We start from the raw sequence: 70,028 nt of genomic DNA on the forward strand, positions 1-70,028 counted from the left end.
AAGCTCATGCTGCGTCTGCAAGCGGGCAGGTCGAAACGTCCTGTTTCGCATCTCCTGAGAAAGCGTTTTGCTGGCAACCCCTTCCTGGGAAAAAGTCACATTTTTGACTTTTTGTCCTAATTCAAGAAGCACATCCCCTCCCCCAAGCCACAAAGGTTTTCACAGGAAGGGATTTCCATTTTCTGGCCAGCTCTTGATGAAGCCAGCATACCCAGGCAACTAGGCCGTGTTATTCCTGCCTCATGCGCTCACCCCGACTCACAAAGCTCTGGTCTGCAATCAGAAGTGGCAATCGTGGAGGGGATGGACAAGGCAGAGGAGACGCTTGTTCTCATGTCCGACTGTCCATGAGCAGGGTGTGCCTTGATTACTGAACTCAGCTGAACTGACTCTGAAGACACTCCCAGGGGAGCTGGGGAGAAGGGTCCCAGGCTGGCCAGGAGTCTTGGTCAGAGGAGATTTTCTACCCTGTTACGTGACATTTGGCATCTGTAGGAGCAATGGTCTCAAGTTGCAGTGGGGGAGGTTTAGGTTGGATATTAGGAAACACTATTTCACTAGGAGGGTGGTGAAGCACTGGGATGGGTTCCCTAGGGAGGGGGTGGAATCTCCTTCCTTAGAGGTTTTTAAGGTCAGGCTTGACAAAGCCCTGGCTGGGATGATTTAGTTGGGGATTGGTCCTGCTTTGAGCAGGGTGTGGGACTAGATACCTCCTGAGGTCCCTTCCAACCCTGATGTTCTATGATTCTATGACCTGCTTGTTTTCTGAACGGGTAGGTTTGAATCTCAGAGTTGGCAGGGTTGTAGATGTGTGAGCTTTAGGAGACAGTTTTAAAGCTATGGGGCCCAGCACAATGCCGCCTGCTGGGCCTGAAATTCACAGACGCCCCTCCCCATGCTGGGCCCAGCACTCACTCGGGCCAGTGTGGCCCACAACAACACAACACCTGCTGCATTAGTCGTGTCCTGCACAGCAACCGCACATCTCAACATTCCCAGCATGCCACCCCACCCACCACGTGCATTTCTTCCACCATTGTAAGGCACGACACTTGCACTACCCATGTCCCTGGCCAAACCAACCCCGTCACCACCAGCTACCTGTACCCACCCCTGCTGACACGGGCTGCATGGCCATCTCTCCTCTATATCCCCTTCCAGAGGGGCAAGCGGGAGGGGTGACAGGAACGCCGATGGAGTGTAGGCACGGGGCGGGTGGCGCACAGGGAAAGCCTGACTGCAAGCTGCCTGGACTTCCCTGAGGATATATAGGGTAAGAAGAGGAGCCAGGCCCTAGGGCTATTCTGAGGGGGCAGGTGCCAGGAGGGAGTTGGGGAGGCTGCATCCCCAGCTGTGCAGGCAACCTCAGCATCTGGTCACCAGACTTTTGTGAGCCTGGGCTGAGGGTTTGCAGATCCACATGGGTAGTTTGCACAGCCCTTGTGCTGGGCTCCGAGCTCGGTGTGTGGATGAGGTGCTGGAGAACAGTGCCTGTCACATGCATTCTCATGGAGACGTGGACTCCTACCCAGTAAGAGGTGACCCTGTAAGAGCTGGTTACACTGGGTGCCCCCGGGTAGGTGGGGCCCCCCAGATAGCTTGGCTACACCGTGACCTGCCGCATGGTTTTCTTTCCATCTAAAGGAGTTTTCACTAGTGAATTCAGTGCCAGGACAGAGACCCACCAACTCATCCGAGGATGCTTCAAACAGCCTGGTGGAGGGAAGCAGCTTTTTGTCCCTCCCAACGCAGGGCTGATTCCCACCGATGAGGCTGAGGTGGAGCTGTCTGCGTCCCATTCCCAGTTTCATGAGCCGGGCCATCCACCCGCTTGCGACAGCTCATGGATAGCCGTGACCTGCTGGTGGATGTCTGCCCCACAGCAGCTGTAGACCGGGCCCGGGGCAAGGCAGTCAATAGGGATCCACCATAAAGAGTAATGGAAAAAGCAGAGGTGAGATGGGAGGGACCCAAGCTGGAGCGTATGGGGAATCTATGGGAACTGCAACCATCTAGACTTGGAGCAACAGATGCCTGCAGGCGCATCTTAGAGTTTGAAGAGAATGTCTGGCATTTTCTCTCTCCATTAGCAGTAGCTGTTGCCATTGGATTGCAGCCGTTGCCATGGGATCGCAGCCGTTGCCATGGCACCCCAGCCGTTGCCATGGCATCGCAGCCGTTGCCAGGCTACGCTGAGTGTGTCAGAACAGGATGTTAGGTTAATGTACTTTCTACTGGTTGAGACCTTCCTACATGTTACCTAATTGCTCTGGACGGGTGGTCGCAGGCTGGTGTGCTGCCTGGCAGTTGCTCTGCCTGCTAGGCCGTGGGGCTCCCAGAGCCATGTGCTGTGCTGATGGCACTAAGGAAGGGAGAACTGAGCTGCTGGCAAAAGCATCCCGAGCAAGCGCGCTCAGAGGTGATCCCCGGACGGAGGTGCTGTCCTTGGCTGGCAAGATCAAAGGGTCAATAGAAACTGCCCACAAGGCCAGCTGTCGCCCCAGCTCCCTTGTTTTCACATCCCTTCTTTTCAGCCAGATTTAACCTCACCTCATTTGGCCTTTGATCCGCTTCACGTCCCTCGGGATTTCAGAGCTGCTCTCCGAAGCAGAGAGCACTTCGTTCCTACTGTCGGGGTGGGGGTTGGGCAGTTACAGCCCCTGGCTGAAGCTATGGAGTGGGCTAGCCGCCTTCCATTCAGGCTAGCTGAGGGAACCATTTAATGCCCCTTTGTTTAACTATAGCTGAAACAACGAAAAACCACCCTCCAAGGAGGAGCCCATGTGCAAGCCCAGGTAGGGTGACCAGATGTCCCGAGTTTATAGGGACAGTCCTGATATTTGGGGCTTTGTCTTATATAGGCGCCTATTACCCCCCACCCTCTGTCCTGATTTTTCATACCTGCTGTCTGGTCATCCTAAGCCCAGGCAGTGGCTGGGCCATGCCGTCCAAGGGGTTCCCTGGAGGTCTGAGAACAAATGCAAGGGCAGGGGATGGGTTAGATTGTGTCTGTGCATCTGGGTGTGTGAGTGGGAGAGATGGGCGAGAAGCAGCAGGAAGGCAGGCAGACGAGACGGGCAGAACAAGCTGTGGGAATGAAGCCCTGAGAAGAAGCCCAGGGAGAGTTTTTTTGGGCTGAGTGCTGGCTTAAAAGGGCTTGGAACAGCAAGTGAAGAAACTCTCTCTGGCTGTTTGGTTCCTGCTGTGTCCAGGGAAGGGGACTCCACCCCACTCCTGCAACAATTGTGCCCCCTAATGAAAACAGCCTCAGGACCCCCAAGACTGGCTAACCGCTGGAGTCCAAAGGCGGTAACCATGCCACCGGAGAGCAGCTTGGCCTCCAGATTCCAAATCAGACAGAGCAGCCCTCTCTTCCTCCAGCCGGCTGAGATTTCAGGGGCTAAAATCAGGCCGGGGCTCACGGGGGGAGAAGAACTCCCCCTCCCCCCCCCCCGCAACCAGAACCAGAACCAGAACAGGGCGATTTTAAAGGCGACTCTCTTGCGCCCAGCCAGGGTTAGAATCTCTTTGGTGGCAGCGCTCCCAGCCCGGTGAACGCTCCCTAGCTGTGATTCTGGAGAGAAACATTGAGTGGTTCCTTCGGCAGCTCGCGAGCTGCTGCCCAGATGGACACGGCCTCGGATGAGAGAACGAGAGGGGTCGAAATGAGTCAAACCAGCTCCACAGATATCGCGTCTGTCGATGCAGCAGCCGGCTCCCGAGAAGGACGGACTCTCGGCGACTCGTCTCCAGGCCCAGGGCGGGGAGGGGGCCGAGTTAAATCAAACCTGTCGCTGGCTGTGATGTCCAGCAGCTCATCTCACCCTTGCTGCACTGAGCCCGCAAGGGAAGTCACACAAATGGGGGGTTGGGGGCCAGACGGAGCATGTACGGGAGGGTCTGGCCTTGCCCACCCACAACTGGATTAGACGGAGCACCCACGCATGGCTGGCTGTGATCTCCTCCCGGCGCCATTGTCTGCTCTGTGCACAGGGACGCACTGTCACCAGGAAGGCAGGTGACAGCAAAGTCCGTCTCGTCAGCAGAGTCTGGGAATGGGGAGGGACTGGCAGGAAAGTGGACTCCAGTCGCTCTGGAATGAGGATAATAGATCCCAGAACCACAGGAGCTAATTGGCTCAGCCTGGGGCAGGGCCGAACCCCGGCCTATTGGTGTGATTCCCAATGTTCTGTCCCGCCCAGGCGTGAGCTCCCAGGCAGGGGGGCTCCCAGCAGCTCCTAGGGGACGTGACTCCACAGTCTCATACACCTGTAGATTCGGGGCCTGATTCGCTCTTGCCTGGCACCTGGTGGTGTCATTTCACACCTGTGTGAAGGGAGTGAAGTGCTGCCAAACGAGGCCCCTGGAGACTCCAGCTTCCCTTTATCCGGTCCACCCCCAGGCTCCAGCCTACAGACGTCCTCCCCTGCCTGGCTGTTTACACGCTCCATGGCTGCAGGCTGCTAGCATGTCCCCTTCCCCTTACTCATCGCTTAGCCAGGCTAGACCGATATAGCGCCTTGCATCTGCTTACAGCTCAGTCTCTCCAGCCCCTGCTGCTCATCTCGGAATCTCTTGGTGGAGGTGCCTGGAGCTGAACACAAAGGGCCTGATTCTGTTACACAAACGCCCCTTTACGCCGCTCTGGCAGCATAAAGGGTCTTCAAGGGCAGTGGAAACAGCCCCCTGACCCCACCCCAGGCAGGGGCCTCCTGAGCTGGAGTGGAGCTGGCAGAAGGGGTGTTGCCAGAGCACACTATGCTATTGCTGTTCTCCACTTTGCAGGGCCCACAGGGGGCCATAGTTAGTAGAATCAGCAAAGAGTCCTGTGGCACCTTATAGACTAACAGAAGTTTTGCAGCATGAGCTTTCGTGGGTGAATCCCCACTTCTTCGGATGCAAGGGTTAGTAGAATGTAAGTTAGAGCAGTCTGAAGGCTGCTCTAAGTTATCGGGGGGGAGAGGCCCGAAATTATCGGGAGCATGAAGGTGGCTTAAAGCCACCCCATCCCTGCCTCAAAGCCAGGGTGAGGCTGAACTGACAGTCAGGCTCCAGGTGCAGCTGGATCAGAGTCCTGTCCCCTGCCAGCTCTGGTACGGGAGGCCTCTGTGTGCACAGGCCCAGCATTGCACGTGCTGGTTTCAGCTGTCCGGCAGAGGATACTGCCTGCTCACACCCGCTCCAGGGTTGGGGTCAGCCGCTGACACTGACACACACTGCCCAGCTCTCCTGCTCAGCAACAGTCCTCAGGGGGGCGCTGTACACCGATACGCTCCAGGACAGGAGCACTCTGGGTCAGTGACTGCAGGCGCAGCGGTCTAGGGACAGCGTTCTGCAGCGAGGGGAGAGAAGGGTCCAGGCAGAGCCAGGGCATCTCGCTAAAAGCGGGATTATCTGGGCACCGGGACTGGCAGGCTACGGATACGTCTCTGCTGACAATGCGACAGGCTGTAGCGTTTTGGGGTAGACGCTTGTGACAGCGCTGGAGGGGTTCTCCGGTCGGCATAGTTCATCCCCAAAAGGGTAGCTAGGCCGTCTCTCGGGATTTGTCACACCCCTGAGCGACGTAGCTGTGCCCAGCTGGGACCCACTCTCAGCAGTGCCAGGTGCTGGGCACGCCCCTGGGCACTCCCTGCTGGCCACGGGGGGAAGGAGCGTCTCCGCCGCCTCCACTCCAAGCAATAGTCAATGGAACAAGGGGAAAGCCCTTGGGCCCTGGCCCTGCAGCTGCCTGGCCACCAGCCCTGCCCTCAGCCTCAGGAATGATCTACGTTACGCCCAGTGCCCTCTTCTCTAAGCTCCCCCTCCCATTGGGCTCCTTCCCCTGCAATGCCAGCCTGGCCCGGTCCCAGTCAAGGGGGCCGAGGAGATGGGGGTGGGGGGATGACCAAGTGAGGTCATGGACAGCGGAGATCCTGGAAAGGCCTGCTGGGATCACCCCCCAGCCACACTGTGGGGTGGGGCTTCCCAGTGCAGAGAAGCTGGTGGGTGCTTCCTAGGGCCTGTCCCTGCTGCAGGGTGAGTGGCCACGGGGCCGGGCTGCGGTGTCCCGCTCTGCCCTGGGAGGTGAACACGGCACCATGGTGTCTTGTCTCCTCCTCGCGTCCCCGCTGCCCCGTCCGGGAGCAGAGCGGCACAGCACAGCACTCGGTGTTCCCGTACGTGGCGGGAACGGTGCCGGCGCGGGAGACAAGGAGACGGGCAGGAGTGTGCGCTGGGTACGGAACAGGAGGTGTCTGGCAGTGCAGCTCCATGTCAAGGCTGCGAGGACTGAAAGCGCGTGGGTGGTGGAAGCTGGCGGCACACATACTATAGTGGGGAAGGGAAACAGGACGCCCTGCGTGCCAGCTCCCACGGGGAGTCAAGGCAAGATCGCTCCTGCCGCCCACCAGGCACTGAATGGCCTTGCAGCGGCGAGGAGAACAGGGTGCAAGCTGAGGCCGGGGAAACTGGAATCGTGTCCCAAGGGAAGGGCTGGGAGCCCCATGGCACGGGACACGGAGCAGCGAAGGTGCTCCAGGGAACAATCCTGCACTGGGCATGGGGGAACCTAACTGGGCTTTGCTCCGCGTCAGCTCCAGCCCCAGGCCCCCACCCCCCCGCCCCACATGGTCCCAAGGACAGGGCTGCGGAGCCTTCGGAGCCTCTGCCTGTCTTCCCTTCCCATCCCAGCCCCGTGTTCTCTGCTGCCAGCTGGGAGCCCCGTTCCCCTCAGCTGGGCCCCTCGCCCCAGGGAAGAGTCTGTGAGGGGGCTAGAGGTGCCCGCGCCCCCCACCGCAGGGTCCTGCATGACAGCGCCCCGTGCTGCTGCTCCGGGGAGGCCTATGGCTCGCCCCAGTGCGGTTTGTGCTACTGATGGCCCCTCTGGGACCCGCTGCGCCCACATGCCCGGGCGGGCCTCACCACCAGCTGTGCAAGGGGGAGTGGTGGAGGAACGGCTCCCAGCCCATGCATGCCTGGGGCCAGGGCTTGGGTACGCAGCAGAAGGCTGTGACAGCACAGTCACCAGCTGGGTACTATCCAGTTCTAGGACACACCCCCCCCCCCGGGGTCCTGCCGACCCTTCCTCTTCTCCCCGGGCCTTTCACTGCGGTGGCTGGCTCAGCACCGTGCCCTCGGGGAGGGGACTCCCAGCCCAGTCCAACTCCGCTTGGCCGGGGGGGGGGGGGGTTTACGTGGGAGAGCTGCTGCCTGCAGACCCTGAGGCTGGGGTCTGATCAGTACCATGTGGGACAGGAGCCGGCCCAGGCTGGGGGCTCTGCAGGCTGGGGGAGCCGTGGCATCTGGCTGGCAGGGGGCTCTCTGACGTGGCCACACTGCATCTAACCCTGCGGCTCACGGCTTTCCAGCTCCCCGGGACACAGCTCTCATTGCCACGCGTCCTTAGCACAAGCTGGCCCACTCCCCAGCTCCGCAGCTGGGGCTCCGAGTGGGCAGGCGCCGTAGCTGCTGCCGGGATGAGCACCGGGCATTAGCCGGCTGGGGTGACTCAGAGAGGGGATGCTGGGCCAGCGGATCCTGCCAGCAGGGACACAGGGAGAAACCTCCCGCCTCGCCAGGCTGTTCCAGAATTGCCCACTCAGGGGCTCTTGCGCCATCCCGGGAAGCAGCTGGCGCTGGGCACTGTCAGCGATGGGATCCTGGGCAGGCCGGGCCTTGGGCCGAGCTGCTGGGGCAATGCCCGTGTTCCTGCCTAGCAACGAGCAGCTGTGTGCCAATGCCAACGCAGCCCGAGCCTGCCCCATCCCCCGACGGGGAGCCAGGGTCACAGACACCCGGGGGGGCCCCCCAGGGCTGTCCCCCTCGAGAGAAGGGAGGACATTGTCCATGGCTCCTAAGGGATGCTCATCTCGGGCTCTCTGCTCCCTACAGGACCCATCTCCAACACCCCCCTTCCCTCGGCCTCCTGCTGCCCCGCCCCCTTCCCGGCTGCCCCCGGCCCCACAGGCTCTGCACAGACACCGCACGCAGGGTCCCCTCGAAACGGGACCAAAAGTGCCTTGGATTTGGCTTCCTGCCTCCCACCTGGGCCTGCGGAGAAAGGTGACGCTACCCACGATGCACCTGGCTCGTGGTGCAATTCGTGTGACCCCCCCCCTCGAATTGTCCCTGTTGCCCTTTTCGGGGTCTTTTCAGTCCCAGATCTTCCTGTGGGCACAGGGATCGCATCTGACATCCCCTCCAAGCCCCTCCCCCTCCAACTTCCCAATTCCCCACCCCCCGGCCCCAGGCTCCATCTCGCCCTCTGGTGCCTGACAGACCCTCCCTGTCCTCGCCCTTCCCAGCCCCACCCCGGCCTGTGCTGGCCCCCCAGCAACTGCCCCAACACACATTGCCGCCGCCCTGCCCCAGGCCCCAGCCGGCGCAGCAGAGGGCAGGTCCCTCGCCGCGTGCTGCAGAGACGTTCCCAGCAAGGCTGCCCCTGCGGGGGGTGATGCTGACAGGCCCCGTGGGAGCATCATGCCTCGGGGCGGGCGGAGACTGAAGTGAGGCCTGGGGTGTTCCAGACCCAACTGCACCCGGCTCTAGAGAACAGGCCGCAGGAACCAGCCCTGGCACTTAGCCTGGGACAGCTCCAAGCGCAGCGTGGGGGAAGGGAGGGTAGGAGCCTGGGAGTGGGACGGGGTGAAAGCGGATGGCGGCAGAGCTGGCAGTGGGATGGGGGCAGAAGCCAGCGGCGCAGATATTGGCCTGAGCCCGCAGCCAAGCCAGACAGGAGCCCAGCACAGAGGTGGGCGTCTGGCAGGGGGTGGTGGTGGCTGATGCACCCCATGCATTAGGGCCTAGGGGTTGTTCTTGTGTGAGGGCGGTTGGAGGACTCCTCTGCGATGGGTGTGGCAGCGTCGGGCACCTCCTGGTGGGACGGGTGTCCCTGGCCCCCCCAGAGCTCGCCAGGGGGCACAGCGGAGTGGGGCTGGCACCTGCCCAGGCTGTGTGCATGAGCGGAGCTGTCCTGGTGTGAGAGCAGCCTCCCTGCCTGGGTGAGCGCCACCAGCCCGCCCCACCTCCTTCCCAGCCTCCCTGCCCCCCCAGGGCTCCGCTCCTCAACCTGCCTCCCGCGCTGGCGTCAGTACTGTCCATGCCAGGCTGGCAGGGCTCTGCGCCGAGTGCCCCGTCTCCCGGGCTGCTCGTGCCTCCCACCCCAAAGTCAGAGAGGGAAAAGCCCTATTGGGTCACAGCTGCATCCCAAGAGCCTGGGCCGGGCCGGTCCCTGCGGCACATGCCATGGGGCTGTGTGACCCGCGCTGCGCAGGATGGCATATGCCAGGGCTCATTCAGCACCGGAGCTCACTGGCCGCTAACGCCCCCCCCCCCCTGCCCCCCAACATACACACATGCCGTGGGGGAGGGGAGTTAAGCCCAGCAGCCCTGAGCTCTCCCCGGGGTTCCCTTGGGTGCAAGTGCTGCTAGAGGGCGCCCCCTGCTGGGCAGATGGAGGGCGATTTCCACCCCCATCCCGTTAACGGGAGGGGTTCCAGTGGGCGGCTTTAGGCTGCTGCTGCTGCCCCCTGGGCACGGCCCTGTCCCTGGGAAGTTGAGCTGAAATACCCCTGAGGCCCCCAAAACGCTGCCTGATGGGTCTGAGCCAGTGACCCTCACTCCAGCCTTGCCGCTGTTCAGCCCTGTGGGAACGTTTCAGCCCCAGATACTGGATCTGCCCCAGGGACCAGACCCTGAGCCCACGTGGCACCTGCTGTTTGTGCCCCCACCATGTGACTGTCCCAGCTTGGGGCCCACTGGAGCGTGGGACCAGGAGAAGCTGCTGTGGGGCGGTGGGAGGAGTGGGGGGAGTCGTTACAGACCTGCAGAAGTCATCCAGGGGCTCTGCCATGGCCTGGCGTTCTCGGCTCCTGCCTGTCCACAGTTCTGGGCCTTGCTCCCACCATCCCCTGGTGACCCAGCCGTGCTCTCCATCCCCTGGTGACCCAGCCGTGCCCTCCGTTCTCCGGTGACCCAGGTGTGTCCTCCATCCCCTGGTGACCCAGGCGTGCTCTCCATCCCCTGGTGACCCAGCCGTGCCCTCCATTCTCCAGTGACCCAGGCGTGCTCTCCATCCCCTGGTGACCCAGCTGTGCCCTCCATTCTCCAGTGACCCAGGTGTGTCCTCCATCCCCTGGTGACCCAGCCGTGCCCTCTGTTCTCCGGTGACCGAGGCGTGCTCTCCATCCCCTGGTGACCCAGCTGTGCCCTCCGTTCTCCGGTGACCCAGGTGTGTCCTCCATCCCCTGGTGACCCAGCCGTGCCCTCCGTTCTCCGGTGACCCAGGTGTGTCCTCCATCCCCTGGTGACCCAGCTGTGCCCTCCGTTCTCCAGTGACCCAGGCGTGCTCTCCATCCCCTGGTGACCCAGCCGTGCCCTCCGTTCTCCGGTGACCCAGCCGTGCTCTCCATCCCCTGGTGACCCAGCTGTGCCCTCCGTTCTCCAGTGACCCAGGTGTGTCCTCCATCCACTGGTGACCCAGCCGTGCCCTCCGTTCTCCGGTGACCCAGGCGTGTCCTCTGTTCTCCGGTGACCCAGCCGTGCCCTGCGTTCTCCAGTGACCCAGGCGTGCTCTCCATCCCCTGGCAGGGCCGGCTTTAGGAAGTGCGGGGCCCAATTCGAACAGTTTCGACGGGGCCCCGGCAGGGCTGACTATTAAAAATATATATATGTATGTAAAAAAACACGTGGGGCTTGTACTCACCTGGCGGTGTTCCGAGACTTCGGCGGCACTTCGGCGGCGGGTCCTTCACTCACTCCAGGTCTTCGGCGGCACTGATGGACCCGCCGCCAAAGTGCCGCCGAAGACCCAGAGCAAGCGAAGGACCCACCGCCGAAGTGCCGCTGAAGACCCGGGGCGCCGCCAGGTGAGTAAAAATTAAAAAGGCACCTCTAGCCAGGGAAGAGATTCTCACTGAGCACGGGGATCTCTTAGGTGCAGGGCCCGATTCGGGGGAATTGGTGGAATTGGCCTAAAGCCGTCCCTGTCCCCTGGTGACCCAACCATGCCCTCTGTTCGCTGGTGACCCAGCTGTGCCCTCCATTCTCCAGTGACGCAGGTGTATCCTCCATCCCTTGGTGACCCAGGCGTGCCCTCCATTCTCCGGTGACCCAGGCGTGCTCTCCATCCCCTCGTGACCCAGGCGTGCCCTCTGTTCTCCGGTGATCCAGGCGTGTCTTCCATCCCGATGACCCAGCTGGGCCCTTCATTCTCTGGTGACCCAGCCGTGCTCTCCATCCCCTGGTGACCCAGCCGTGCCCTCTGTTCTCCGGTGACCCAGGCGTGTCCTCCATCCCCTGGTGACCCAGCCGTGCCCTCCGTTCTCCGGTGACCCAGCCATGTCCTCTGTTCTCCAGTGACCCAGGCGTGTCCTCCATCCCCTGGTGACCCAGACGTGCCCTCCGTTCTCCGGTGACCCAGCCGTGCTCTCCATCCCCTGGTGACCGAGGTGTGTCCTCCTGGGGTCCAGGGGAATTCAGAGTCTGCGGATGAGGAACATCCAGCGGGTGTGCGGAGATGGAGCTGGTGAGGTGTGGCTCCCCAGACATGGTGCAGCAGTGACACTCTGTGGCCAGTTAGGGTCCAACATGTAGTTGGTGCCCCAGGCCCAGGGTGCAGAGCAGGGTGATGGTGAACGCAGGGCGAGTGAGGCCAGTGCCGGGAATAACCCCGCTGGGCAGCCTCCCCTCTCCCTCCGCACCAGGCAGTGGGGTCAATAGCTCAGACCAGGCCAGGAGCGGGTGCTGCCCCATCTCTGGTGCTCTGGCTCTGAGCACATCCCCAGCCCTGCTCCTGGCTGTCGGTGAGGCCCCCGCATGCAGTGGGGCCAGGTGGCTGGCTGGTGATGGGGGGCAATGGCTCATCACAGACCTTCTCCTAAACAGCTCTGCGGTTCCGCTGGGCACGGGGCCGTGCGTGGGAGAGTGAGGGTCCCACCGGGGGCCCTGAGTGCTAGCCTGGGGCCTGGGGCCTGGACCATACAGCCTGGCTCTCCGGGCTGCTGCCGCTGCCAGGGAACGGCTGGGGGCAGGAGCTGTCACCCTTGGCACTACCTGCTTTTCTCCCTGGCACTCCCTGCTGTCACCCCGGCACTGCCTGACCTTGGCGCTGCCTATGGGTGTGAAGCTGTCAATGACCCTAAGGAGCAGCTGGGATGCTCTAGGTCAGTGGTTCTCATCCAGGGATCTGGGGCCCTGATCAGGTTTCAGGGGGGCTGCCAAGCAGGGCCGGCATGAGACTTGCTGGGGCCCAGGGCAGAAAACGGAGCCCCACCGCATGGGGCTGACACCCAGGGCCCTGAGCCCTGCCGCCCGGGGCTGAAGCCGAAGCCTGAGCAACTTCGCTTCATGCGGCCCCCGTGTGGTGTGGGGCCCAGGGCAGTTGTCTTGCTTGCTGCCCCCTAACGCGGGTCCCAGCTCTTCTCTGCAGCAGAACAGTTGTGGATCAAGCAGGCCGTGGCGTTTTCATAGCAGGTGGGGGCTGTGGGTGGCCCAGGGGTGTCACTGCCATGCCCTAGCCTGGCCAGGGTGTGTAAATGCTGCAGTGCGGTGTGCTGGGTCTCCCCGGGGCATGGGGCTGCTGGGGCGAGGAGGATCTGCTGGGCCTAGAGAGCAGCGAGGCCTGAGCTCCTGCCCGGAGCGAGAGGCTGATGCTCAGAGCGCAGGGACCATCCCAGCCTCGCCAGCAGAGCGCCAGCCCATGCCAATCGCCGGCACCGGGCCCTGGCCTGCTGCCCTCTGACGGGCCCTGGGGAGAGGATCGCGAGACCCTCGCTAAAGAGCCATGGCCCGGCCGGTGCCCGAGGAGCCACCTGGGGTGGCAGGTGGGACGGTTCACAAGATGCCCAGCAGGTGGCACTCACAGACCACCTCAGCAGCGAGCGGCTGGGGGGCTGCGGGGGGCTGATGCAGATCCCTTCCCTGTGCCCCCCCCAGGCTGCTGCCTCCTCCAGTCCCACCCCACAGCCCCCCCAGACCTTCCCAGCAGAGCAGACCCGTCAATGGGCCCCCCCACAAGCTGTGCCCGCGTGGTCCGCCTGACACTCGGGCCTACACTGGCTGGTGCCCAGGGAGCTGCTGCCGGCTGCGCTGCCCCCAGTTCCAGCGGGGCTCCTGCCCCCTGCCCCCAGCCCCAGCGGGCGCGCCCCCCTCTCCCCACAGCCTGGCCAGCACAACGGGGCACGATCGGTACCTCTCTTCTCCTCCACCGCGGCGCTGAGGCAGAAGCGGGTGAGAAGCAGGACCAGGACAGCAGCTCTCCCGGTCCAGAGATGCCCACTGGCTGCTGCCCCGGCTGGCAGCTCCAGTCCCCCATCCTGGGCAGGGCTCGGTGTGGGTCTCTCCTCGTCCTCTCCCCGGGTCCACACCCTGCGGCTCTGCTGAACGGCTGCCCGGGCACTGGGTGGAGACACTACGGGCACTGCGCTCCCCGGTGCCTGGCAGCAGCCCCCACCCCATGTGTGCCTGGGGTGTGTCTGGGAGCTGGCGGGCTGCACGCACCTAGGAGCCGTGAGGCTCCCCCCCCGGTGATTTAAAAGGGCCTGGGGCCCCTGGGCAATTGCCCCCTTTGCCCCCCCCCCACCCCATTGGCGGATCTGCTCTCGCTCCCTCTGCGGGCCTAGGGCTTCCCTCCGCACTCACATCTGCAATTAGGGGGAGAGCATGGCCCTCGTCTCCCCACGGGCAGCGGCTGGTCTGGAGGGGCCGACGCATCGGCAGAGAGAACACGCACACCCGTCCCCACGAGCCCCTGGAGAGCAGCGCCTCCGCCCCAAACCCAGCAGGGACAATTAGCTCATCTAGTCCAGCACAGGCCACCACACCGGACCTGCTTTCCCCTGCAGCGAGCCCAAGAACTTGGCTGGCTAAAGCGGCTCCTCGCCGAGTCAGAGACACGGAGCCCAGAAGGGACCCTGGTGGGCGTCTCGTCCGACCTCCCGCACAGCACAGGCCGAGACCGCCCGGAAGTGAGAACACCAGCCAGTCTGGATTTAAAACTTGCCAGGGAGGGAGAATCCGCCAGAACCCTCAGTAAATTGTTCTGCTGGTTAATGACCCTCACTGGTAACCGTCCGCCTCATTCCCAGTCTGTGTGTCTAGCTTCCGCTTCCAGCCACGGACCTGCCTCTGCGAGACTGAAATGATCGAATTTCTGTTCCCCGTGTAGGTTCTCTCAGACTGGGATCAGGTCATCCCGTAACCTTCCTTTTGCCCAGCTAGGCAGACCGAGCTCCTGGGGGCTCTCGTCCTTTCGTCAGCCTCGGGGCTCCTCTCTGACCCCCTCCAATCTCTCAACATCCTTCTGGAACTGTGGCCATCAGACCTGGGCCCAGGAGCCCAGCAGCGGTCGCACCAGTGCCAGGTACAGAGGGAAAATCACCTCCCTGCTCCTACTGGAGATTCCCTGGTTTATGCATCCCGGGATTGCATGAGCCCTTCTGGCCTGTGTCAGACTGTGAGTTCATGTTCAGCTGATTATCCACCATCATCCCCAAATCTTTTTCAGGGTCACGGCTTCCCTGGCTAGCGTCCCGCACCCCGTAAGTATGGCCTGCTGTGCTCTTTGGTCCTAGCAGTGTGACCTTACCCGTGGCTGTATTGACATGCACGTTGTTTGCTTGCACCCACTTTCCCAAGCCCCCCAGATCGCTCTGTATCGGAGACCTGCCCTCGGGGTTACTAACCCCCCAATCCTGGTGTCAGCTGCAAACTTCATCTGTGAGGATTTTATGCTTTCTTCTAGGTTGCTGATAAATATGTGGGGCCCATTGTGTACTGAGACCTCCTCCCCCTTGATCCTGGTGAATCACGACTCCCCCCAGGGGACGGGCAGATGTGACATTGACAAGTACCTGTGAAGGGAGAGCGTGGGAGGACGCAGCTGGCTTAGGAGCACTACATAGGGGACGGGAGTGCAGTGCCACCCTCCTGATTCACCCCCCCAGCCCAGGGCACGAGGGTGTCCCGGCTTGGCAGGATGGGTCTGGCTGAACACCTCCCCTGCTAACACAGAGCTGGAGCCAGTCCTTGCCCTGTCTTCTGAGCGCAGATGCACTACGAAATGTCCCCTTTCATGCCGGGCGGCCCGGCTCTGCACCTTGTCAGTTCTTTGCAGCTGCATGCTGAATGTTACCCCGGTGAGCTGGGACCTTGGGACAGCCCCAGGCTCTCACTCTGGACTGTCCTGGGCCTGAAGGGGGGATAACAAAGTGGGAATTTGTCTTAATATTTTGTATGAATACTGGTTGTGCCTCAGTTTCCCCTATGTGCTGCATGGCTAACTAGGTGGTGGGAAGGTCTAGGTTGGATATTAGGAAACACTCTTTCACTAGGCGGGTGGTGAAGCGCTGGAATGGGTTACCTAGGGAGGTGCTGGAATCTCCTTCCTTAGAGGTTTTTAAGGCCTAGCTTGACAAAGCCCTGCTATCCCTGCACTGTGCCCCCTTCACCCCTAATTCCTGCACCTCCCTCCTGCCCCCAACCCCTGCACTGTGCCCCCTTCACCCCAATCCCTGCCCCCTCCTGCCCCCCAACCCCTGCACTGTGCCCCCTTCACCCCTAATTCCTGCACCTCCCTCCTGCCCCCAACCCCTGCACTCTGCCCCCTTCACCCCTAATTCCTGCACCTCCCTCCTGCCCCCAACCCCTGCACCGTGCCGCCTTCACCCCCAATCCCTGCCCCACCAGAGCCCCGAACCCCAGCACAGTGCCCCCTTCTACCCAATCCCTGGCCCCTCCTGAGCCCCCAACCCCTGCACTGTGCCCCCTTCACCCCTAATTCCTACATCCCCTTCACTCCCAACCTCTGCCCCCTCCTGCCCCCCAACCCCTGCACCGTGCCCCCTTCACCCCTAATTCCTACATCCCCTTCACTCCCAACCTCTGCCCCTCCTGCCCCCAACCCCTGCACCGTGCCCCCTTCACCCCAATCCCTGCCCCTCCTGAGCCCCCAACCCTGCACTGTGCCCCCTTCACCCCAATCCCTGCCCCTCCTGAGCCCCCAACCCCTGCACCCTCCTCCTGCACCCATGTGGGGAAACTGACCTGGATGCACAAAGCAGCTCACATTGCTGCTCGCTCCCCACTGGGCTGCTCCTCTGCCCCGGGCTGTGGGGGGGGATTTCCCCAGCACCCCCTAGTTCCATGCAGTGTTGCCAGTGGGGTCGTTGGTTGGAAATTAGAATTGAAATGGAAACACCCGTGAAGTGATTTGTAAGCGAGGTCTGGATGAGCTCTCCCCTGACAGCCAGCAAGGGACCAGCCAAAGTGGATCCCTGGGCAGCCCAGCTCTGCCTGCTGGCTCCGTAGGCAGAGCTGGTGGCCAGTGTGATGCCGAAGCCTTTCCACCCACCGCTGGCTCATCGCTGGCTGCCAGGGGCGAGCTCACCCAGCACCGTCTGGTGATCCCTGCCTGCGGTGCTCAGTGTGACGTTATTGATATAAATGGGGACCATATAGAACATGGGTTGCAACCAAGGTCCTGTAGTGGCACCAAATCCTAAGTAAAGGGGGTCATATAAGGTGTCTAAGACCAGGTTCTGGGTTGCTGGTTATGATTATGCTGTCTGTATGTCTGTGTATCATTTTGTAGTTGAAGTTATAAGTATTGGCTCTGTAATGTCTATAGTTTGTATTATGCTCTGCCTCTGGGAAGTGTCCCAGACAAAGCTGATGTTAGCCCAGCATAGCTGGCTTGATGGCCCATTAAAGGGCCATCAGCTACACAATTGACCCATGGAGAGAAGGCAGACACGCCTTGTGACTCAGCAAAGTATGCAGGGACTGGCCCATGTGACTCCAGGCTCCATTTTGCTGTAAATTTCCACAGTGAAGACAAAGGGATTCCTACACCTGGAAAAGTCTATATAAGGCTAATGCCTCATCTCCATCTTGTCTTCAATCCTGCTTCTGACCTCTGGAGGGACTTTGCTACAAACTGAAGCTCTACACCAGGGACTGAGGACCCATCCCAGCGGGGGATGCATTCCAGAGACTTAAATTGAACCTGCAGTTTACTCCAGCACTGCTGCAAGCCTGAACTAAGAACTTTGCCATCACTGTATGTAATTGATTCCATTTAACCAATTCTACCTCTCTTCTCTACCTTTTTCCCTTTGTAAATAAACCTTTAGATTTTAGATTCTAAAGGATTGGCAACAGCGTGATTTGTGGGTAAGATCTGATGTGTATATTGACCTGGGTCTGGGGCTTGGTCCTTTGGGATTGAGGGAACCTTTTTCTTTTATTGGGGTGTTGGTTTTCATAACCATTTATCCCCAGGACGAGTGCACTGGTGGTGATACTGGGAGACTGGAGTGTCTAAGGAAATTGCTTGTGTGACTTGTGGTTAGCCAGTGGGGTGAGACCAAAGTCCTTTTTGTCTGGCTGGTTTGGTTTGCCTTAGAGGTGGAAAACCCCAGCCTAGGGCTGTGACTGCCCTGTTTGAGCAATTGGTCCTGATTTGGCACTCTCAGTTGGGTCCCGCCAGAATCGCTCCGTCACACTCAGCCACAGCGAAAACCGCTGGCTCTGGAGGGATAATTTGTCCTTGGTTCGGAGCATAAGAACGGCCAGACTGGGTCAGACCAATGACCCGTCTAGCCCAGTATCCCACTGGCCTCTCCCCCGGAGTCGCTGCCCCCTCTGCCTGTCAAGATGTGGGGCAGTGCAGGGAGGGGGCTGGGCGTGTGGTCGCCATTGTGAGCGGTTTCATTTAATGTGCTGCTTTTTCATGTATGTCCTGTGTCCTTGTGCCAGGCTCCCAAACGCCTGGCCTGGCTGCATCAGCTCAACATGCCAGACTCCGCTCCCAGTTACCCTGGGGGAAATCCAGAGACCTGGGCCCCATGTAAACGCGCCAGACCCTCTGCCTCAGAGCAGGCCGTGAGCCGTGAGCGGCTCTGAGCGAGGCTGGGGAGAGACGTCAGTGGCTGTGACTCAGCACATCACAAGCTCCATGCTCCGAAATGCAGCCTCTGCGTTTTCCCTCTGCAGAATAATCCTGTATTCCAAGGCCAGGACGTGTCCTTGCCCCTCCCCGCTGCATTCCCACCAGGCCCCCAAAGATCCGGGCTGCACACGCCCACCTCCGGGTTGGGAACCAGCTGGGAGTCCCCGAGGGGCCAGAGGGGTCGCTGCCTTGCCTTGCCATGCCAGCTGTTCCCCGTGCCCGGCCGAGAGCACTGATCTGGGAAGCCAGACACAGGGGGGTCAATTCATCCTGGCTGGGGGGGTGGGGGCATTGCTGGTACAACTCCCAGCACCCCAGGGAGCACGAGCCGGGGGCTGGAGAGAGCATCTCCCCTCTGCGCACTCCCAGCCCCCCAAAGCTGCAGCCAGTGTGGCCCCTTTGCAAAGCCCAGCCCAAAGCAGGAGCCTCGGTGGCGCGGGCTGAGGCTCAGACAAGAAGGCTTGCCCAATGGTTAGGGCACTAGCCTCGGACTTGGGAGACCAGGGGTCTAAGCCCCTGCACTGCCACAGCCTCCCCGTGTGACCCTGGGCAAGTCCCTTTGCCTTGCGGTGCTGGGGATAGTGCCTCGCTGAGCGGCTAATGCTGGGGTGGCGCTCAGTTACTGCAGCGATGGGCACGAGGGCAGCTGGATGGCGTCTCACAAGGCACAGCCCTGGAGGGGCCCCGGCAGCCTGTTCCCCTCTGATTTGGGTGGGGCGGAGTGCCCAGAATGGAGTGTATTAGGCCTGAGCTGCACAGGCCCTGCCACTGCTGAGGATGTTAAACAAAGGCCCGGGTGGGAACAGCAGGTCCCCTGGCTTCCGAGCTGGTGGAGGGAGCTCTGCCCGGGGGGGCTGGTGCTGGGGAGGGGCTGCTCAGGGCCTCTCTGGAGGGAGGGAACCAGGAATCACCTCACAAGCCACCGGTACTCGAGGGCAGCGGCCCAGGACAGAAGGGGCCACTGAGCGAAGTTCCCTGCCCCAGGGCATCTGGGCTCTGGACTCACCAGGTGCTGCAGGCCCGTGATGCACCAGACAGGGTTACTGGACACTGGGTCACTGCAGCAGCCCCCCTGGGGCTAACCAGCAGGGGCTGGACTGGGGGGGCACCTTAGGAACCCCCCAGAGCCGCTGGTGACTCAGTGATACTGAAATCCAAAGACCAACAGATCTACCGAGGTTGGACACAGCTGTTTAATGGACACATCTTGCTGCACAGCCCTTCTCACGTCCGCGGCCCCAGCCGTTACCCCGCTCCCGCCGACAGCAGGCGATAGTGCTGTCTCAGCAGTGCCGCCGGCAGGGTCAAACCTGGGGGGCTGATGCCCCCATGTGCCCCCACGCCTGCTGCAGTCATTGGCACCTGCGCAAAGTGGAGGTAAAATGCAGAGGGGTCGGGCTCCGCACAGGGGAACGGGCCCCTTCATCTGTACACTGACCCCAGCCTCCACATGGCGTGTGGGAATTTGGGTAACCGACTGGCTCTGTCCCCCATCAGCTCTAGCCCCCCGTGACCCTGGCCTCCTCGCTGCCCTGCCTGGCTGGGTGAAACCCACGCACTTGTACACAGCCAGCGAGAGCTGTGCCCCCAGCCAGCCCGCGGGGTCACCACCACAGCTCCATGCATAAGACAGCATGGCCAGTGCACAGGCTGCAATGCACGTTGGGACGTGTAGTCTCTGCAGCTTGTGTCTCTGCTAAAGCTGCTGGAGGCTGCCTGCCGCTCCATTTCCTGCAAGCCAAGGGCAGCCGCCAGGGCCCACAGCTTGAGCCACACCCTGCCTCACCAGCCAGAGACAAGCAGGCTGAGGGCTTCAGAGCAGCGCAGAGGGTGCAGAGGCAGGACTGCCCTCATTTCGACGGAGGATGTGGCTGGCTTCCCATCCGGTTACCTCCTGGGCTCAAGCAGAGAGATCCTGGAAGCTACCTGCTTTCCTGTGCCCGTGTCTTCTCCGTCCCACTAACTCAGCAGTGGAGGGACCCCCCATATATTATCCCTGTCTTGTATGTGCCCTCAGTTCACTACTGAAGTGCACTCGGCAATGTGCCAGCCCTGGAGTGCGAGCACGAGGAGCGCTTGTCCCCGGCACACTGGCTGCTAGTGCTGCCTGAGCGCTGTGGACACGCTGCGAGCGCTGCCCCGACTCCCCCGGGGAGGAAAGGTACCGCTGGGCGCTGACGCGGGCGTGAGAGCAGGGCCGGCTCGGACGTGCAGCTCGTTCAGTAGCCCTGGTGGGTGGTGTCACTGCAGCTGCCTCGCGTGGCTTCTCGCCATGCCAAGCCCCTGGTGGTGTCTGTTAGGGCAGCTCCAGGTTCCTTCCCTCTCTGCCCTCATGAAAGGGGCTGCCCCAGGGAGGGGAGGATTTCGCAAGCAGGACCTGTGGGGGGGCGGCCTTGGCTCGGACACCCACGGGTCGAACGTGACCGAGGGTGCGCTGCAATGCAGCCCACAGCTCCACTCCATTCTGACGCAGGGCTGTGCGGTATGCAGAGACCGCGGGTCCCAGGATGTTGTGCTCCACCTTGGTCTGGGGGGCATCGCAGCTGGGGCCTGTCGTCTCCTCCGGGGATGTGAGGGTGGGCACAATCTGCTCCGGGTTAGGCACGGTCGGTGCAGCTTGCCAGCGGTGGCAAAGTCTGGGTGTGTTGCTCCACTCTGTGCCCACGTACCAGGGCGAGAGGCACCAGAGGAACCCCTTAGATAGACAGCATGGTTGGGCTCCTGTTTGGGTCACTCCTGCGCACTTGAATCTTTTTACGTTCAGCAGCAGCAATCCTTCATCCTCTCCCCACGCACATCAGGTGTGGCCCCAGGTCACCGTCACCGTCCCGGTGGACATGAGGCAGGGCTGCTGAGACGGTGACTCGGGCAAGCCTGTAACGAGGAGCTGGGATGGATGGAGCAGGAGGGGGCATTGCAGGCAGCAGGGCAGGCTTCCTTCTAAAAACAGGACAATGTTCTGGGCAGGTCCCTGAGAAACCAAGAGCTGCTGTGCTCCGAATATACTTGAAACAAGGGTAACTGGCCAGTGAACCCCTAGGAATGGAGAGCTGCTGGATCTGGAGTGAGCGGTCATCCAGGAGCTGCTTCCCAGGAGACAGAGCGAACCCACTGGCCATCCAGTGACCATGGACTCGCTGACGCCGGGGTGGGTTGTATCTAGCCCCTCCCATCACAATGGGATGGATTCCTCCAGCACAGCCTCTGGCGCCGTGTCCTCTCCTTTCAGCCTTCCCAAGCCAGGCCCATAGGCAGATCTAGCAAGCGAAAGCGAAAGCATTTGCCACACTGGACCAGAGAGTTGGATCCTGCCTGTGGCAAGGGCGGCTATCAGGTGCTTCGGAAGTGACCCCCCCGACATGTGACAATGCCCATGGGTGGAAATTCCCTCCCGAGTCCTGCGATGCTCCAGGCAGAGCTGTCGGGAAGGACTTTGTTTCCGGCGGTAGCTGGGCACGGCTTTGAAGCAGGCCATGTCTGATGTAACCGTTTTATCTCCGCTAGGTTGAACTGTGACCGATTTCCCTCTCCCATTAGCTGAGCCAGCATTTGCTGCAGCCGCTCAGCTCATATGTGGCTGGCTCTGGGGATGGCCAAGTGCTTATTAACGAGAGGAAGAGCCCGCCGGGGTGGGGTGGGGGGGGAGTTCTCTGATGTTCTTGGTGCAGCTCACGGAGCCTCTGTCTACACAGGAGAGCTCTTGCTGGGAGAGGCTCACGCCTTCTGCTTTCCCTCCCCGGAGAAACAGGACAAGAGCAAACCCTCAGTTCTGCCCAGCACTGCTACCGGAGAGGCCCAAGCCCGCTGATTCTGAGCCCCTGCCCTTGCTGGAGGCCAAGGGGATCCTGTGACCTCTTGTAGCTCACCATGGATCTCCTCTCTCAGGCGTCTCAGCTTCTGTACCGGCTCTAGATGTCATGAACGCAGGCTGGTTCCTAGCTCCTCGATGTGCTGCCACAGCCTGATCCAGGGGGCAGGGGATCTGTGGGTCAAGTAGCCAGAGGAATCCATGGCCACCTTCCTAATGAATACGTAGGTGCAGAGACTACAGATCCCAGGGTGCAATGCTTTTCTCTGGGACAAGGGACTGCATTCTCTGCCGGCTGCGCCTTCACATTCAAGGGGAAGGTAGCTGGTCCCCGCAGCTGCGTTCTGTGGTGGTTAAGCTGAGTGGGGTGGAAATCTGGCCCCTCCTGATAGTGTCTCTGATGAGTTGCTGATCTTGCATCATGGTGCAATCCTGGCTTCTCTTTGTAGGGAACAGGAGGCATTGTTATGAATAGCTGTCAGGTACCGAGTGCCAGTGGGGGGCTGCTAGCACTGTGCCTGTGAAAGGTGAGCAGAGCTACTGCACATGTGTCACCATTGCCTCCTGGTGGGTGGAACCGGAACGGCTCACTGTGTGTCATAGCTCCTGTACTGCTAACAGTAAAAGAAGATTCTTCTTTGGCTCAGGGCAGTGGCCGGTGCTTTTGGAGCCGGAGGGCATGACTTCTATCCTGGCTTATGGCTGTGAAGTCACAGGTGGCTACGGATTCCATAAAGTCTGACGGAGGTCTCAGAATTCGCAGACATGCGATGCTGTGTAGTAAAGGCAGGTAGCTGGCGTCTGACAACTTTGAGAGGACTAAGAAATCACAAGAAGCCTCCCTTCTTCACACATGGCAAGGCCAGAAGGGACCACTGTGACCCTCCAGTCTGCCCTCCTGCCTAACCCCGCCCCATGACGCCTGCATCCAGCCCGGCCCTGGTGGGTGAGCTAGCAAGCGTCTTCTAGAAAGACATCCCGGCGCGAGGCCCAGGTTACGTTAGCGGCAACGCTTCTGCGGCTCCTACCATGTCCTCGCTCCAGAAACACAGGGGGCCTGATCTCCCCCCCACAACCTCACCGCAGTGAACCCGGCTCACTTCACTGGAGCTGACACTGGTGGGACCGAGAGGGGAATCTGGCCCCGTGACAAGCAGCCGACACACCGCCCAGCTCTCAGGATTGTCCTGAGGGGCCCCTGGCTGGCAGAGCAGCACCTGGCGCCTGAGCAGGGAGGAGGCCGGGAGGTGGAGCTGCTCAAAGGGAGTTCTCTGTGGCTCGTTTACGCAGCCGCAGCGGTGGGTTGGGTGTTTGCCAGCCTGAGGAAAGCAGCTCCCCACTGGGGACACTGAGCTGTTCTGCTTGGTGGCCCCGAATCCACCCTGTCCCCCACCCAGCCCTCCCGGCCAAGGCAGGACTGTCGCTCGGACAGAGACCAGGGCCTGAGTCTTCCCCTGGAGATGGGTGTGAACCAGGAGCAGCTCCGTGGTGGTGGTCACACTACTGTTCTTGTGGTGGTGGCGAGAGGCGACCCAGGCCTGCGATGCCACGTCCTCGCTGGGGTCTCACGGCGTTCGGCTCTTGCTCCGTGCCCAGCTCTCCCAGCCGGGGATCGGCTCACCCAGGGAGGCTGGAATATGGGCGTCGAGAGCCGCCGTGCAGAGCGGAGAGGGTAACGCTGCCCTGGCCGCTGGGGACCAGCCCTGAGAGCCTTTGGTGTGTGCGTCTGGGGGCGGGGGTGGTCCCAGAGAGCAGGGGAGAGGCCGGGACGGTGCCAGCTGCAGGGCAGCCCCACAGGCCTCCCTCTGCTCTCCAGCAGGCATGCCAGTGCCAGTGCCAGTGCCAGGCCAGCCGGGGGCTCGTTAGTCCACAGCCACCGGGGTCACGCCCGGGCCGCCGACCTGCAGCTACGGCACAGGGCGACCTCGACGTTGGAAACCGTGGGGGCTCGCATGGGCTTTCTCGGCCAATCAGAAGCCAGAACGCTGCAGGACTGTTTGCGTTCAGCCCTCTCTCCGCTAATCAGAAATCTGCCGAATTGTGTGCGGGTTGCGGGGGGCGGGGAGGGAGCTCCCTCTCAGCCAATCAGAAACCAGAACTCTACTGAGCTGGGGGTGTGGCCGGGCGTGGTGCGGGGTTTGGGGCCTCGCTCCGCCAATCAGAAGGGACGGGGGTGAGGGCGGGGGAGCCGGGTGTGGCTCCCTGAGGCCCACAGGAGCCGGGGCAGCAGGCTGGAGCACCCCTCTGGCGGGTGAAGCAGCCTGTCAGCTCCTCCAGCTGCAAGCTCAGCGAATACAGAACACAATGGCTAGGACTGGGCTCCGTGCGCCCGGCCTCCCGCCCGCTCATGCATCGTCCAGGTTGGGAGCCCTCGCCCGGCCCCTGTCCTGGGCGGCGGCTACGCCAGCGGCTTCAGGTGGATGGCGGCGCTGTTGGGGCGGGCGGCGAGGATGTAGATGACGTTCTCCTTCAGGAAGCTCGGCCAGTCGACAGGCCTGCTGGGGAGAGCGGAGGGGGTTAGCGTGGGGGCCACGCGGGCAGGGGCTCGGTCCACAGCCCATGTGTGCTACGCAGCAGCTCCTGGCCTGACCACGGAGCAGCAAGCCCGTGGGCCCTACAGACCCCATCGGGGCTCTGCCTGTGTAGGGACCACTGGGGAGACAGGGTCCCCTCGCATGATGGATCTGCTAAGCAGGGGTCTACAATTCCCATCTGCCCCCTCCCCACTGCACATCCCCTTCCTCCTGGCCTATTTGCTGGAATAGCGCCCGGGCTGGAGAAGGCAGCCCAGGCACGGACGAGCCGTCCATGACCCTCGAGTGGGATGCCCCCCAGACCCAACCAAGACCCGCTATTGCTCTTCAAGCCTCGGTACCTTCCCCTTTCCTGCCAGCCCCTGTAGAACACCCTTCCCTTAGCACGGGACCGCCAGCCTAGTGCCTGCAGGGCCCAGCAGCGGAAATGCTTTTCAGTGCTCGTCTCCGAGTCACGGTGCAGCTGGCAGGCTCCTGGCCCCGGGGGTTTGGGGCATTCCCGCCCTGAGCAGCTGTGATCATCACCCTGGGACGCTGCACAAAGGAGCTCGTAGGGGAGCGCGCTCGGGTCCCCCATGATTCCCGGCCTGCGGAGCAGCCAGGGCGGTGGAGCCGGCGATGAGGGGGGCTGGCAGATGGCTAGAACACAGAGCAGCACATTTTCCGGCCCAGCAGCTGGTTTCTGCAGTGCTTGGCGCAGCTCCAGTGTCTCCTGCCCGCCCATCTGCTGCGTCATGCTCCAACCTTTCAGGGCCTGACCCCTAAGTCCTGGGTTTCTCCGGCAGCAGCTGTGGAGCTGCTTTAGGCGTTTGTGTCTGTGCCATCACCGTGGAAATGTCGGATCCTGATCTTAAGTTAACAATACTTAGCACCTCCCAAACATGAACGAGTCGCCCCACACCCCCGAGAGACAGGCAACACCATTAGTACAGATGGGAAACTGAGGCACAGGGAGGGGAAAGGACTTGGGTCACACAGCGCGTCGGTGACAGAGCCAGGATTAGAAACCAGGAGTCCTGACGCTCAGTCCCCTGCTCTAACCACTAGCCCCAGCTCCCTCTTTCCTGGGCAAGAGGACGAAAAGGAAGAGCGGCTTTGCTGACTGTTCCATTTTAAAACGTATTCACTTGCCAGCAGAAATCTGTCCCCCGGGAGGATTCTGCTAACGAGCCGGGTGCTTTTACCAGCGCGCTCCCGCCTGCCTGGGAAAGGGACGCCATCACAATCCTTCCCTGGGTGGAAGAGCTGACGTGTCTGGCACACAGAGAGCCCCACTCAGCCCTCTGTCCCTGCAGCTTTGCACTGATGGGACGCTGCTAAGTTCAGTGATGAAGCTGGCCCTTTCTGCGGGGGCTGAACGCCATGAAATACATGGAGCTATGGCTTACCGAGGTTATTTCCCAGCTGGGTGAATTTCTTCAACCGCCCAGTGATTTTAACAGGAGACAGACCATTTTCTCCAGACACATGGACTGGGGTGGGATAATTATACTGTCTGCCTCATATATCTATAGTGCTTTTCATTACCCTGGAGACTCTCTGACTGCTTTCCCCTCACCACCACCCCACGCTACAGAAATGCAGCCACCTCTGGGGTGCAGCAGTACAGCTGTTTGCTGCTGGCAGTGATGGGAGACTCTCTGGGCTGAGGGAGCGCAGTTCTGCTCTAGCTGGAGTAGAAAACCATCTTGATTAAGCTGCTGCTTTCTGTGGATTCCAGGAAAGCTGCTGAGGACAAGTTTTCCTGGACAATGTCACCACTCTTGCACAAAGGCGCCTGCGGCTCTGCGTGGGCTTGTGCATAGAGCACTAGGGTGGGACTCTGGAGACCCGAGTTCTAGTCCTGGCTCTGCTACTCGCCTACTGGGTGACTTTGAGCAAGTCACTCTACTGCCCTGTGCCTTGGTTTCCCCATGTGCAAAATGGGGGCAAGGACACTGGTCTATGGGTGAAAAGTGCTGTAATTACTGCTGACCCCAAGGAGGTGCCAGCTCAGTCTCACCTGGCAGGTGGCACCTCCAGCAGCCCACACTGGTTTCTCGCCAGCACTGAGCTTAGTGCATGAGGGGACTGGCTGGGTGTTAGGATGGATCGCCGATCAAGCACCAGTCAACGGGGCGAGGTCGTTGTGAAACAGCCTAGTATTGTTAGTCTTGAGAAAAGCAGGCTGAGGGCGGAGCGGCTACCAGCCCTCAGCTGTGGCAAGGGCTATTCTAAAGGAGACAGAGATCAATTGTTCTCCGTGGCCCCAGAAGGCAGGACACGTGGTGGGCGTCATCTGCAGCAAGGGCGCTGTCGGTCGGTAGCTCTTAGGAAAAGCTTTCTCATGCTCAGGGGGTTAAGCTCTGGAGCCGGCTCCCAAGGGAGGTTGTGGGATCCCCGTCACTGGAGGCTTTTAAGGCCAGGCAGGACAAACCCCATCAAGGAGAGTCCAGGTTTACTGGCCCTGTGGCCTAGGTGAGCTCTGCAGGACTCTTCCAGCCCCACATTGCTATGATACCCCCGTTTAACACCCCTCCCCACAGCAGCCGGCCAAGCTGCACTGGCTTGTGGGGGAGCCCAGCAGAGCTGAACGGACGCTGCCGCCACGGGGCTGGAGACTCCTGTGGCAGAACTCACCTTCCCCCCACACCCCGCACCGCTCACCTGGATTCCTCCTGCTCTGTGCCGCCCAGCAGGGTCTTCTCCTGGCTCCTGCTGCTGCCGCTGCTGGCTGGGCTGCTCTCTGACATGGGCCCCACGTGGCTGATGCTGCGGAGGAGAAAGGGCATTTCCCTCCTTTGCCCCGGGCCGCAGGAGCCGGGCTGGGACTGCCCCCGCGCCCTGGGGCAGCCATATGACAAACACGCGTTGCCAGGGCCGGCCGGGCTCCAGCTGTGCCTCACACGCTGGGCATGTGGCATCAGGTGTGTGAGGGGAGATGGGGGGCTCCCCATGCCAATCTCAGGCGGGGGGAGGGAGATTGGGGGACGCAGAGGGAAGTGGGAGCTGTTGCTGGGGGGGGGTGCTGGGGGATCTGGCTGACGCTTTGGCCTGCGCTGGGAAGACACTGGGCAGGGGTTCTGGGTGCAATCGCTCCGCTAACTAACCAGGAGTTTGGGCCTCCTGGTGCTCCCCCGGCTCTGGCTGGGGAAGGGTTCTCCCCCTGGGTAGCCCGGCCCTGTTACCTGACGTTGCAGGACGGGGCCTCCTTCTGGTGCTTCCGAAACCATGTGTGCTGGGCTTTCCGGCACTCGCCCTCGCTGATCAGCCCCTGGCTGTCCTGGCTCAGGGGCAGGAAGGCGGCTCGCGCCCGCTCCCGCTCCTTGGCTGTCAGTAGCCGCAGCAGGGAATTCTGCAGGAGGGAGAGACCGGAGGAGGACAGGGGGGCTGGCTGGAGCTCCTGGGCATGGCTGGAGAGGGTGCCGGGGGCAAAGCTCCCCTCAGGCACGGGGACACAAGCCGAGGGGTTGGGTTCATCACAGCTGTGCCAGCCCCAGGCAGCACTGAGGGATGTCCTGGACAGGTCCCTCTCCAGCCATCCCAAGCCGGGGCGGTGGGAATACAGCCCCATCCTGCTGATGGGTGTGGGGAGAGGACACCACACCTCAGCTGGGATGGCCACTGCCTCAGCCTGACCTACAAAAGGGGAGGCTGACTAGTGATGGGGCCTCCATATAATCTACCCCTCTTGGGCTGACAGAGGGGTTCAGATCTGGGACTCTCTCTCAGCATGAGAAGGTCTGAGCCTCTAGGGCTGGAGCCAAAGGAGAAGTTCCTTAGCTGGCTGCTCTAGTGGGCTCTTATCCTCTTTTGCGGATCAGCCAGTCGGGTGGGACAGAGACAAGATCATAAGAGCGGCCACACTGGGTCAGACCAATGGTCCATCTAGCCCCGTGTCCCGCCTGCAGACAGTGAATGGTGCTGGCCTCAGCAGGAATGAACAGAACAAGACAATTTTGAGTGCTCCATCCCCTGTCGTCCATTCCCAGCTTCTGGCAGTCCCGAGGTTTACAGACACCCAAAGCAGGGGGTTGTGTCCCTGCCCATCCTGGCTAATAGCCATTGATACACCTGTCTGCCAGGAACTGACCTAGTTCTTTTATGAGCCCAGTTATACTTTTGGCCTTCACAACATCCCCTGGCAATGAGTTCCACAGGTTGTTGTGTGAAGAAATACTTCCTTGGTTTGTTTTAAACCTGCCGCCTATTCATTTCATCGGGTGACCCCCGGTTCTTGTGTTATAAGAAGGAGTAAATAACACTTCCCTACTCACTTGCTCCACACCAGTCATGATTTTATAGACCTCAGTCATATCCCCCCTTGTCATCTCTTTTCCAGACTGTATAGTCCCAGTCTGATTAATCTCTCCTCATACGGAAGCTGTTCTATATCTCTAATCATTTTTGTTTTCTGAACCTTTCCAATTCCAATAGATCTTTTTTGAGATGGGGTGACCACATCTGCACACAGTATTCAAGGTGTGGGAGGACCATGGATTTATATAGAGGCAATATGATATTTTCTGACTTATTATCTCTCCCTTTCTTAATGATTCTCAACATTCTGTTCGCTTTTTTGACGCCGCTGCACATTGAGTGGATGTTTTCAGAGAGATCTCGAGGAATGGGTAGCTCATTGGGATGGGGAGAGGCACTGGGGCAGTCTCTGGGATGCTCAAGGATCCCCCTTGGCCTCCCGACCTCCCCATGGGGTGCCCCCCACTCCATGGCATTGCCCCAGGGGGCCTGGCTCCGTGCACTCGGGGGGGGGCTGTCTCAGTACCTGTGGCCGGAGTTTCTGCAGCAGCACGATGGACTCGTGGGAGAGGAAATCCGGCCACTCAACGTGGCCCTTCTTGTCGGGGTCCAGCGCGGAGAACTGCAGGGCAGCTCGCTCCTCCTGCTCCTCGCTCATCGGCCTCTCGAAGTGGTGCTTGTGGACCAGGTGCTTGTAGTGCAGGAAATTGTCCTGCGTCAGGCAGGTCTCTGCAAGGCCAAGCCAGGCACATGTCAGCCCTGTGCTGCGCTGCCGAGGGCGGCCGGGACGCGCCCAGGGGAGAGCACAGCCACAGGAGCCGGCGCTGCCTTCACAATCACACGGGTCACGCAGCCCCCTGCACCTCCACTCCCGTGCCGGGACCTGCAGCCAGGCCTCCCGTGGTGCCCTGGCAACCACCCATGACATCACAGGCACACTCTGCATTGTGCACCTGTGATGTCATGGATGTGGCCCGGGAAACATGGAACCTGAGTGTAGGTCTTGGCAGGTGAATAAACAAGGAGCAAACCGGGGCCCAAAATCTTGCTCACCTGCTGACCCAGGGCTTTCAGGACTGGGGGTGCGCGGCTGAAATCCGGGGTGCCTGTGTGGGGCTGTAGGTATCCCAGACGTGTGCCGCATGGGCCTAACTCTGGGCCTGCAAACCCTGGTCTCTCTGCTTGAGTTAAAGGAGAAACTCCACCAGCCATCAGCAGTAGTAGAGCTTTTATCATCTGTAGCCCCTATACACCCAGGGGCCAGCACACTGCAGGGTGAGGCAAAGGACAGCACATACCGGGGATGATCTTGCATTGCTGGAAGGTCTCCATCAGGCTGTACATCTCCTCCTCCGTCAGCAGGAGGTTGAGGTTATCCTGCCGCAGGGAGAGTTGTTCAGAGAGAAACACCCAGGGGTTAGTTAGCACCTGGAGAACAGCCCCCGGAGCTCCACCCCAGCTGCCTAGTAGGATCCGTAATCCCGCCAGGGACTTCGCCGGCCCATCGCCGCAGCATCTGGCGCCTCCCAAGCGTTTAGCCATGGAAATACGGAGAGCCACCTGTCTGTCTTTCTCCCTTCTCAGCATGCAGTGGAACTACTCAGTCAGCTTGCAGGCTGTTGTTTACGGGAGGGAAGCTGTGCTCTGCGTGTGGATGGGGGAAGGGTGCTGTGTTTCTGTGTGTGCACACGAGTGTGAGCATGGACGGGGGTGCATGCAGTGCAGTGTCGCGCAGCGGGGTCGAAAAGGATTTAGCAAGGGAAAGCCAAAGTGACAAAACAGGGTTTGCATTTTGTTCTGAACATGGCGAGGCCTGTTGTCAGGTTATTAGAGCGAGTGCGGGGGCGGGGCACGCCGCTGTGTTATTGTAGGGCTGCGGGGGCGGGGCACGCCGCTGTGTTATTGTAGGGCTGTGGGGGAGTGTGGGGGAGGGGCATGCCACTGTGTTATTGTAGGGTTGTGTGGGAGTGACACTGTCTGTCTGGGCTGGAGGGGGGCTGATGCCGTCTATCTGGGCTGGGGGGACCGACACTGTCTATCTTGGTGGGGGGTGACGCCGTCAGTCTGGGCTCCGGGGTGGGAGGTGATGCCGTTTCCCGGGGCTGAAGGGGTTGTGAGGACACAGGGTTTTGGTTATGGGAAGCAGAGCCTCTGCCTTGCGGGTCTGGGCCCAGCCAGGTGCCTCTGTCAGCCTCTGGCTCCTGCTCTGTGCCCCATGGGGCAGCGGGGCCCTGGCGCAGGCATGGCCCTCGGCCTCGGGGCAGGTCAGGGCGCAGCTTACAGCATGCGGCAGGTGTCAGAGACTTGCCTGCTGCTGCCCGTGTGGTGCCTGCTGTGGGTGTCCCCAGCTCGGAGCTCCCTGCCCACCATTTGCACGGCTCCCCAGGGAGCCGTGGGGCCCGGTGCTGGCCCTAGTGCAGCAGCCGGGGGGGCCCCACTCACGCAGTAGTAGCAGCTCCAGCCCGTCTCGGTGTGCGCCGTCTCCGTCACCTCCACGGCGCTGCTGTTGTGCAGGAAGCCCATGCGACGCAGACAGCCGTCATGGTAAACCCGGGTGCACACCCTGCAGGGGAACAGGCTCTCCGCCGTCCACACCTCGCAGATCTCGCACATCTCGTCGCTGCTCACCTGGGCGTGGCAGGTGGGAGAGACGGGGGGAGTGAGCGAGGGGGGACCCGTCACACACACCGCCTCGGCGCTCCTCTCATTCCCGCAGCCTGCCCGAGGCAGCCACGCAGGATCTGTAACTAGTGAGGGTGCTGTGTGCGGGGAGAAGGGGACTCGGCTCCTGTGGGGATGGGGGCCACATGAGAGAGAGGGCAGGGGATGGATGGACCAAGGGGTACGTATGGGGATGGATGTAGGAGGTGTGTGTGGGGATAGACAGAGGGGTGTGTGGGGTAGATGGAGAGAGGGGTGTATGGCAATGGATGGATGGATGGATGATTGGATGAAGGGGTGTGTAAAGGGAGGGATGGATGGAGGGGCTGGAGGGAGAGTCAGTTTGGAGCTAGCAGGGGATGAAGAGTGAGGGCAGATGTGGGGGTCTGGCTCGCTGCCCCCCCAGGATGGACCCGGCTGAGGGGTCCCATTCTCTGTACCTACAAGCTCTGTTTTAGACCGTGTTCCTGTCATCTAATAAACCTCTGTTTTACTGGCTGGCTGAGAGTCACGTCTGACTGTGAAGTGGGGGTGCAGGACCCTCTGGCTTCCACAGGACCCCGCCTGGGCGGACTCGCTGGGGGAAGCGCACGGAGGGGCAGAGGATGCTGAATGCTCCAAGGAGAGACCCAGGAGGTGAAGCCGTGTGAGCTTCTTGCCCTGCAGACAGTCTGCTCCGAGGGAGAGGAGGCTCCCCAGAGTCCTGCCTGGCTTTGTGGGGAGCAGTTCCAGAGCATCGCCCGGGGACTCCGAGACAGGAGCGATGGATGGGGATGGAGGGATGTGTGTGTGTGTGTGTGTGTGTGTGTGTGTAAGGGGATGGATGGATGAAGGGAGGGAGGGAGGAGTGTGTTGGGGGAGGGATGGAGGAATGGAGGGGTGTGATGTCATATGTTTTATGAAAATATTCTAATGAGTGTGAATATAATGTATCTGGAATATGCTTCATGCAAAAGGTCTCTTGTAAGGTATCATTACAAAGGTTATAATCTACTGAATATATTCATCCTGTTTGTATGACTGTATCATTCCTATATCTAAAACTAGAATAGACTCATAGACTTTAAGGTCAGAAGGGACCATTATGATCATCTAGTCTGACCTCCTGCACAATGCAGGCCACAGAATCTCACCCACCCACTTCAATAATAAACTCCTAACCTATGTCTGAGTTATTGAAGTCCTCAAATTGTGGTTTGAAGACCTCAAGCTGCAGAGAATCCTCCAGCAAGTGACCCATGCCCCATGCTGCAGAGGAAGGCGAAAAACCTCCAGGCCTCTGCCAATCTGCCCTGGAGGAAAATTCCTTCCCGACCCTAAATATGGCGATCAGTTAAACCCTGAGCATGTGGGCAAGACTCACCAGCCAGCACCCAGGAAAGAATTCTCTGTAGTAACTCAGATCCCATCCCATCTAACACCCCATCACAGACCACTGGGCATACTTACCTGCTGATAATCAAAGATCAATTGCTAAATTAATTGCCAAAATTAGGCTATCCCATCATACCATCCCCTCCATAAACTTATCAAGCTTAGTCTTAAAGCCAGATATGTCTTTTGCCCCCACTACTCCCCTTGGAAGGCTGTTCCAGAACTTCACTCCTCTAATGGTTAGAAACCTTCGTCTAATTTCAAGTCTAAACTTCCTAGTGTCCAGTTTATACCCATTTGTTCTTGTGTCCACATTGGTACTAAGCTTAAATAATTCCTCTCCCTCCCTAATATTAATCCCTCTGATATATTTATAAAGAGCCATCATATCCCCCCTCAACCTTCTTTTGGTTAGGCTAAACAAGCCAAGCTCTTTGAGTCTCCTTTCATATGACAGGTTTTCCATTCCTCGGATCATCCTAGTAGCCCGTCTCTGAACCTGTTCCAGTTTGAATTCATCCTTCTTAAACATGGGAGACCAGAACTGCACACAATATTCCAGATGAGATCTCACCAGTGCCTTGTATAACGGTACTAACACCTTCTTATCTTTGCTGGAAATTCCTCGCCTGATGCATCCTAAAACTGCATTAGCTTTTTTAACAGCCATATCACATTGGCGGCTCATAGTCATCCTGTGATCAACCAATACTCTGAGGTCCTTCTCCTCCTCTGTTACTTCCAACTGATGTATCCCCAATTTATAACTAAAATTCTTGTTATTAATCCCTAAATGCATGGCCTTGCACTTTTCACTATTAAATTTCATCCTATTACTATTACTCCAGTTTACAAGGTCATCCAGATCTTCCTGTATGATATCCCGATCCGTCTCTGTGTTAGCAATACGGCCCAGCTTTGTGTCATCTGCAAATTTTTTATTAGCACATTCCCACCTTTTGTGCCAAGGTCAGTAATGAAAAGGTTAAATAAGATTGGTCCCAAAACTGATCCCTGAGGAACTCCACTAGTAACCTCCTTCCAGCCTGACAGTTCACCCTTCAGTACGACCTGTTGTAGTCTCCCCTTTAACCAGTTCCTTATCCACCTTTCAATTTTCATATTGATCCCCATCTTTTCCAATTTAACTAATAATTCCCCATGCGGAACCGTATCAAATGCCTTACTGAAATCGAGATAAATTAGATCCACTGCGTTTCCTTTGTCTAAAAAATCTGTTACCTTCTCAAAGAAGGAGATCAGGTTGGTTTGGCACGATCTACCTTTTGTAAAACCATGTTGTATTTTGTCCCAATTACCATTGACCTCAATGTCCTTAACTAATTTCTCCTTCAAATTTTTTCCCAAGACTTTACATACTACAGATGTCAAACTAACAGGCCTATAGTTACTCGGATCACTTTTTTTCCCTTTCTTAAAAATAGGAACTATGTTAGCAATTCTCCAGGATGGCTGGCTGGAGGGGTGCGTGTAACAGGAGGGATGTGTAAGGGGAGGCATGTGTACAGGAAGGATGGATATATGGGGAGCTCCTTCTCCCTGTCCTCAAGCTGAGGTTGCCTGCACTGTGGAACGACCACCCCCTACCCTCATCCAGGGGTCACCCGGTCCCTCCATGGCATCCCTAGCACCTAGCAGGGGGCTGCAGGTCAGAACTGAGGGGCATGGGCCCAGGAGCGGTGGGCAGCGCAGCAGTGTAAGTTTGAGGGCATCAGCAGACCAGCACGTGGAAGTCGAGGCCTAGCCCGTCGGGGAGCGCTGGAGCTGAGGGCTGACAGGTGCTAGACGTACTGAGTGCAGAGCCCAGGGCCGGGAGCGCGGGGGGTCAGGACTGCGGGGCACCGGCGGAGCCCAGGGGATCAGGACTGCGGGGCACCGGCTCTCCGCTCGGCTTGGGCAGGCTGGCACGGCAACCTGGGCTCCTCTCCTAGGGACCCTAAAGGCCTTTCTGGGGTGTAGAGGTGCAGACTCATCCCTGCGGCACCTCCTGCTGGTGACTTCTGGGAATTAGCTCGTTCCAGCTCCGGAGCGCCCTCTGCAGGCCGGTGATCCGCCTGTCCTCTGGCCACCGTGTCCCTCCCAGGACCCCAGTGCCCCTTTAGCTGGGATGCTGCCCCCTGGCAGTCCCCCACCAATCTGGGTCTCCCCTCCCTGGGGGACCCCCACCCACTACCCCCACTTCACCTTAGTTTTCAGCTGCTGCCAGTCCCCATCTAGCCCCACGCCCTGGGGCAGGCTGCAGTGTCAGCCACTCATCATAGGCAAAGGGGTTTGGACCTGCTGCCTTGGCCTACCCCTGGGCTGCCCTCTGCAACCCCCAGTACCGGTTAGCCCAATGCCAGGCCGCAGCCTGGGGCTTTCCAGACAGGAGCTCCCCAGCTCCTCTGCCTTTCCCCAGCCCTGCTCCCCTCAAGCACCCTGTGTCCAGCTCCCTGCAGCCAGGCCCTTCTCCCTCTCCAGGCCGAGGGAGACTGACGGGGCTCCTGGCTCCCAGCCTCTTTATCCAGGCCAGCTGGGGCCTGATTGGGGCCTGGCCCAGCTGCAGCCCCTTCCCCAGCCAGCCCAGCTATTGGAGCTGCAGCCCCCTCCAGGGCAGCTTTTTAAACCCCTCCGGGCAGGAGCCGGTGTCCACCCCACTACAGGGGGCCAAGAGCCCTGACTCCCTGTGCACAGGACCCTTCTCCAGCACCCACCGGCCAGTGGCTGAGCCTGGCATCCAGAGCAGCACAAACACGCCCGGGCCACAGGGCTGGGCACAGGGTGGGCCTCTGGTCCCCCCACCGCCACGTGTGCAGCCAAGATGACCCAGGCTGCAGGCATGTGGCTGAGGGTCAAAGGTTAAGCCCCCCATGGCCCGTGGGCTGTGATTGCTGCAGTGACTTGTGTCCCGGGCATGGGGCTTGCAGCCCCCAGACGGTCTCCCCACGCCAAGAGGCAGCCAGGGGCTTTCAGCAGCACCAGCGGCATCGCCCACCTCGGCATGGTCACCCGCTGGGCCCTGGTGCCCAGGATGAGGGGATGTGACCTGCCCTGGAGCAGCGGGTCCGTCTGCCAGCCCCAAGCTCTGGGAGGCCCCTGCCCCTTCCCACCTGCCTGCCCCAGCCTGGGGAGTAACGGGGAGAGCTCCTCTAAAGTGTCTACCTGAGCTCCCCCATCTCCATGACCGGTGCCCTCCACATCCTCATCTCCATGGCAGGTGTCTCCCCAGCACTCACCTGCTCCCGTTGCTCCAGGCTGATCTCCAGCGGCTCGTCGTCGTGCAGCTCGCGCGTGGGCCGGACGAAGGCCGGCGGAGTGAAGCGGTTGGCACGGTCGAACTCCTCCGGCTCCACACCCCGTCCGTCCCGCAGCCTTTCCCAGGCCGCCCGGTTGGCACGGCTCTCCTCCCGCTGCGTCTGTGAGGGGCCAGCGGCCTCTGGCCTCTCCTCCTCCTCCTCCTGCACCTCCTGCACCACGTGCTCCAGTGTCCCCCGCCGCCCGCCCCACGCCTCTGCCTTGCGCTTGGTGGAGGGCCGCTCCCGCAGCCCGTCCTTGAAGGCAGAGACAGCCAGGCTGACCTTCTGCACCTGCTCCACCGTCTGGCGCCGGGACATCAGCACCCCCATGGCTCTCCTGGCAGGAAAGATGGGGTGGGGGGTTCAGGGGCAGCCTGCCTCACAGCTACCAGCTGACAGCTCACAGCCCTTCCTATCACCGAAAGCCAGCCTCTTCTGGGGTGTGCCATGGCGGCTGCCTCAGCAGGTCTCACTCACCACTGAAAGGCCACCGCCTCTGGGGCAAGGCACAGCAGCTGTTTAACAGCACACAGCAACGCTGCACAAGAATCACGCACCCAGCTCTGACATGCAGCCACCTCTGGGGCAGGGCACAGCAGCTGTTTAACAGCACACAGCAACGCTGCACAAGAATCACGCACCCAGCTCTGCCATGCAGCCACCTCTGGGGCAGGGCACAGCAGCTGTTTAACAGCGCACAGCAACCCAGCACCACAGACTAGGACAGAAGAATTCCTTGTCCAGCTGAAGCTCCGGGCAGGGGTACGGGAGAGTGTGGGGAATCGACTGACCCATGTTAGGCTCTGACCAGGGTTTATGCCCAGATTCTTGTAGAAAGTGCCCAGGTCCTGCCCTCGGTGTGCTTGTGGCTCTGGCCGGAAAGAGGCGCTCAGGGGAGGATGGGACAAACGGAGATCAGCCATGGAGAAGCCCCTCAGCTCCCTCTGACCCTTCCCCGGGGCCTGGGCAGCCCCAGCCCTTCACGCTGCTCCCCGTCAGGTGGCGGCTGCTCCAGTGACGTGCTCCCACCCCTCCCGCAGTGGCGGAGGAGGGGTCTGGGCCAGGCAGTGGCAGTTCCAGGCCCAGCTCAGACACCTTGAGCAAGTCCCTGCATCCATCTCCTTTCCGCCCCTGGAAAGGGAGCCCAGGGTGTTCTCCTGGCTCTGCCGCGGGGAAGGGGCGTCAGCCAGTGTGTGGAGCCGGCGTTGCAGATGCAAACCCTGCAGCGGGATTGTCTGTCCGGGAGCAGATTGTGCCTTAGCTGGCGTGGAAATTGTGCTTTGCACGTCGCCTGTCCGATGAACAGTTCAGCGAACCCTGGCCGGGTCAGGGAGTGTGAGCACAGGTCAGCCCAGCCCTGCACCCCGTGCTGGCCATCACACGCAACATGCGCCGCATGCCAGTGCACACGCGTCTCCCTCCTCCACACGCAGCCCCACAGCCCTGTCACATGCAACATACTCACCCAAACACCGGCACACACACACTCCTCCCTCTGCCACCCACAGCCCTGTCACATGCAACACACCCACCCAAACAGCGGCACATACACACAAACACACACACACCCCCTCCCTCTCCCATCCACAGCCTCCGCCACATGCAACACACTCACCCAAACACCAGCACACTCACACACACACACACACACACACACACACACACCTCCCCTCCCTCTCCCACCCACATCCCCCTGTCACATGCAAAACACTCACCCAAACACCAGCACACACACACACACCCCTCCCTCTCCCACCCACAGCCGGGGGAGGCTGAGTGAGAGACTGGAGGGAGTTTCAGTTTGGCGCTGGCTGGGAAATGGAGAGGGGCCCCTACGGGGCTTGGGCTTCCCAACGGGGCTGTGGCCTCCCTGGGGCCCCCAGATGGACCTAACTGAGGGGGTCCTGTTGTCTGTGCCTGCAAGACCTGTTTTTGACTGTGTTCCTGTCGTCTAAATAAACCTCTGTGTTACTGGCTGGCTGAGAGTCCCGTCTGACTGCGAAGTGGGGGGGCAGGACCCTGTGGCCCCCCCAGGACCCCGCTGGGGGGACTCGCTGGGGGAAGCGCACGGAGGGGCAGAGGATGCTGAATGCTCCAAGGAGAGACCCAGGAGGTGAAGCCGTGGGAGCTTCTTGCCCTGCAGACAGGCTGCTCCGAGGGAGAGGAGGCTCCCCAGAGTCCTGCCTGGCTTGGTGGGGAGCAGTTCCAGAGCGTCGCCCGGGGACTCCGTGACACACCCCCACAGCCCTCTCTGTCACATGCAATACAAACACCCAAACACAGGCACATGCACAGACCCCCCCGTCCCACACACTTTCAAGCCCCCCAGTCCATGGGTTTGCAGTTCAAGTTGAGGACACAAAACCCCAGTATGTCCCAGCCCTCGGGCCCCATTGCACCCTCTGTTATTGGACCCGGGGTCACCCGGGCGACTCTGCACCCCCTGCTTGCCCCCAGCTTGCCCCCACACCACGCGTGCACCCCCCCATGTTCCCGCTGGGCCAGCGGCGGCCCCGCACCCCAAAGCGCTGCCCATCTCCCTGCGCGCTCTGCAATAGAAATCAATCTATTGATTTCCTCCCCGGTTGCCAGGGCAACCCAGGCTCCTGAGGCCGGGGCTGGCAGGCAGGTGATTTGCGGATGCTCTGCTGGGGGAGTCGCGTGCAGGTCCTGGGCCCCCCCACGGCAGCGTTCCCGCGGAGTCCTAGTGCCCCGCAGGGCGGAGGGGGCCCAGACCCCCTGCAAAGCAGCGCCCCTCCCTGTGGCATGGCCCATTGATGAGGGAGGGGAGAGCCGGGGGAGGCGCAACGCTGCAGGCCCAGCCGGGAGCATCGGCCCAGCGCCAGGAGAACCATGCAAGGGAGGAGACCCAGGGCCCGGGGCTGGCAGACAGCAGCTGCTGGGAGAGCCGTGGGCTGGCTGGGGGAAGCAGCAGCGTGGACAGGCGGGCGGGCGACAGGGCCACGGTGGGCTCTGCCATGGGGGCACCATGGCGCTGGGAGAGGACACGAGCACAGCTGGGGCAAGAGGGCACCGGCGGGCAGCGTGGGGCCCTGTGCAATGGGGCTGCTCGCTGGTCACGCTGCACATGTGGGTCTCCGGCACCCGCCATCCCTTTGAGAAACACCCACACTGCCCCCCCCACACACACTGAGAAACACCCACACTGCCCCCCCACACACTGAGAAACACCCACACTGCCCCCCCCCCACACACCGAGAAACACACACACACTGCTCCCCCCACACACTGAGAAACACCCACACTGCCCCCCCACACACACCGAGAAACACACACACACTGCCCCCCCCACACACTGAGAAACACCCACACTGCCCCCCCCACACACACCGAGAAACACACACACACTGCTCCCCCCACACACTGAGAAACACCCACACTGCCCCCCCACACACACCGAGAAACACACACACACTGCCCCCCCACACACTGAGAAACACACACACTGCTGCCCCACACACTGAGAAACACCCACACTGCCCCCCACACACACTGAGAAACACTCACACTGCTCCCCCCCACACACTGAGAAACACACACACCGAGAAACACATACACTGCTCCCCCCCACACACTGAGAAACACACACACTGCTGCCCCACACACTGAGAAACACCCACACTGCCCCCACACACTGAGAAACACCCACACTGCCCCCACACACACTGAGAAACACTCACACTGCTGCCCCACACACTGAGAAACACCCACACTGCCCCACACACTGAGAAACACACACTGCTCCCGCCCCACACTGAGAAACACCCACACTGCCCCACCACACACCGAGAAACACCCACACTGCCCCCACCGAGAAACACTCACACTGCTCCCGCCCCACACTGAGAAACACCCACACTGCTCCCGCCCCACACTGAGAAACACCCACACTGCCCCCACACACTGAGAAACACCCACACTGCCCCCACACACTGAGAAACACCCACACTGCCCCCACACATCGAGAAACACTCACACTGCTCCCGCCCCACACTGAGAAAGACCCACACTGCCCCCCCCCACACTGAGAAACACCCACACTGCCCCCCCACACACCGAGAAACACACACACTGCTCCCGCCCCCACACTGAGAAACACACACACTGCCCCCACACACTGAGAAACACACACACTGCCCCCCCACACACTGAGAAACACACACACTGAGAAACACACACACTGCCCCCCCCCACACTGAGAAACACACACACTGCCCCCACACACCGAGAAACACACACACTGCTCCCGCCCCCACACTGAGAAACAACCAAACTGCCCCACACTGAGAAACACACACACTGCTGCCCCACACACTGAGAAACACTCACACTGCCCCCCCACACAGAGAAACACACACACTGCTCCCCCCCACACACTGAGAAACACACACACTGCTGCCCCACACACTGAGAAACACCCACACTGCTCCCCCCACTCACACTGAGAAACACACACACCGAGAAACACACACACTGCTGCCCCACACACTGAGAAACACTCAAACTGCTCCCCCCCACACACTGAGAAACACTCACACTGCTGCCCCACACACTGAGAAACACTCACACTGCCCCCCTCACACTGAGAAACACACACACTGCTGCCCCACACACTGAGAAACACACACACCGAGAAACACACACACTGAGAAACACACACACTGCTCCCCCCCACACTGCCTTCACACACTGAGAAATACACACACTGCCCTCACACACACACTGCCCTCACACACGCACACACACACTGAGAAAAACCCACACTGCTCCCCCCACACACTGAGAAACACCCACACTGCTGCCCCACACACTGAGAAACACCCACACTGCCCCCCCACACACACCGAGAAACACACACACTGCTGCCCCACACACTGAGAAACACTCACACTGCTCCTTCCCACACACTGAGAAACACACACACTGCACCCCCACACACACACCGAGAAACACACACACTGCTCCCCCACACACACTGAGAAACACACACACTGCTCCCCACACGCACTGAGAAACACACACACTGCTCCCCCCCACACACTGAGAAACACACACACCGAGAAACACACACTGAGAAACACTCACACTGCTCCCCCTCACACACTGAGAAACACACACACTGCCCCCCCACACTGCCTTCACACACTGAGAAATTCACACACTGCCCTCACAGACACACTGACCTCACACACGCACCCACACACTGATAAGCACCCACACTGCCCCCCCACACACTGAGAAACACACACACTGCCCCCCCACACTGCCTTCACACACTGAGAAATTCACACACTGCCCTCACACACACTGCCCTCACACACGCACACACACACTGAGAAACACCCACACTGCTCCCCACACGCTGCAAAACACACACACTGCCCCCCCGCACTGAGAAACACACACACTGCCCCCCCACACTGCCCCCCACACATGCTGAGAAACACACACACTGCCCCCCACACTGAGAAACACACACACCAATAAACACACACACTGCCCTCCCACACACACACTGAGAAACGCACACACTGCCCTCACATCCACACACTGCCCTCACAGACACACACACTGCCTTCACACACACACACAACCACACACTGAGAAACACACACACTGCCTTCATGCGTACACACACTGCCCTCACACACACACACTGAAAAACACACACTGCCTTCACACACAGACTCAGAAACACATACACTGAGAAAGACACACACACACTGCCTTCATATATATGCGCATTGAGAAACACCGACACACTGCCCTCACACACACACACGCACACACAGACAGAGCAAGTAAGCACACACAGTACACAGACACATTGAGAAACACACACACACTCCCGCACACACACACACAGCAGCAGGCACCCTCCCCCCGCCAGCGCCGCAGGAAGAGGTGCGTATGTGCACACAAACACAGAGCAGAACCGCCCTAATTCCCACGCTGCTAATGCGCAGCCACAGCCGTGCTGAGAGCCGGCAGCCCGGGCCCGCCCCGCCGCAGCGCTGTGAGAGCTCAAGGACACGGATATTCTGATTAAAAAGCGAGCGCTTGCTGTGCAGTATCACCGGCGCCCACGGTAACCGACTCCGGGCTGGCTACGGGAGGGGGAATCCTCATCGAATGGGGTCCTGGCGGGATGCCGCCGGGCTCGGTCCTAGGCCTGACGCTTTTCAACGTCCCCCCGCCCCGATCGGGCAGTAAATATAACCCCCCTGCTAGTAAGACGTGCGGCTGGCACACAGACTGGCGGAGTGGCAAACAGTGACGAGGCCGGGCAGCCACACCGGGCGATCGGGGTCGCTGCGTAAGCTGGGCCTGTGAAAAGCGAAGCGGGTTAATACAGCCAGGCGGAGTTCTACACGTAGGACCAGACCCATGGAAGCGGGGCTGTGCCCTGGGAAGCAGCGACTGGGGCCAGAGCAGACAAACAGCCCAACACGAGCTCCCAGAGCGAGGCTGTGGCCGAAAGGGCGAATGCGATCCCTGGCTGTACGGCCGGGAGGAGAACGGGGGGGGGGGGGGGTTCCCCCTACATGCGGAACTGGTGGGACCATGGCTGGACATTGCATCCAATTCTGGTAGCCACCATTTAAAAAGGATGCTGAAAAATTGCAGAGAGGGCAGAGAAGAGCCACCAAACTGATTTGAGGGCTGGTGAAAAATGCCTCAACGAGAGAGCCCTAACGAGTGCCATCTGCTTAGCTTATCAACGGAGCCTGAGAGGCGGCTTGACGCACCGCCCCGGGGAGAAAAGCCCAGTACCAACAGCTCTTTGGCCTAGCAGACAAGGGCGGAACAAAAGCTGAAGCCAGACAAGTTCCAAGGAGGGGAGGCACAAGTGTTGAACAGTGCAGGTCACTAACCATTGGCACAACCTGCCCAGGGACATGGCGGATTCCCCATCTCTTGGGGTCTTTGCATCCAGCCGGAGGGTGCATCAGCCAAACCCGTTCCTGGGCTCAAGGCAGGGGGAACAGGGGGAATGTCCTGGCCTGTGAGCTGCAGGAGGGTCAGACTAGATGAGCTAATGGGCCCACAGGGCCTGGACAATCGTTATCATGGTTATAGGGCTGGAAAAGTCCTGAGGAGCAGGAGCTGTAGCGAGAGAACACACGGCTGAGCCTGCCTTGCTGTATAAAATACGCCCCGGTGCACTCGCCGCTGTGCTAGGAAGTATCATCTGAAATAATTACAGCTACACGGCGCTTGTCAAAGGAAATGAGCAGACATGAGTGGCTTTGATCGTGTTTGTTCGCCTGCTCGCTAAGCTGTAAAATACGGTGCCCGGCAATGGCTCTCCCAGTCAGTGAGCGCTCACAAGGTTCTGCTGTAGACACAATCAGAGACAACCACACACCGCACACAGACACACACCTGCAAACACACTCTATTGTGCTCAGATCCCCAGACATAATTCTGCACAAACACACTCAGCCAGGCGTATAGCCTCCCCCAAACACTGACTACTGCACACACGTGCACAGAGGCATGATCATACACACCCAGGCAGAAAAACACACATACACACACTCACACGCAGCTCTCTAGTCACATGCACAGACATGCCTGCAGTAGAATTACAAAGGCACACATGCACCAGGATATGTTCATGGCCACTTGTGTGTTCAGGCAGACACACAGGTATATATTTATGCACACCCATGCACAGAGGACTGTTTTCTTGCACACTCACACACACAGAGGGGCATTTTCATGTGCACACACAAACACACACCCAGGTGTGTCTTCATACACCTCCCACTCACATTCACACAGAGGCATGTATTCATGCACCCACACATGCACACGCACACAGAAAGATGTGCATTCACACACATGCACACACAGAGGTGAGTATTCACATGTACACACACACAGAAGTGTGTATTCACGCATACACAGATGCATATATTCACACATGCACACACAGAGGCATGTATTCACATGCACACACACAGGTGTGTATTCATGCACATACACACAAAGATGTGTATATTCACATGCACACACAGGGATTTGTGTATTTATGCACACACACAGGTGTGTATTCACACACGCACACACAGAGGCATGTATTCACACACAGGCATACATAGAAGCATGTATACATGCACATACATAGGTGTGTATTCACACACACACAGAGGCATGTATTCACTCACACACACATAGGTGTGTATTCACACTCACACACAGAGGTGTGCATTCACACACACCCACAGAGGCGTGTATTCACTCACACACACAGAGGTGTGTATTCATGCACCCCCAGCCCCGTCTGGAATCCAGCCCACCGGGTTGATACGTGATTTCCAGAGAGGCAGCATGGAGAGGGAAGGCAAGGCGGGAGTGTGAGTGGCAACGCAGCGTCTCTGTGTCTGCGTCTGTGTGGGCAGCCACCTCCGGGAATCCTCGGCTAATCTGCTTTCGCCAGCCTCGCCTCCCCCACACGCTGCGCTGCCCTGTCAGCAGGTGCTGGAGACGCAGACACCACCAATACCCCAAGTAACAGCCCTCTGAGCGCCAGTACTCTGAGAAACAGCCCTCAGAGTAACACCACCAATACCCCAAGTAACAGCCCTCTGAGTACCGGTACCCTGAGAAACAGCCCTCAGAGTAACACCACCAATACCCCAAGTAACAGCCCTCTGAGTACACCACCAATACCCTGAATAACAGTAATAGTGCCTCAAGTAACAGCAGACTGAGTACCAGTACCGGTACCCTCAACAACAGGAACAGTACCCAAGTAACAGTCCTCTAAATACCAGTAGCAGTGCCCTTTACAACAGCAACGGTGCTAGAGGTGAGAGTACCTGAAGAACAGTACTCCAAGTACAGTATCAGTATCCCATATCAATGTGTCTGGAGTAACCATGTCCATACTGCAAATAACAGCACCCCAAACAACCCTGTCCATACCCCAAGTAACAGTTCTCCAAGTGCAGTAGCACTCCTCAGGGTAACAGTACCACCAGTCAGAGTGCCAGGCCCCTGTCCCACAGGGGCAGTGCCCGTCTGACTCCTGCCCGCTGCAGGCAGCTGGTGCTAAAGGAGCCATGTCCCTCGCCTGCCTCCATGGCTGCACCGCGCTGATCTATCGCCAGAGGAATTAATGATTTTCCTTCGCTGAGGCCAAGACCAATATCTCCTCCTTGGGCCTCCCAATCACTCCTCACCCCGCACGCCGGCCTGCCCCAGGCTGGATCTAGAATCTCCTTAGCCGGAGGCCTCAGCGCTCCCTGTCTCCAGCCAACAGCAACGCGTCTCAGCTCCACTGGCAGCCCTGCCCGTCCAGAACAGACGACTCCCCTGTATTTATTATCAGCCCCCCACCTGCGTGGGCTCTTCCCACAGCCCCGGGACCCCTTTGCCAAGCCCTCCCTCCCGGCAGAGCTGCCGCAGGGCACAGGGCCTGTTCCACGCTCTCATGGTCTCAGAGCATCGTGAGCTCTCTCTGTGCCTCCCTGCCTGGCCGAGGGCTCAGGGCTCCCACCACCCCGGCCTCCACCCCCTTGCCACTACTACAGACTGGCGCGAGCTGGGCCTAGCGTGCTCCAGGGCATCGCTGTGGCCCAGGCCTGGCTTTACGGGAACACCGAACAACATGGCTAGACCCTCAGGCTGCAGCATCCCTCTCCCAGGTTGCGCTCCCCATGCCCCAGGGTCAGTGCCCAGGCCCTCGGGGCAGGCAGGCAAAGGCAGCTGGTGCAGCTACCCACGCTCCCTGTGTCACAGTCTCCCCGGCGCTCCCTGGGCTCCCCGTGCATTGCAACGGTTCTCCCGGGCTCTCACCCACCCAGGCGCTGGGTCCAGCCAACCTCCTGGGCCTGCGTCTCTCCCCGCTCCCTTCACGTGTTCAGCGTGTCCGCTCTGGGTGCGAGAACCTTCCCCTCTGCAGCACCCGCCCCGGCACAGCCTCCTGTCTCCCTCCTGCCAGGGCACGTTAGCCCCTGACCCTTGCTTGGCTGTCTCCAGCTCTCCCGCCCTGCAGCCATGGCAGAGACACTACGCATCAGTGGTGCTGACGTGGCAGCCCTGCCCGTGCCACGCTGAGCCCTGCTGGCAGGTCCCGCAGCGTGTGCTGACACCTTGGCATGGAGTATCCGGTGCTGCCGCTCACCTTGGCACGGGTTAGTGCCAGCCTGACCTTGTCGCCTGGTGCAGCCTAGGGGCTATTTTTAGCTCTCCTTTCTGGAGACTCCAAATCTGGCTGCAGACAGCTGCAGTCTCCACACGCCGGCTGTCCTCAACCTTCACGCAGGAGTGCCAAGCTTCAAGCAAGAGGCTGCAGCATCCCCCCACCCCCTTCGCCAGCTCGCCACCCGTTCCTCCCCACTGAGGGCCGGGGGCAGAGACCACCGCCCCGCTGGCAAAGAACTCAGCCCTGGGGGTGAAAGCGCACGGCACATCCCAGGCTCAAACGAACGCATCCTCCCCTCCCCTGCGAGGGGGACCCGGAACTGCACCCCCACATACAGAAGGGAAAACTGAGGCCCAAGGGTCACACCCCGTATGTGTCAGAGCTGGGCACAGCCCTCAAGAGGAGCTGGCTCCTAGACCTGTGCTCTCCTGCTCGCGCCACAGTGCAGAGCGATGCCCACAAGCCCTGGGAGCAGCACACGCCACGAGCAACTGAGGCAGGCAGCCTCTTCGCAGGGTGTGAAACAAACTCCCAGCGACAGGAGGGAAACATAGGAACGGGGGGGTGGGGGGATCTTTGGAGCAGTGTATAGACAGGTGCCATCCCAGGGCTGCACCCCCTGGCCTGGGGGGCCCTGCAGGCACCCTGCCTCAGTTTCCCTCAGGTTCCAAAAGTAACTCATTCACGCCTGGCGCCTTTACAATAACAGCCCTCCTCTCCTGGGGCCTCATGGAGTCAGATTAACCCGCTCCCCTTTTAGAGTCAGGGGTTTGCACCCTCCTTCCTGCCTCTCCCCACCGGCTACCCCGACCGCCTTCCTGGGGCTGCATCTGCACCGACCTTTCCCCTCAGCAGCTCCCCCTTGGCTGCGTTTGGAGCCTCCTCTCTGAGCCCCTGCCCAGTCATTTGGCCCCAGGTGGGTCTCATCATCCCACACCCCTGGCTGGCCCCGCTGGGAGACAGGGGATCCCTGCCCACTCCTGGACCCTGCCGTCCCCCTCCCAGGCACCGACTGCTCGCAGGCCCAGCTTCCTTTCCTGCTCTGACCCCATCAAGGCCTTTGTCCGCTTCCCCGGCCCAGGTGAACGGGGACCTCACCGTCTCCTCCGGCTGCCAGGGCCAGCCCCACTCCAGCCGCGGTGCCGGGGTGCGTGTGCACGACCCACGCGTGGCTAGAGGGGCCGAGTTGGCGGCCGGGGCGGCTCAGGGCTTGGGAGCAGCCTCAGGGCTCAGGTCTGTAGCGGCGGGAAGCAGCATGGTCTGCTGGCTGGCTGAGATCCCACGAGGCGAGCTGGCGAGGCACAGCCTGGTTCCTCGGGGACAAGGGCCCACCTCGGGGACACCCTCCCCCCCCGCCCTGGCAGAGTGGCTGTGGGGACTGATCCCCCTTCCGGGGCAGGGCTCAGGCACTGGTGGGGGTTCGGGGGTGGTGCCTGGGGGGTGGCGTAGTGCTGGTACGGCCGGTTCTGTGCACGGGGCACGTCAGGCCTCGCCTCTCCCCTGGCGAAGAACACGGTTCCCTAAACCCCAGGGGGTGGCCCCAGGCCCCTCCCTGGTGGGGAGCTCTGTGCCGCCCTGCCCTGCCCAGTGCCCAGCCCAGCAGCCCCATCAAACACACACTGGAGAGAGGAGCTGCCACCTCAGCCAGCTGCCCGCCGGGGCCAGCTCAGACCCCCTCCCAGCCCAGGCTCCCCTCCAGCAGATTTCCCCGCTGGGCGGCCTCCACTGCAGATGGCATTAAAAACGGCTCAGCTCCTGGGAGAGGCACCTGCATGATGGCAGGTCTCTCCTGCTTTGTGTCCCCCTAGTAAAAGCCCCTTTTCCCTTCCCCAGCTCCTGGCCCAGTGCCTGCACCTGGCTTCTCCCAACAGGGCAAGGCAGGGTGGAGATGCCCCCCTTAGAGGGGGGAAACTGAGACATGGAGAGGGGCTGGGATCGGCGCTCACGTGACAAGGTCCATGGTGGGAAGGTGCCAGGGGCTGGGGGTGAGAGCTGGGGGGGAGGGGTCTGCAGGGCATGGAGTTGCTATGGGAACAGCTGGCACAGTGTGTGTGGGGGTGTGAGGGGCTGGGCTGTGGGGGGAGGGATTGTTCCAGTGGGAGGTAACAGACCCAGCCCTGGCACCACGTCGGGCACCTTCCTGCTGCCAGCTCTGACCTGTAAAACAATTGCTCCGGGCCCTGCCACCTTCAGAGCTGCCCTCCCTGCCAGGTCCCACTCTGAGCCCGTGTCACGGAGTGTGGGGGAGTCAGGGCCCTGCACCCCTCTTCCTGGGATTCACCGGGACTCTCAGCCAGCCAGTAAAATGGAAGGTTTATTGGACAATAGAAACGCAGGCTAAAACAGAGCTTGTAGGTACAACCAGGACCCCTCAGTCAAATCCTTCGGGGGGCGGGTTGGGGTTCAGGGAGCTTAGACCCCAGCCTTGGGGTTCCCTGCCTTCCACCACCCAGCACACAACTGAAACCAAAATCTCCTCCCTTCCCCCAGCTCCTCCTCTCCTTTGTCCAGTCTCCCGGGCAGAGAGTGGGTGTCACTTCTCCCCACCCCCATCCTGGCTCAGGTTACAGCTCAGGGATCTTCCTTCAAGGGAAGTCCCCCATCCCCAATGTAACTCCCCTGCAACATTCCCAGGTCAAATCCACCCTGCTTCCTGCTCCGCCACACCCCGCCAGCCCCTGCACTGGCAGCAATGCCTGCAGGTCGCTGCCGCCTGGCCATTGGCACGGCTGGCACCCCTGCACCTAGCTGCAGGGCCCCCGAATGCGTGCATCACTTGGCCCATCTGCACAGGCACCTGGCCATCTCCGAGGTGGCGAGCGTCTTGGGCCCACCTTGGCCCGTCCGTCTGCACAGCACCTGGACAGCCCTGAGCCCACCCCAGGGTGCAACCAACTCTGCTCTCCTTGGCACCACCTGGGCTCCCCACGCTCTGCCCCAGCCTGGCCAGTCGCTGGGGCTGGGCCCTTGTCCTGAAATCCCAGTCCGGAATCCGGAGGGCGAGAGCGGGTGGCAGGGTGCTGCGCTGAGACGTCCTGCCTGCCTGTGCTCTGCTGCTGAAGGCAGGAAGTTTGGGGGTCTGGGGTCTGGCACCTTTTCCATCAGCAGCTAGTCCAGGCCTGGGTAGGGTGACCAGATGAGAGGAAGAAAATATCGAGACACGTGTGTGTGTGTGTGTGTGTGTGTGTGTGGGGGGGGGGGATATGTCACCAGCAGAGCACAAAAAATAGAAGAGCGGAGCAAAACGACAACAACAACAACAAAACATTCATCGGGACGCAGGACAAACACCGAGATATCGGGGCGCTCCCGATTTTATCAGGACGTCTGGTCGCCCTAGGCCTGGGCCCCCCAACCCCACCTCCCAAGTGCCCCTCAGTCCTGACCTGCAGCCCCCTGCCAGTCCCTCTGCTCAACCTGACTGTGCCGGCCCTACTGGAGCTGTGCTAACCAGGATTTGCGCCACCGCTCTCCAGCAAAGTGCATAGCCCCCGCCATATCGCTCCCCAGCCACATATGCCCAGGAATCTCCCCCCTCCCCCCACAACTACAAACCACTGACCCAGTCCCCCAACCCAAATCGATGGGTCCTGGGTCCCCGACCACTGCACCATTAAAATCCATGCATCACCCCCGCCTCCCGAGCTACAATCCATTCACTCTCAGCCTCCTCCTCTCCCCAGGCCAGTCACCGCCCCACCACAGCTGAAATCCTGCTGACCCTAAGTACCTGTCAGTGTGCTGTCTTAGGGCTGTGAGAAAGAGGGTTGGGTTTTATTGTCAGGCTCAGAGCCCAGCACTGGGTTGTTATGACTGGGTTGTTATTGTAGGGTTGTGAGCACAGGGATGGTTGTTATTGTCAAGTGGAGAGCCCAGCGCTGGGTTGTCATGGTCAGGTTGTGAGCACAGGGCTAGGTTGTCATGGTTGGGTTGTGAGCCTAGCACTGGGTTGTCATGGTCGCATTGTGAGCACAGGGCTGGTTGTTATTGTCAGGTGGAGAGCCCAGCACTGGGTTGTTATGGTTGGGTTGTGAGCACAGGGCTGGTTGTTATTGTCAGGCAGAGAGCCCAGCACTGGGTTGTCATGGTCGGGGTGTGAGCACAGGGTTGGTTGTTATTGTCAGGCGGAGAGCCCAGTGCTGGGTTGTCATGGTCGGGTTGTGAGCACAGGGCTAGGTTGTCATGGTCGGGTTGTGAGCCCAGCACTGGGTTGTCATGGTCGGGTTGTGAGCACAGGGCTGGTTGTTATTGTCAGGCGGAGAGCCCAGTGCTGGGTTGTCATGGTCTGGTTGTGAGCACAGGGCTGGTTGTTATTGTCAGGCAGAGAGCCCAGCTCTGCGTTGTCATGGTCGGGTTGTGAGCACAGGGCTGGTTGTTATTGTCAGGCAGAGAGCCCAGCGCTGGGTTGTCATGGTTGGGTTGTGAGCACAGGGCTGGTTGTTATTGTCAGACGGAGAGCCCAGCCGTGGGTTGTCATGGTCAGGTTGTGAGTGCAGTGGTGGGTTGTTAAGGTCTGTTTGTGAGCACAGGGCTGGTTGTTATTGTCTGGCTGAGAGCCCAGCGCTGGGTTGTCATGGTCGGGTTGTGAGCCCAGCACTGGGTTGTCATGGTCGGGTTGTGAGCACAGGGCTGGTTGTTATTGTCAGGCAGAGAGCCCAGCCCTGGGTTGTCATGGTCAGGTTGTGAGTGCAGTGGTGGGTTGTTAAGGTCAGATTGTGAGCACAGGGCTGGTTGTTATTGTCAGGCGGAGAGCCCAGCGCTCAGTTGTTATGGTCGGGTTGTGAACACAGGGCTGGTTGTTATTGTCAGGCGGAGAGCCCACAGCTGGGTTGTCATGGTCGGGTTGTGAGTACAGGGCTGGTTGTTATTGTCAGGCAGAGAGCCCAGCGCTGAGTTGTTATGGTCGAGTTGTGAACACAGGGCTGGTTGTTATTGTCAGGCAGAGAGCCCAGTGCTGGGTTGTCATGGTCGGGTTGTGAGCACAGGGCTAGGTTGTCATGGTCGGGTTGTGAGCCTAGCGCTGGGTTGTCATGGTCAGGTTGTGAGCACAGGGCTGGTTGTTATTGTCAAGCGGTGAGCCCAGCACTGGGTTGTCATGGTCGGGTTGTGAGCACAGGGCTAGGTTGTCATGGTCGGGTTGTGAGCACAGGGCTCGTTGTTATTGTCAGGCGGAGAGCCCAGCACTGGGTTGTCATGGTCAGGTTGTGAGCACAGGGCTGGTTGTTATTGTCAGGCGGAGAGCCCAGCCCTGGGTTGTCATGGTCAGGTTGTGAGCACAGGGCTAGGTTGTCATGGTCGGGTTGTGAGCCCAGCACTGGGTTGTCATGGTCGGGTTGTGAGCCCAGCACTGGGTTGTCATGGTCGGGTTGTGAGCACAGGGCTAGGTTGTCATGGTCGGGTTGTGAGCCTAGCGCTGGGTTGTCATGGTCGGGTTGTGAGCACAGGGCTCGTTGTTATTGTCAGGCAGAGAGCCCAGCCCTGGGTTGTCATGGTCAGGTTGTGAGCACAGGCCTAGGTTGTCATGGTCGGGTTGTGAGCCCAGCTCTGCGTTGTCATGGTCGGGTTGTGAGCACAGGGCTGGGTTGTCATGGTCGGGTTGTGAGCCCAGCACTGGGTTGTCATGGTCGGCCAGAGCCCAGCTCTGCGTTGTCATGGTCGGGTTGTGAGCACAGGGCTAGGTTGTCATGGTCGGGTTGTGAGCCCAGCACTGGGTTGTCATGGTCGGGTTGTGAGCACAGGGCTGGTTGTTATTGTCAGGCGGAGAGCCCAGCCCTGGGTTGTCATGGTCAGGTTGTGAGCACAGGGCTAGGTTGTCATGGTCGGGTTGTGAGCCCAGCACTGGGTTGTCATGGTCGGCTTGTGAGCCCAGCACTGGGTTGTCATGGTCGGGTTGTGAGCACAGGGCTAGGTTGTCATGGTCGGGTTGTGAGCACAGGGCTCGTTGTTATTGTCAGGCGGAGAGCCCAGCACTGGGTTGTCATGGTCAGGTTGTGAGCACAGGGCTGGTTGTTATTGTCAGGCGGAGAGCCCAGCCCTGGGTTGTCATGGTCAGGTTGTGAGCACAGGGCTAGGTTGTCATGGTCGGGTTGTGAGCCCAGCACTGGGTTGTCATGGTCGGGTTGTGAGCCCAGCACTGGGTTGTCATGGTCGGGTTGTGAGCCCAGCACTGGGTTGTCATGGTCGGGTTGTGAGCACAGGGCTAGGTTGTCATGGTCGGGTTGTGAGCCTAGCGCTGGGTTGTAATGGTCGGGTTGTGAGCACAGGGCTCGTTGTTATTGTCAGGCAGAGAGCCCAGCCCTGGGTTGTCATGGTCAGGTTGTGAGCACAGGCCTAGGTTGTCATGGTCGGGTTGTGAGCCCAGCCCTGGGTTGTCATGGTCAGGTTGTGAGCACAGGGCTAGGTTGTCATGGTCGGGTTGTGAGCCCAGCACTGGGTTGTCATGGTCGGCTTGTGAGCCCAGCACTGGGTTGTCATGGTCGGGTTGTGAGCACAGGGCTAGGTTGTCATGGTCGGGTTGTGAGCCCAGCACTGGGTTGTCATGGTCGGGTTGTGAGCACAGGGCTCGTTGTTATTGTCAGGCAGAGAGCCCAGCCCTGGGTTGTCATGGTCAGGTTGTGAGCACAGGGCTAGGTTGTCATGGTCGGGTTGTGAGCCCAGCACTGGGTTGTCATGGTCGGCTTGTGAGCCCAGCACTGGGTTGTCATGGTCGGGTTGTGAGCACAGGGCTAGGTTGTCATGGTCGGGTTGTGAGCACAGGGCTCGTTGTTATTGTCAGGCGGAGAGCCCAGCACTGGGTTGTCATGGTCAGGTTGTGAGCACAGGGCTGGTTGTTATTGTCAGGCGGAGAGCCCAGCCCTGGGTTGTCATGGTCAGGTTGTGAGCACAGGGCTAGGTTGTCATGGTCGGGTTGTGAGCCCAGCACTGGGTTGTCATGGTCGGGTTGTGAGCCCAGCACTGGGTTGTCATGGTCGGGTTGTGAGCCCAGCACTGGGTTGTCATGGTCGGGTTGTGAGCACAGGGCTAGGTTGTCATGGTCGGGTTGTGAGCCTAGCGCTGGGTTGTCATGGTCGGGTTGTGAGCACAGGGCCTGTTGTTATTGTCAGGCAGAGAGCCCAGCCCTGGGTTGTCATGGTCAGGTTGTGAGCACAGGCCTAGGTTGTCATGGTCGGGTTGTGAGCCCAGCCCTGGGTTGTCATGGTCAGGTTGTGAGCACAGGGCTAGGTTGTCATGGTCGGGTTGTGAGCCCAGCACTGGGTTGTCATGGTCGGCTTGTGAGCCCAGCACTGGGTTGTCATGGTCGGGTTGTGAGCACAGGGCTAGGTTGTCATGGTCGGGTTGTGAGCCCAGCACTGGGTTGTCATGGTCGGGTTGTGAGCACAGGGCTGGTTGTTATTGTCAGGCGGAGAGCCCAGCACTGTGTTGTCATGGTCGGGTTGTGAGCACAGGGCTGGTTGTTATTGTCAGGCGGAGAGCCCAGTGCTGGGTTGTCATGGTCTGGTTGTGAGCACAGGGCTAGGTTGTCATGGTCGGGTTGTGAGCCCAGCACTGGGTTGTCATGGTCGGCTTGTGAGCCCAGCACTGGGTTGTCATGGTCGGGTTGTGAGCACAGGGCTAGGTCGTCATGGTCGGGTTGTGAGCCCAGCACTGGGTTGTCATGGTCGGGTTGTGAGCACAGGGCTGGGTTGTCATGGTCTGGTTGTGAGCACAGGGCTGGTTGTTATTGTCAGGCAGAGAGCCCAGCTCTGCATTGTCATGGTCGGGTTGTGAGCACAGGGCTGGGTTGTTAAGGTTGGGTTGTGAGCACAGGGCTGGTTGTTATTGTCAGGCAGAGAGCCCAGTGCTGGGTTGTCATGGTCGGGTTGTGAGCACAGGGCTGGTTGTTATTGTCAGGCGGAGAGCCCAGCCCTGGGTTGTCATGGTCAGGTTGTGAGCACAGGCCTAGGTTGTCATGGTCGGGTTGTGAGCCCAGCACTGGGTTGTCATGGTCGGGTTGTGAGCACAGGACTGGGTTGTTAAGGCTGAGTTGCTCCTGAGGTCTCAGGCTGCATCTGGTGAGTTAATGAGAATTCAGCGTGTGGCCTTTGTGTGGAGAAGGAAAGCAGGGAAGGCCTCAGCCCTGCGCGAGAGCTAACGTGGAGCTGGGACCCCAGGGGGGAGCCATCCACCCCGGGCTGCTGCAGTTCAGCATCAGCCCCCCCCGCTCTGAAGATGGTGTCCTGGGGTTTGACCTCTCGTCTCCAGCCCCCCTGGTGGGCCTGCGCCCTCCAGCCCATCCGACGGGGCTTTGCCTGGGCTCCATCGGTCTGTCCCCTGCAGTCTAGTGCTCAGCACGATGGATCCCTCAGCGTTCCTCTCCCGCCTGCCCTGGAACGTGACCGGCCGGACCTGTGCTGGGCTGATTACAGCCGGCTGCAACCTCCTGCCCTCAGAGAGGTGCCTGTTCTCCGGGGGGCACCGGGCGCTGTGGGTTTGCACCCTGCCCCCACTCCAGTAACTGGGCCCGGCGCACACTTCTGTCACTAGTGCAAATGACGGCTCAAAGCTGGCGTCTGCATGGGGCCCTCAGGGCTTTCTGTGCAGCACTCCCTGGAGCGGGGAGGGAAGGAGCTCTGATCTCGCCCCCTCGGGGGAAGGCCCCTGGGAAGGAGGGAAGCCAGCTGCTGCTGCGTGTCTCTGTGCTGGGTCTGTCAGACACTGGGGTGGGGCTGGCAGTCACGGCAGCCAGGCTGCCCTGGGGCTGGCATCTTCTCCAGCCACTCCGCCCGGTCTGGGTGCAGCTCCCCCTCCCTCTTTGGGTCTCCCCACCATGTCAGGGCGGCTTCCCCGGCTGATGGCCCACGGCTGGAGGAGATCCCCGGCTGGGCAGGCCTCCCTGACGGTGGGTGTATGCTCTGCCCCTGCTGGTGGCCACCCTGCACGGTGCAGCGATGGTGTCTGTGCCAGGGCAGCAGCTCATAAGAACATAATAATGGCCGTACCGGTTCAGACCAAAGGTCCATCTAGCCCAGTATCTGTCTACCGACAGTGGCCAATGCCAGGTGCCCCTGAGGGAGTGAACCTAACAGGCAATGATCAAGTGATCTCTCTCCTGCCGTCCATCTCCTCCCTCTGCCGAACAGAGGCTAGGGACACCATTCCTTACCCATCCTGGCTAATAGCCATTTAAGCTCCCCTTATACTCGGTGAGGGGCGCATGGGGGGAGCACATGGCAGCCAGACGCCCAGGCTGGCACAAGGTGGAGAGGGAAAGACGCCTCCTGCTGCCTACCCCGAATCCCTGCTTTGGCAGCAGGGCCCTGGTGCCTGCGCTGGCCGGGGGAGAGTGCGGCTGGAGGAGGTGGCCTGCAGAAGCTGCTGTGTGGCTCGTGGAGGAGGATGCAGCTGGGTGCCCCGTCCGACGCAGCGCTGTGCCGGGTCGCTGTCACTGAGTGCCCCGGGGAGGAGGAGCAGGGCAGCGGGACGGTCACTGCTCTTTATACAGAGCCCGGGAACTCGCAGGCTCCCTCCACTCCAGGCATGCACCCTGCCCCTCTGTCGGCTCTGCCACCCGTCACTTCACCCCTCGCTTTTCCCCACTGGAGCCCGTGGCTGCCCGGCCTCCCAGCTCATGGGCTGGCGTGTGTGCAGGGTGCTGGGGGCGCGGAGGGGAGGCTGCAGTCAGAGGCTGGGGAGGGCTGGGGCAGCCCAGGGGGGTCACCAGGGGTGAGGGGAGGGCGAGAGAGAGCCAGGAAGAGCTGCTGAGCACGAGGTGTGTCCAGCTGGGGAAGCAGGGAGCTGGGAGCCCTGACGGTCCCGTGGGAAGGAAGGGCTGGGAGCGGGTCACCGCGCTACGCTCTCCGGATTCCAGCCGATGCAGGCCGGGCGAGGAAAGGGCTGAGGTGGGCACCTGGAGCCAGTGATGCTGCCCCAGGGCCGAGGTGCCCGTCCCTGGTTGGGGCAGATGGACAGACAGACGTCAGGCCAGGAGAAGCTCCAGAAGTGACTGCGGGTGATGGCCCAGGAGGGTAGAAGCATGAGAAGCCCGTGTCTGGGCGTTGCCAAGGCGGGACGGACCTTGCAGGGGCACTGCCCCTGGGGCTCAGCAGTGAGCTGTGGGCTCACACTCCCCAGGAGGGCAGGAACGACCCTGGGACCTGGCCTCGTTGGGGTCCCTGTGTGGGGCATGGCCCAGCAGGGGCTGACAGCCCCATCTATGCACAGGGCAACAAGGGACAGCTCTGGGTGGGCTGGGGGCACTGCGGGTGCCTGGAGAGGGGACAGGGTCTCAGGGCCCATTGTCCCCCCAGCTGGGCTCAGGGCGATTCCCCCAAGGCCAGGGGGGCTGGGAGAGGGCTACAGTCTCCTCTGAAGCATTCAGCATCGGCCCCTTCTTGGAGCCTGGGGAGCAGGCAGCGTGGGCCGGTAACCTGCGCCGGCTGGAGGCTGGGCTAGCATTCCTGGGAAGCCCAAGAGGGGCGCTCCCCGCACCCCCTGCTCCTGCTTCATTGGGGCAGGGCCCCCCGGCTCTGTCCACCCAGCGTGGTCCTGCTCGCGCCGGGGCCGCGCTGCAGGGTCGCCTGCGGGAGAGGGGGGCAGAGGGACTGACCAGCAGCCGTGCCTGGCCCGTGCAGGGCAGCTGGTTCCCGGCTGCTGGCCCCCTTCGCTTGGCTAGGGCGTGGGCAGGGGCAGGCGGGCCTGCGTGGCTCAGCAAAGGCGGGTTCTGGAGGCAGCGCTGAGGGGCCCAGGACGCTATTTCCACTGGCTCTGCCTGCCCCCACCTTGGCACTGAGCTGCACCGAGACCCAAGTGGCAGCCCCCGCGGGCACAGGGGCGCAGCCGGTGCCCAAGCTGCCCCTGCTCTGTGGCTAGCTGGGGATTCTAGCCCCAGGGCTGCCTGCCAGCACCTTCCCCAGCACCCAGGTCACTCGGACGAGATTCAAGCAGCGGCAGGAAGGGAAGGGCTGGAGCAGCTCGAATTGGGGTTTTCGCAGGCTGCTGAGCTTGCAGCAAAGCAGCCGATGGGGCTCAGGGCGGCCTGGCACCCCGGCCCCGGGGCAGGAGGCTGGGCTCTGCGGGCTCAGAGAGCAGGAGATTTTGTTGTTCTGTCGCACGTCTCCATCTCCCAGAGGGCAGCAGAAATACCAAGACAGCACAGTCCCCGGCCCTACAGCACACTCAGCACCCCTCCCCCCGTTTGCACGGAGCTCCCACGCCCACCTGAGACCCCCTCAGGCCAGCACCACATCGGGACCCTGCACCCAAGGGAGAGAGCCAACCGACTGGCCCTGGTGTCTGACTTTCCGCCCCAAGGCGACACCAAGGCCAGGTCCCCCACCGGCTCAGACTGGCTCTGAACCCCTGCTCCCCAGGCCAGCGAGAGGGGTGCCTGTTCTGGAGAGGAGGGGGGCCAGCGGGGCGACGTGCCCCGCCCTGTCACTAACGAGCTCCCGAACGCTCTCCGCCGGGCATTCGCAGCGGGCTCGGCGCTGCTCCCCCGGACGGAGGCTACGCCTCACTTACCGGAGAGGGGATCCGGACGCGCCGCGAGCCCTAAGGAGCTGCCCGCACTGTGCCCATTCCGTCTGCTTCTCCCAACCGCCTCCTCCTTGCCCGCCTTCACTGCATCCCTGGTGGGGCTCCCTCGCCGCCCCAGAGAGGGGGCACCGGGACGTAGGCGCCCAGAGAGGCGATGCCTGCGACTGGAGCTGGGAGGCTGGTACCCAGAGCAGATGCTGCCGGAGGATGCGGGAGGAGGAAGATGCTGGCAGCTGGTGGCAGAGCCTAGCGCGCGTGCACACGGCTGCGAGCAGGAAGCAGGGCTGAGCAGATGCCGCCTGGCTTGCTGGCCCTGTACCAGCTACTGCCTGAGCTGCGCTAGACGCCTCGCTGGGAGATGAAGCGGGTTTTTAACCAGTCTGACGTTGGCTGGGGCATACCAATAAAATCCTTCCCCACGTCTCTGGCTCCCAGGCTGAGCTGCTCTCATTAGTGACAACCTCAAGGACTGCAGCGCGGGACTGCATCCACTCAGGAAAGAGCCGAGCAAGGTCAGCCCAGCCTCTCCCCACCCCACCCAGCCCCAGCCCCAGCCCCAGCCCAGGAGATCCCACACGCAGCCTGTGGGGCTTTAACCCTTCCCTGCCTAGAGAGGTACCTTCCCAGAGCCCGAGCAGCAGAGCCGGAAAGGGACGGCTGGGGGCTCCCCAGCCCCCGCCCCTGTGGCCAGGGCAGGATCGGTCCCTCCTGGACGCCGGGTTCTCGCCTGGCCATCCAGCGAATGGAAGGTCACGGTGAGCTGGGTGCAGCTAGCTGCAGGCCCTGCACGCCCTCGGCATGCGGCTCAGACCGCCTGGCCCCTGCCGCACCTCAGCCGGTCTGGGGGGGTCTCTGGGAATTGGGCCGGCTCCCTTGCAGAGCTGGGATCAAATCCCAGGCTAGGTCACAAGTGAAATGAGTTTGGTGGATTCTCATCCTTTCAAATGGGCCACGGGGGTTGGCCACACGAGGGAGTAACTGGGAGAGGACTAGGAGTGGAGGCCGGGATGGAAGGGCTCTGACAGAGATGGTGTCGGGTGTCTGCGAGCCCAGGGCTGGGACAGCAGGGGGGCAGGGTGGAGGGACACTGGCAGAGCTGGGAGATCAGCCCCATCCTGGGGCTGATCCATACCCCCCCCCACCCCACCCCGCAGGGGAACCAGCAGCTTCTCCCCTCTCTGCTATGCACCAGAATCCAGCCCCTAGCACTCACGGGGCAGAACTGCAGTGGGGCGGTGCGAACAGAGGGGCAGCAGGACAGAGCCACACTGGGAGCTGGGCAAGGTCCTGGGGCTGAGGGGGGCTGGGTCAGGCTCCTGGGGTGGGGGGCTGGAGCTGGGGCAGGATCCCAGGCTGACGGGGGGCTGGGTCAGGCTCTTGGGGTGGGGGGCTGGAGCTGGGGCAGGATCCCAGGCTGGTGGGGGGCTGGGTAGGATCCCCCATATGGTCTTTTTTTTTTACTGATCCCCCAAAAGCCCATTCTGTGCCCATGGAGCCAGGACCCTCCTTTCCCAGCTCCCTCTGCCACCAGCCAGCTGCTCCCACAGCAGGCCAGGGCAGCCTGCATGCTCGGTGCTGAGGGCCAGGGCATCACCAGCCACGCCCGCCTCATGCCCAGCTGCTGCCCACAGCGTGGGATGCCAGCCCTGCAGTGGCAGCCGCTCCCTGTCTGTGTCCTGTGTCCGGTGCCATCGCAGGCAGAGGGCCGGCTGGTGGTGCCTGGGGCTGGGCTGGGGGCGCTGACTTCACGGTGCATTTACCGTCCGGCTGGAGCCATTAGCCGCTGGGGGGGGGACCCGTCGGCCCCTGCCGAAGCCCCACGGCGCTGGTTCCCTCGTGCACGGCATGATGTGGCTGGGGTGCCTGGGGGCCAGCTGGGCCCAAGGGCACCAGGGGAGGGGTGGTGGGAGGTGTCCTGCATCCCCGGAAGTTATCCCAGGTGAAGACATCACTGCTAATGGCCAGGCTGAGGGCAAGGTGGGGTTAATCACCCCGGGGAGGCTCTTGGGGAGCAGAGGCACCTCCTGGGTGCCAGTGCTCACGCTGCTGCACAGGGAGAGGGGTCCCAGGTCTCCCGCATCCTCTCCTCCTAGCAAGGCCCCCCGCGGGCTGGGGAGAGCTGGCCAGGATTCCCCCTCCCAGCCTGTCAGCCCTGCCTCCTCAGTGCCCTGCAGCCAGCGGTGCGGGGGCCCGAGGGGATGTTGGTTCTCTGAGATGCAGCCATGGAGAGTCGGGGAGCCCATCTCACGGGGCACTGAGGCCTGGCCTCCAGCACCATTAACCCCGGCCAGCCCTGCCCAGAACTGCTCCCTCCAGCCTGCCTGGCTCTTCGGTAGGATCCCAGTCACCCCGGTACCCAGCTGTTCTGTGTGGCTGCACCAGCAGCGCCTGGGCCGCTCACCGCCCCCCCTCAGGCAGGCACCAGGGGACTTTGTATTTCTCTGCACAGAAGGAAAGGTCTGGTCAAGCCATGGGGGCTGGCAGAGCCATATCCATTCGGGGCTGCCTGCAGCTGATGGGGGGCAGGGAGGATGGGACTGTTTTAAATCCAAGTTTAACCCCTCCCAGCTCCTCCTGCCCCCCAAGTTTCTTCCTGTCACATTTGTTTCTTCTCCTTTCCCCGCAGGGCAATCCCTGGCTTTGGGCCTCTGGACACAGTACCCCACATTTAAAGGGGTTCACACCACCTCCCCTTCTGGGGAGCTGCGGCTGATTCAGCCCCCTGCACTGGCAAGGGGGCCAGGGTTGGATGTGTGGCTGGTGCGCAGATCCAGACCCAGCATCTCGTGGGCTAATGAGCAGCCAGTGGATCCCGGCTCGCCGGGTTTCCGGGAAAGCGCCGCATTGATTGTGCTCTCTCAGTGCACTGCAGGCCAGGCTGGATGTGCAGCGACATCACTCAACAGCAATCGAATCATCCTCCTGGCTAATAACGCTCCCAGCCTTTCCCCGCACCCCAGGCCCAGCCAGCACACGGCAGCTGCCCCCTCTGGCTGCGGGCGTGGAAAGCAATGGGCCGGAGGAGACGGCACGAGCAGCAGAGATGGAGCGTGAAGGGGCGGAAGGGGCCGGGGAGCCGCCCAGGGCGGGAGCTGCGGAGCAGAAGGCTCTTGCACGCGTTGGCACAGGGCTGTTGGGATGGACGGAGACGGGGCCGTCACTAGGAGCAGGACCAGGGGAGTTGTGCCGTTGTCTCCACTTTGGCTCAGGGCCGGGATGAAGAGCGGGCGGCGGGAGGGACAGGGCTCGGGAGAGCGGCGGGAGGGAGTCTGTGCAGGCCCCAGTTCTGATCCCCTGGAGGTGCACATCAGGCTGGGGTCACCCCCGGGGGGGAGGTGTGAGCCGGCTGGGCGAAGGGCGGCTCAACGCCACACACCACACTGGGGCGGCCAAGAACCCGAGTGCGAATGGAGCCTCTGCTCACCCTCTGCGGGCTCATACAGACAGCTGCTCCCCCCACCCCTGCAGAATGCCCCCCCGCACTCACCCCCGCCACTGCAGAATGCCTCCCCTCCAGTCTCCCCGCACTCACCCCCACCCCGCAGAATGCCCCCTGCACTCAGCCCCGCACTCACCCCCTGCCACTGCAGAATGCCTCCCCTCCAGTCTCCCCCCGCACTCACCCCCTGCCCCCGCAGAATGCCCCCCCTCCAACCTCCCCCCGCACTCACGACCTCTGCAGGCTGGTGGTCCACTACCACTTGGCCCCCCGTGCCCCTCCCTGGACTCTGGTGCCCCGTTAGCTGCGGTGCTGCCCCCTGGCAGTAACCCCTGTCTCTCAGGGTCTCCCCTCCCCGGGGAACCCCCACCCACTATCCCCACCTCGCCTCAGTATAAGCCACCATCTAGCCCCGCACCTGGGGCAGGCTGCAGTGTCAGCCACTCAGCACTGGCAAGGGGGGTTTGGACCTGCTGCCTTGGCCTCCCCCTGGGCTGCCCCCTGCAACCCCCCAGTACCTGTTAGCCCAACGCCAGGCCACAGCCTGGGGCTTTCCAGGCAGGAGCTCCCCAGCTCCTCTGCCTTCCCCCAGCCCTGCTCCCCTCAGGCACCCTGGGTCTAGCTCCCTACAGCCAGGCCCTTCTGCCTCTACAGACAGAGACTGACGGGACTCCTGGCTCCCAGCCTCTTTATCCAGGCCAGCTGGGGCCTGATTGGGGCCTGGCCCAGCTGCGGCTTCCCCAGCCAGCCCAGCTATTGGAGCTGCAGCCTCCTCCAGGGCAGCTTTCCAGCCCTCCCAGGCAGGAGCCGGTGTCCACCCCGCTACAGTCACCCATGGCATCAGTCGCTCACTCACCCCCACTGAGGTGAGGGGACTCCTTCAAATGATCAATGAGTGACCGGTCCCTGCTGCTACCCAGGAGCTGCTCTCCCGGGGGAGCCCGGGACAGAACTAAACCCAAAGGGAAGCCACTGGCAGTTTGTGCCGGTTCAAAGCGCGTCTGTCTCCGTGAACTCGTCCCCTGGGCACCTCCAGGCAGCCGCCCTCATTAATAGGTTCAGACATTGTCCCTCCTCCCGCTGTGCAGCCTGCCGGCGCCTGGCCCGCACCGTCCCAAAGGGAGCAGCCTCCGCCGTTCGCCCGGAGCCGGGCCCTGCCAGCCGGGGGAGCCTGACGGGCTCAGGCAGCCGGGAGCCAGGGAGCAGGTTCCCAGGCACCCGACACCGAGTCCCTGTGTGCCAACACATGGCACAGGCACCCCCCTAATTCACAGGGACACACACACACACACACACACACACCCCGACACAGGCACACAACCCCCCCTTCACAGGGACACACACACACACACACACACCCCGACACAGGCACCCAACCCCCCTTCACAGGGACAAACACACACATATACCCCCCGACACAGCCACCCAACCCCCCTTCACAGGGATACACACACACACACTCACACACACACACACACACACACACACCGGCACAGGCACACAACCCCCCCCTTCACAGGGACACACACCCGACACAGACACACAGCACCCCCTTCACAGAGAGAGACACACACACACTGGCACAGGCACAGAATCCCCCCTTCACAGGGACATATACACACACCGACACAACCACCTAACCCCTCTTCACAGGGACACACACACACACTCACACACCGGCACAGGCACACAACCCCCCCTTCACAGGGACACACACCTGACACAGACACACAACCCCCCCTTCACAGAGAGACACACACACACTGGCACAGGCACAGAATCCCCCCTTCACAGGGACATATACACACACACACACTCACACACTCACACACACTGGCACAGGCACACAACCCCCCCCTTCACAGGGACACACACACACACCGTGACACAGGCACACAACCCCCCCTTCACAGGGACACACACACACACAAACCCGACACAGGGACACAACCCCCCCTTCACAGGGACACACACTGACACAGGCACAGGCACAGAACCCCCCCCTTCACAGGGACACACACACACCGACACAGGCACACAACTCCCCTTCACAGGGACACACACACACACACACACTGACACAGGCACACAACCCCTCCCCTTCACAGGGACATACACACACACACACATCTTCCACACTGACAAAGACACAAACCCCGGGACACACACACACACCCTCCACACTGGGACACACACACACCCTCTTCACACCGACACAGACACACACCCCGGGACTCACACACACTCCCTCCACACTAACACAGACACCCCCCCTCCACACAGATTCACACATATGCACCCCCTCTACAGGGACACATCCACACAACACTCCTCCCTGCCAGTGCAGACAGACAGTCCCACTTTCACATACGTGCCCCCCACGTCCCCAAGAGAGACACACAACCCCCCAGGTCCCGCCACAGCCATACAGCACAGCTCACACACACTGAATCACGTACCTGCACATAGCCAGTAGTCCCCCAAACTACAGTGCCACACAGCTACACACACACACACACACAGCTACACACGCACACACAACCCCTCCCTAACAGAAACATAGTGCCCCACTCGCTCAGACCTCACCACCCCACCCCCGAGAGAAACTGCCTGGCACAGACCCAGGCAATCGCACCAGCAGAGAGATGCACATGTGAGCACCTCGCCCACAGCCCCCACACCCGAGTGACACAAAGGGCTGCGTTCAGCCCCCAGCCGCTGGGCTCAGACGTTGGCTGTTGACCACGGGCGAGGGAAAATGCTCAGAGCCCCGGGTGCAGTTCTGCTGGAGGTGGCGTGTTCCTTCCCTCCAGCCCCTTGATGTCTGTCTTTTAATTATGCTGGAGTCTGGCTGCCTGGTCTCCAGAGCCGCAGCCAGGCTCCACCGAGACTTCCCCAGCCAGCCAGAAGCTTTGCAGCACCGCAGCCTGGGCCCCTTCACCCTTTGCTCCAAGGCAGGCTGGGTGCTGGAGCCAGACGCAAGAGACACGGTCCTGGCAGGAACCGTCCTGCCTGGGGTAACGCCAGCGCTGCCCCCCAGGCGGGAGTTCCAGGAGCCCCCTGCCAGCTTGTCAAGGGCTGCAGCTCTGCCGCGCCCTTCCCATGTCCGTCCGCCAGCGGGGGATTTCGGGGAGTCTAGTCTAATCTCCCGCTGCTGCCTGGCCTGGCTCATGCCTACCCACCCTGCACCTCGCCCTGGCCTCCACCCTCACATCCCCTTTCCACTCCCTCTGGACCAGCCCAGCTCCTGCCACCTCCTCTCCTCTTGGGACCCATCTGACATCCAGTCTGGTCTCCCACAGAGCACAGGCCTGGGACTCTCCGCCAGTGACCCCTGCATCCAGCCCGTCACCGCTGGTACAGCCACAGCGCCTCACTGAGAAAGAGACCCCTCAGCCGGATTAAAGGCAGGGGGAGGGATAGCTCAGTGGTTTGAGCATTGGCCTGCTGTGACGTTATTGATCTACTCTGGGACCATATAGAACATGGTTGCAACCAAGGTCCTGTAGTGGCACCAAATCTTATGTAAAGGGGGTCATATAAGGTGTCTAAGACCAGGTTATGGGTTGCTGGTTATAATTATGGTGTCTGTGTGCATGTGTCATTTTTGTAGTTGAAGTTATGAATATTGGCTCTATCCTGTCTGTATTTCAAACTTATGCTGTGCTTCTGGGAGACATCCCAGACAAGTTGGTGTCAGCTCTGCCTAGCCTGCTTGATGGCCCATTAAGGACCATCAGCTACACAATTGACCCATGGAGAGAAGGCCACACGCCTTGTAACTCAGCAAAGTATGCAGGGACTGGCCCATGTGACTCCAGACTCCATTTTGCTGTAATTTTCCACAGTAAGGACAAAGAGGTTCTTACACCTGGAAAAACTATAAAAGGCTGATGCCTCATCTCCATCTTGTCTTCAATCCTGCTTCTTACCTCTGGAGGGACTTTGCTACAAACTGAAGCTCTGAACAAAGGACTGAATGACCCATCCCAGCGGGGGATGTTCTCCAGAGACTTGATTTGAACCTGCAGTTTACTCCATCACTGCTACAAGCCTGAACCAAGAACTTTGCCATTACTGTATGTAATTGATTCCATTTATCCAATTCTAGCTCTCATCTCTATCTTTTTCCTTTTACGAATAAACCTTTAGATTTTAGATTCTAAAGGATTGGCAACAGTGTGATTTGTGGGTAAGATCTGATGTGTAGATTGACCTGGGTCTGGGGCTTGGTTCTTTGGGATCGAGAGAACCGTTTTCTTTTATTGGGCTGTTGGTTTTCATAACCATTCATCCCCAGGACGAGTGCACTGGTGGTGATACTGGGAGACTGGAGTGTCTAAGGAAATTGCTTGTGTGACTTGTGGTTAGCCAGTGGGGTGAGACCAAAGTCCTCTTTGTCTGGTTGGTTTGGTTTGCCTTAGAGGTGGAAAAACCCCAGCCTTGGTTGGTAACTGCTCTGTTTAAGCGATTTGTCCTGAATTGGCACTCTCAGTTGGGTCCCGCCAGAACCGCATCATCACACCTGCTAAACCCAGGGTTGTGAGTTCAATCCTTGAGGGGGCCACTTAGGGATCTGGAGCAAAAATCTGTCTGGGGATTGGTCTTGCTTTGAGCAGGGGGTTGGACTAGATACCTCCTGGTGTCCCTTCCAACCCTGATATTCTATGATTCTAAGTGGTGGAGAAGCTGCCCTGCCCCAGATCCTCAACCTGCCCTCAGTCAACCCAGACAGTTTCCAAGACGCCAATCTGAGCCCTGGCAGGTCTCACTCCATCTCCCTTGGCCTCTCACCCCCGTTCTGGGCTTGAGGAATTACTTGCTGCAGCTTGTGAACTCCTTGGGACAGGGACTGTGTCTTGTTCCCCTTCTCCAGGGCTCGTCTGGGTGCTGGATGAATGAAGCACTCTGCAAAATAACGAGCCAGTGAAACTTGCCTTCAGTGGTGAACCAGGGGCTGGCAAAATGAGCGGCCTTGAAGTGGGGGATCTTTATGCAGAGGTGGAACAAACGTGCTGGGAACCTCGGGAACCCTTTAAAGGCAGCACGGAGGAGTGGGGTGTGTGGGGTGGGGCAAATGGCCATTCAGGCAGCTTTCACTGTAGAATGAAAATATTCACTCACAAAGCACTTTGCTGTGGGTCACCCTGCACAGTGGGGCCTTCTGCTCCGCACCCCCATGCTCTCCCAGAACACAGGGCTCTCCGCCACCTCAAACTCAACCGCTGGGGAACTAGGGTCTGCCATGGAGTGCTGGAGAGAACACGAGTGTAACAGGAAAAAGAAAACGTCAGACGCAGCAAACCTGCCCGGCCTGCTTTGGGCTGCCATCCCATGGAGCCCCACCATCTCCGTGCACCATGGTGATACCTGGGAGGGCTGGGGGCCTGGAATAGGGCGGGCGGCCTCTTTAAGGGCCCTGTTCAATTAGTCCCAGCCCGCTACACCTGCGCTGGGTGGAACAGGAGAGAAGAAAGGCCAGCAGTGGAGAGTGGGCTGCAGGGGAGGTTGATGGCTGTGGGGAGCCAGAGGAGGCCTAGGGGGCTGGCCAGGAAGGGAGGGGGAACGACATAAGAACGGCCACACTGGGTCAGACCAAAGGTCCATCTAGCCCAGTATCCTGTCCACCGACAGTGGCCAATGCCAGGTGCCGCAGAGGGAGTGAACAGAACAGGGAATCATCAAGTGATCCCTCCCCTGTCGCCCATTCCCAGCTTCTGGCAAACAGAGGCCAGGGACACCATCCCTGCCCAGCCTGGCTAATAGCCACTGATGGAACAATCCTCCATGAACTTATCTAGTTCTTTTTTGAACCCTGTTATAGTCTTGGCCTTCACAACATCCTCTGGCAAAGAGTTCCACAGGTTGACTGTGTGTTGTGTGAATAAATACGTCCTTTTGTTTGTTTTAAACCTGCTGCCTATTCATTTCATTTATTGATCCCTAGTTCTTGTGTTATGAGGAGTAAATAACACTTCCTTATTCATTTTCTCCACACCAGTCATGATTTTATAGACCTCCATCATATCCCCCCTTAGCCATCTCTTTTCCAACCTGAAAAGTCCCAGTTTTATTAATCTCTCATCATACGGAAGCCGTTCCATACCCCTAATAATTTTTGTTGCCCTTTTCTGAACCTTTTCCAATTCCAGTAAATCTTTTTTGAGATGGGGCAACCACATCTGCACACAGCATTCAAGATGTGGACGTACCATGGAGTTATATAGAGGCAATGTGATATTTTCCATCTTATTGTCTCTCCCTTTCTTAATGATTCCCAACATTCGGTTCGCTTTTTTGGCTGCCGCTGCACATTGAGTGGATGTTTTCAGAGAACTATCCACAATGACGCCAAGATCTTTCTTGAGTAGTAACAGCTACTTTAGACCCCGTCATTTTATATGTATAGCTGGGATTATGTTTCCAATGTGCATTACTTTGCATTTATCAACATGGAATTTCATCTGCCATTTTGTTGCTCAGTGAGATCCGTTTGTAGCTTCACAGTCTGAATAGGACTTAACTATTTTGAGCAGTTTTGTATCATCTGCGAATTTTGCCACCTCACTGTTTACCCCTTTTTCCAGATCATTTATGAATATGTTGAACAGCACTGGTCCCAGTACAGACCCCTGGGGGACAGCACTATTTACCTCTCTCCATTCTGAAAAATGACCATTTATTTCTACCCTTGTTTCCTGTCTTTTACCAGTTACTGATCCATGAGAGGACTTTCTCTCTTATCCCAGGACAGGTTACTTTGCTTAAGAGCCTTTGGTGAGGGATCTTGTCAAAGGCTTTCTGAAAATCTAAGTACATTATATCCACTGGATCCTCCTTGTCCACATGCTTGTTGACCCCCACAAAGAATTCTAGTAGATTGGTGAGGCAAGATTTCCTTTTACAAAACCTGTTGACTCTTCCACAGCAAATTATGTTCATCTCTGTGTCTGACAATTCTGTTCTTTACTGTAGTTTCAACCAGTTTGCCCGGTACTGAAGTCAGGCTTCCTGGCCTGTAATTGCCGGGGTCACCTCTGGAGCCCTTTTTAAAAATTGGTGTCACATTAGCTGTTCTCCAGTCATTTGGTACAGAAGCTGATTTAAACGATAGGTTACAAACCACAGATAGTAGGTCTGCAATTTCACATTTGAGCTCCTTCAGAACTCTTGGGTGATACCATCTGGTCCTGGTGACTTATTACTGTTAGTTTATCAATTTGTTCCAAAGCCTCCTCTAATGACATCTCAATCTGGGACAGTTCCTCTAATTTGTCACCTAAAAAGAACGGCTCAGGTGTGGGAATCTCCCTCACATCCTCTGCTGTGAAGACCGATGCAAAGTATTCATTTCGTTTCTCTGCAATGGCCTTATGGGAGGTGGACAGGAGCCTGGGAAGGGTGAGAGCTGAGCCATGGGGGGTGGGCAGAAGAGAGTGTGAATCGGGGGGAGAAGGCAGAGCCCTCAGGAAGGAGGGGCTGGGCCCAGTGGCAGCCTGGGTCAGAGCCTCTGAGGGGTGTTTGCTTTGGACGGGGCTACCCTGGAAGTGCTCAGACGGGGCAGGTGGGCGGGAGGGGGCCAGCAGTGCTGGGATCCTGCCGTAAGAGACTCTAGTGGTGGCACAACTTGCTAGCTCTGGGGCCAGGTGGGGAGAGTGGGAGGGGTGAGCGAATAGGGGCTCTGGGGAGATGTGGGGAAGGGACGGCTAGAGGGAGCCTGGCAGGCAGGCGGGTGAGATCAGTGGCAGGGTGGAGACTGGAGCTAACAACCATCGGCAGACAGAAATGAATGCACAGCCCACTGACATCACTGATGTGGGGGGGTTCTCCGGGGCGGCGAGGGGAGACCCCTGGGCTGGGAGCTCTGCTTGGTGGAGTCCAGGGAACCCTTCCTGGCCTGCTGCTGCTCCCTGGTGCGGCTGGGAGTCCTCGTGCTCCTAGGTATTCTTCCTTCCTTCCTGCCCCAAACAGCTCGGTGGCACTATTGGGTGGCTGTTAAACAGCTGCTCCGCTCCACCCCAGAGGGGGTGCATTTCCACATGAGCTGAGGCAATCTGTCTCTGCCCATCCAGCATGCCAACTGTCAGGCATCCAGGGCAGGGCTGGAAGCACTCTGCATAGCTGATGACAGGCACTCTGCGGATGCCAGTCATTATTGCTCATCATCATCTGTGTCTCCGGAGCACTCCAGCGTGTGAGTGCTGAGAATGCTGCCTCTGCCAGCTGGAGCCTGTGTGGGGAGCTGGGAATAGCTCTGAGCGGTGGCTGGTGGGGGATGGTGGCAGTTCGCACAGCCTCAGCTGGGACCCCAACGCTGGGCTGTGTCAGCAGCTGCCCCATGAGCCTGCAGCTCAGCATGGACAGAGCTAGCTTATCTGCAAAGCACTTACAGGCACTAGCTAGGTCACCCTCTGCACCCCGCCCTTCAGCTGCTCCTACGACATAAGGCCCCGCCCGGGCACTGCACCCCTGCCCTGGAGGGACCCCAGCGCTTCTGGAGATGTGGAACCTTCCCACGAGGAGCCAGGCCGAGACCCATCAGCTCACCCTGCCCAGGCCTCCAAAGAGTGGCTGGCGGTCACAGCAACACCCATCAACCACGCTGCCTTCCAGTCGGGGCAGGAGGAGAGCCCCGATCTCCCAGGGGACGAGCCCCATGACGAGGGCCGTTTCAAACTGGGTGCTGGAGAGAGCAGTGGCCGGGCAGAGACCGTGATGATTGTCCCTGCCTATGACTGTCCCTACTCCATTGAGGAAGGAACAATCAGTTGCACACACACAAACTGGGACATAGCCTAGGAAGAAGCACTGCACAAAGGGATCTGTGGATCCTAGTGGATGACAAGCTACATATGAGTCAACCATGTAACACGGTTGCAAAAAAACCAAACATTGTTCTGGGATGTATTAGCAGGAGTGTTGTAAACAAGACACGAGAAGTAATTCTGCTCTACTCCGCGCTGATTAGGCCTCAACTGGAGTATTGTGTCCAGTTCTGGGTGTGACGAAGTGGGACTGTTCTTAATGTTTCCTCTGAATACTGTGTGGGTGCCTCAG

At 60.2% G+C, this 70,028-nt stretch overlaps 1 protein-coding gene across 3 annotated transcripts; it reads right to left on the reverse strand.

The window, feature by feature from the left end:
• Positions 1 to 19,104: 19,104 nt before the first annotated feature.
• On the reverse strand, positions 19,105 to 57,625 carry PHF24 (PHD finger protein 24). 3 transcript variants are annotated; one of them, XR_005600928.1, is made up of 9 exons: positions 57,518 to 57,625; positions 35,782 to 36,178; positions 30,953 to 31,138; positions 29,809 to 29,887; positions 29,037 to 29,239; positions 27,439 to 27,605; positions 26,918 to 27,022; positions 21,796 to 24,235; positions 19,105 to 21,186 (listed from the first exon to the last, which is right to left on the reverse strand). XR_005600928.1 is itself a non-coding variant. In XM_039545933.1 (8 exons), exons 2-8 carry the CDS (start codon positions 36,169 to 36,171, stop codon positions 24,136 to 24,138), a joined length of 1,227 nt encoding a protein of 408 aa, XP_039401867.1. In that variant the 5' UTR covers positions 36,172 to 36,178; positions 57,518 to 57,625; the 3' UTR covers positions 19,105 to 24,135. The 3 variants fall into 3 exon arrangements, 2 of the variants coding, with proteins under 2 accessions (XP_039401867.1, XP_039401866.1); XM_039545933.1 differs by having other exon boundaries at positions 19,105 to 24,232; XM_039545932.1 differs by having other exon boundaries at positions 19,105 to 24,235.
• Between the last annotated feature and the right edge of the window lie 12,403 nt (positions 57,626 to 70,028).

Source organism: Mauremys reevesii, linkage group 6 (genome assembly GCF_016161935.1).
Source record: "Mauremys reevesii isolate NIE-2019 linkage group 6, ASM1616193v1, whole genome shotgun sequence".
Lineage (NCBI taxonomy): Eukaryota > Metazoa > Chordata > Testudines > Geoemydidae > Mauremys > Mauremys reevesii.

Excerpts from the sequence above, each read along its gene's own strand:
- PHF24 (XM_039545932.1), bottom strand. The coding sequence starts at position 36,171 with ATGGGGGTGCTGATGTCCCGGCGCCAGACGGTGGAGCAGGTGCAGAAG. Across the intron at positions 29,240-29,808 it reads GCAATGCAAGATCATCCCCG|AGACCTGCCTGACGCAGGAC; the intron begins GTATGTGCTGTC and ends TTGGCCTTGCAG. Across the intron at positions 24,236-26,917 it reads ACAGAGCAGGAGGAATCCAG|CAGGCCTGTCGACTGGCCGA; the intron begins GTGAGCGGTGCG and ends CGCTCTCCCCAG.